The sequence below is a fragment of the Dermacentor silvarum genome, chromosome 6, assembly GCF_013339745.2.
Source record: "Dermacentor silvarum isolate Dsil-2018 chromosome 6, BIME_Dsil_1.4, whole genome shotgun sequence".
NCBI classification, from domain to species: Eukaryota; Metazoa; Arthropoda; class Arachnida; order Ixodida; family Ixodidae; genus Dermacentor; species Dermacentor silvarum.
The window spans coordinates 168,554,655-168,626,143 of record NC_051159.1 but is presented as its reverse complement, the minus strand read 5'-3'; the positions used below and the strand labels follow the sequence as shown (position 1 = coordinate 168,626,143).

General features: G+C 45.6%; 4 protein-coding genes across 4 annotated transcripts; 1 reads left to right on the top strand and 3 right to left on the bottom strand.

The window, feature by feature from the left end:
- Positions 1-12,640: 12,640 nt before the first annotated feature.
- On the bottom strand, positions 12,641-47,533 carry LOC119457031 (signal peptide peptidase-like 2B). The gene is made up of 12 exons (XM_037718855.2): positions 47,409-47,533; positions 46,318-46,500; positions 43,049-43,135; positions 32,423-32,568; positions 26,330-26,559; positions 22,381-22,477; positions 21,229-21,424; positions 20,337-20,411; positions 15,703-15,856; positions 15,355-15,432; positions 15,113-15,267; positions 12,641-12,856 (listed from the first exon to the last, which is right to left on the bottom strand). Exons 2-12 carry the CDS (start codon positions 46,477-46,479, stop codon positions 12,641-12,643), a joined length of 1,596 nt encoding a protein of 531 aa, XP_037574783.2. The 5' UTR covers positions 46,480-46,500; positions 47,409-47,533.
- Positions 47,534-55,653: 8,120 nt separating this feature from the next.
- On the bottom strand, positions 55,654-57,268 carry LOC125946159 (zinc metalloproteinase nas-4-like). Its single transcript, XM_049668659.1, has 2 exons — positions 57,011-57,268; positions 55,654-55,952 (listed from the first exon to the last, which is right to left on the bottom strand). Exons 1-2 carry the CDS (start codon positions 57,168-57,170, stop codon positions 55,681-55,683), a joined length of 432 nt encoding a protein of 143 aa, XP_049524616.1. The 5' UTR covers positions 57,171-57,268; the 3' UTR covers positions 55,654-55,680.
- A 339-nt stretch (positions 57,269-57,607) lies between these two features.
- Positions 57,608-60,965, bottom strand: LOC119456366 (uncharacterized). The gene is made up of 4 exons (XM_037718085.2): positions 60,761-60,965; positions 59,241-59,281; positions 58,787-58,868; positions 57,608-57,845 (listed from the first exon to the last, which is right to left on the bottom strand). Exons 1-4 carry the CDS (start codon positions 60,864-60,866, stop codon positions 57,691-57,693), a joined length of 384 nt encoding a protein of 127 aa, XP_037574013.2. The 5' UTR covers positions 60,867-60,965; the 3' UTR covers positions 57,608-57,690.
- A 4,430-nt stretch (positions 60,966-65,395) lies between these two features.
- On the top strand, positions 65,396-70,625 carry LOC119456365 (uncharacterized). The gene is made up of 2 exons (XM_037718083.2): positions 65,396-66,919; positions 68,321-70,625. Exons 1-2 carry the CDS (start codon positions 65,697-65,699, stop codon positions 69,288-69,290), a joined length of 2,193 nt encoding a protein of 730 aa, XP_037574011.1. The 5' UTR covers positions 65,396-65,696; the 3' UTR covers positions 69,291-70,625.
- Positions 70,626-71,489: the final 864 nt, after the last annotated feature.

Below are 71,489 nucleotides of genomic sequence, written 5' to 3'. Positions count from 1 at the left end.
GTGATGGATTGAAATCAGAAAGTAAAAAAATTGGCGTAGCTTGCAATAGTGGCGCAAGGCTAAAGAAACAGCGGAGCTGATCGGCACCTAGCACTACCAACTCATCCCCATCATTTTCCAGAATTTATTGATTATTGATCAATTATTGATTAGCTATTGATTGACTATCGATTGGCTATCGCAAGGTATTGGCCACGTATATGGGCAAGGCTAAGCACTACCAAGTCATCCCCAGCATTTCCAGGAGTTTATTATATTGATCTAATATCGATTAGCTATTGATTGGCTATCGATTGGCTATCGCAAGGTATTGACCACGTAGTTGGGCTAGGCTTAAACACCTTCGCTAGTTCACAGGGGTATGTGCCATTGCGCTTGCACCCTTTCTGCACTACCGCCAGGATCGGCCCACATTTTCTGTTCGCTCTGCACGGACTAACGGTCGGCTGAAACAGCTCCGCTGTTAAAAGTTATGACGCGTTCAGTGAAGTGTGGCATCAAGTCAAAGAGGGGTACAGAAATCTGTCTTCTGTGACTGTACTGACCGATGTACTTGATGAGCAGGTAGATGACGACGAGCGAGGAGGACATGAACACCACGAAGATGAGGATGGCGGCGGGCGTGAGCTCGACGTCGACCGCTTCTTCGAAGCTGGTGTCACTCTCACGCTTGTCAGTGTCACCGGCGCCGCCTTTGGCCACCCCGCCTACGGCGCCAGCAGCTCCCGCTGCTTGAGCTGCGCCACCGGCACCACCAGCACTGGCAGCTCCAGCACCACCAGCCCTAGTGTCAGCAGCACCAGCAGCGGGCTGGCTTGGCCTGGCCGCTTCGATTTGGGCTCGTCGAGGAGGGACGGATGCCAGCCTTCTCACTCGTTGCACGTGGTAGCGGTAGCTGCGAACGGAAGGAATTAATTTTTGTTTCCAGGATCTTAGGTATATGTGGTGGTCAGTAGCGTAGAGGTCCCATTAAGCAACTTCGGTGGATCTAAAATCTAAAACAAAAGATGGCAAAAGTCAGAGTACAAAAAAAAAAGTTAAAAAGAGAAAAGAAGAATCTTGCAACACAGTAAGACCCTTTGCGTGAGATGATGAATTTTTATTACCTGACATCTGCCACGTAGCAAAAAAGCCAGCCAAAAAGTGTAGATACGCGTACAAAGCACTAAGGAACTAATTACATCTGAGGATAGTAACGAGGTGCCTGATAGCTCATTTACTATATAGAGGAAAAAGAACACGTGAGCACAACAATTAAAAATTACATTCTGGGGATTTACGTGCCAATACCGCGATATGATTATGAGGCATGCCGTAGTAGACGACTCCGGATTAATTTGGACCACCTGGGATTCAATAGGATGGAAAATTGGGCGAGTTGGTGCTACTTCATGGTAGCTAACAGCGCAGCGGATGCGGTCAAAAGGAATATAAGGGGGCACAATGCAGCGCTGACTAACAACTGAAGTTTATTGGAAGAAAACCAATATGTAACCCGCATCACATGACCAACACCCCGTCACCCCGGTTACGCAGACACATTATCAAAAACAACTTTTCACATCCCAGAAGGTACACGTTTCGATGGTGATACACATTACACCTAGGGTTCTTTAACGTGCACCCAGTGCACAGTACAGGGATGTTTTTGCATTTCGACCCCATCGAAATCCGACTTTAATAGCTTTGGGAGTGATTGTGGCTGGCTTCGCGCATGCACCACGATCCACCGGGGTGGATGGTTTTCATTGGACCTTCAGATGCAAGTTAGTGCTCGCGTTACAGTTCTTTTTTGTTTCAATTCCATGTTATTTCGCTTTATTTCAACTTTTCTGTCACTTGTTTGGAAAGACGGAAACAAGAGGTTGTCTCCGTTTTATTAGAAACTTAGGCGATTGTGCTCTGCTCGTGACTTACATCTGATGACTGACGGTTCCTGCCCAAAAAGCGCCAGCCGCTACGCAGAAAGTGGCAATGAACCACACGAGTATCACGCTTGGGTCCATCTCGTAGTCCTTTGTGAACAGTAATACCGTCAGCGGCTCGTTCGGCGTCATCAGTTTCTGATGAAATACAAAAAAAGAAAGAAATCAGCAATAAGCACTGCTAATGAACAAATATATAAAATATTATCCTGATGATTTCAACAAAACCAATTGTAGGTGCCAACCTCAATATGTAGACAAATTTTCGGCAAATGAACGTTGTCGCGTATCAGCTAAAGAGACTTGATCTAACGACATGTGTGGGTTAAACGGAACATTTGCAACCATAAAAATGGCGATGAAGAGGGTAATAGATGTATTTTACAACATGCTGTTAAGGCCTTTATATGTTTAATTCGTATTCCGTCTCCGGGAACTTGATCCTTAATGCTCTAAAAAATTTTTCCGTCTGGAATGTGTTTGTGGCTGGGGAAAATGATAGCAAAACAAACGTTGATGACGTCTTTACTCGGTTTGCAAACGACGACAGTGCCTCAATTTTTTTTAGAAGAAAGCTTTTTAAGTCTCCAGGAGGAATCAGCACGGCCATATTGGGGTGTTTGGTTAGCACTATCTGTATGAGACAACCTAGCGCTGAGGTGTTGACATCTGCGTATACCTTATTCAATCAAATATAGAGTGCGTGAGATCTACTCACATATATTTGTATAATTGTACAATGAACGCGAAATTTAATTTTGACTTGTACTTTGTGCTGCAAAGAGCACGTGTTCTAATTCACCGCGAAAAACGTAGTTCCACGGAATTTCATTAAACTTCCTGCGCGCTGACTAAAAATCTGAAGAAATTGTTTTTTTTTTTGCTTTGAATTATTATTGCTATGCTTTCAGATATTAATTTAGTTTCCAAAAATAAAGAAACAAAATATGGCTGTTGAAAAGAAACTTCGAGTATTAAAAGTAATACTGTGGTATAATTCAAAGTTTAATGACGAACTTTTCATACTATAAAGAAACGTGAACATGAAATTTGTCCGCAATCAAGTCTTTCCGCACGTCAAAGTACGCAAAAATGCGTGAATACAAGGTCATTGACTCACCAACATAGTTACAAAACTCCTCCTGCTTACAAATCCAACCACTATATCGAGGTCCTCCAATGATTTCCTTTCATAAACGGCGTCGTCCTGCGGAAAGAGGAAAATAATGTGCTAGCTGTTGTTTGAACCCCCACGCATCTCTCTCAGGTTGGTCAATTTCTCTGAAATAGAAGTGTGATATTTAGCAAAAGAGAAGGCTAAATTGTGTTGATAGCTGATAGTCAACGTTGTTCAATGGTTTTACAGGGAACAGTTATCGATGGACAATCGTCTCTGCCGATGTCGTCAGCCCTGTGCTTAATTTAAAGCACGTGGTTACTGTGGTTACTGTGCTACTGTGGTGGAGATTTCTGGTTTGAGGTGCCTTGAAACTACTATTTGAACATATCTCCGTAAAAAAAAATGTTTTAAACTCATGTTTGTTACAATTAAGCTGCTAGGATTGTGTGTCTTCATTGCTCTGGTGAAGTCTGACGGTGGCTATACGTGTGGAGTAAAGATTTGCATTGACACCAACACGGGTGCCTCCTCTGGCACCACTCACTCTACACTCGTGCAATGGCTGCACATGGTTCGTAGTAGAGATCTAGGGCACCACCGTATTTGGCTACCAGTGAGGAAAGTTTCGCCTGAACCACGGTGTTAACAATCATAATGTAACAGGTTGACATTGCCTGCCTGGTTGCTCACCATAATGTGAACAGCACAAAAGACAAGCACAAACGAGTGTATTCGCTGGTGCCCTTGTGTCTCCGCTGTTCAGATCATGGCCAACGCGCAAGCGACAAAAGTCGTTGAGATAATTTTGGTGCTCCTCACGCTCGCCAGCTTGCTGCCACTGCTTGCAACGTCACATCATCATCATCATCATCATCATCATCATCATCATCATCATCGTCATTATCATCATAATCCTCTTTAAGGTATATTGCAGGACGAAATCTTCTCCCAGATATCTCTAATTACGCCTGTCTTCAGCCAGCTGACACATAAGAAAATATATCTGTTTACAGTTCGGCATTTTCACGACGGCAGCGCCAGGAGCACGAAGTTAAAGCGGTGTAGACAACACAAGTAGCAATAATAAATAGTCGCGAGCCACTGAACTCACGAGCTTGTTGTCGGAGAGGCCGACAACGAGCGCGTAGGCGCTGGCGTTGCCGTAGTTTCGAGCTACGGTCTCAAGCGGGCAACGGCTACTGTCGTTGACGAGCACCACGGCGCCGGTCAAGTTGATTCCGTGCAGCGGCTGGCAGCCGTCCTGCGCCGCCATGTTCGCTATGGGTCGGTCGCCTTTCTGCGGTTTGGTAGATAAATGCGAAGCAGACAATGAGAAACCATCCTTCTGCGTCCACGCCGCGGTTGTCTCGCTGTTATGGTACTGGTCGTGGAGGCCGCATATATGTCCTGTCCTGTAATCTCCAGACTCACTTATATAGTGTCTTTGTGTAGGGGAAGAAGGGCTGGAGTTCAAACGATTGCTGCAGGATAGCAAAAAAAAAAAAAAAAGACAGATCGCACGTAAACAGCATCGCAGGAACCGAGTGGACCTTGTGTACGTAGTGGATAAAGTCTTAAGCAATTCTTGGGTTGATCATGAAAGACGCCACTAATTGCTAAAGTCGCTATACTTGCATAGCGGGTGGCCCCATGTAGCGCAGTATACTAAGTCCGATTTTAAAACTATCGCTGCACCCGTAGGAATAAAGTGTGTGGCTAAGCTTAGCCCCAGAGTGCTACTTCAATCCCTCCACATTCCTATTTGTCTTTAAAGGTGACTCGCACAAATAGAAACTCTTAATTCATGACAGAAACCTTACGAAAATGCACGCAGACGGAGCCCTTAGAGGGAGCGCGGCGAGGAGAGTCCCGTGCATCACCGGCTGAGAATAGAACGGCACATTGTCCAAACAAAATTTCTATCACCGCCTCTACATTGCGAATTCTATAGCGCAAGTGCTCTTTCATCAATCAATCCATCAATCAATCAATCAATCAACTTTTGTAGAATGACGGTGACGTTTTATTCATCGCCTTTACATAGAGATATACGTTACAGAACTGTATATAACTGCTGTCAATGTTCCTATCTTCGCCACCTGTTATATAGACAGTGGCTCGCACTCGCTCACTGTGGTGCACACGTGGAATTTGGTAGCAAAGGCCTGGCTTCATCCCCGGCCTGCTCAGCGTGCGGCGAGGCCAAAACAATCGGTCATCAACATTGCTCCTGCCCCGATTTCTCCAAAGACAAGCGCTTCTCTCAACGCGTATCATTTCGACGCCTAGGACTATCTGCGGTCTCGGCATCGCAACTGCTGTTCCCCGGCCGAGACTACAGCTCCGCCTTCAGGCATCTTCTCACGTTCCTGGATGACACGGTGCTGTTGTTTAACTTGTGAATGCGCCGCCTGGCTACCGCTGACGGTCAAGGGTTCTGGAACACCTCGACCTTCTCTCTCTCTCTCTCTCATTTATTCTTCACATCCCCCCTCCCCTTCCCCAAGGCGCTGAGTCGTGCTCCCTAAAGGGTTGCGGGCTGTTTAATTAAGAAAGATGAACAACAGGACGGTGGAGATGTTGGTCTGAGCTCATACTGCATAAGTACCACCGAAACAAGAACGAACAAGCTATACAACGCGAATTTCCGTCAATTCATTTGCCGGTGCGCGTGAAACAGGTACGAGTCAATCAAGGACGCTGCGATTGAACACTAGAAAGGGCTCCTCAACGCAGTTAGGCTGAGTTGCGATGGTGCATTTTACATCAAATAGACGGGAAATTACCTAACTTACGCTTGATATTTCCCTTTGTTCGCCTTTCGTTTTGTATGTTTCGTATGTTTTTTCTTTGTTTTTAATTTTTTAATGAACAAGCGCTTGGTGATTGAGCCCATTTACGTTCAGATATTCAATCATCTTGATGCATGAGACCTGAGAATATAACTATAGCATTTCTGACATACGTACTTGGCACTTTTAACCCGTCTTTGAGTTCACATAAGTTATACTATCGATACAACAGCGATCGCTCGTTAGGCGAATACCAAGAAGTTCGAATGCACAGGTGACCATAATAGTTAGTTTGTGGCTCCAAGCGCAGAGTGCGCCTACAAAAAAAAATTACACCATATTCCCGTATGGGAACCCTGAGTAGTATGCGAAGCAGCCATGGGGTCCGACTCAAGTTCCCATTAGTTTTCAGATCGACCTGTCGCCGCTGCCGTTTCGTGGCAGCGGTTCGAGTCCTCTTCTCCGCGGCGCTGACACTGGCGTTGACGCTGGCGCTGTCCGTGACACTCATCGCGGCGTTGCGGGAGGAGAATGAGAGGAGCGGAGCGCGCGTGCGCGTCATTATACCGCGAGCTACAGTGGCGCCCCCCAGCGGAGTATGCAGCGCCTACCGTCGCGCCTCTAACCTAAGCTGCTTCGCATTATCGCGCGCGGAGCCGCAGGTGCCATTCATTGCGCAATCCGGAGAGGAGAGGAGCGTCGGAGAGGAGAGGAGGAATGCCGAGAGGAGAGGAGATGAGACAAGAAGAGGAGGGGGAGGAGGATGCGCGTGCGCAGTGCGGGTGTGGAGAGGAGATGAGACAAGGAGACAAGGGGGAGGAGGATGCGCATGCGCAGTGCGGGTGTGGAGAGGAGAGATGAGACACGGAGAGGAGGGGGAGGAGGACACGCATGCCCAGTGCGGGTGTGGACGCCGCACGGCGGATGGATGGAGGGAGGGAGTGACATAGCCCCGACCATAAGATGCTTCGCATCTAAAGATAATGTTCTCTCAGCGTGGGACTTCGAAAAACTTACCGCTTCCGACCTGTCTTGTGGCAGCGCCTTGAACTCCGGATAGTGTTTGAAGCAGACTGAAGCATCCTTGCCATGTGTAAAGAAGTTCACAACTCCCAGTTTGCTGTTGTCACTCTGCAGAATGAAAAAGCAAGGCGGAGGGGGGGGGGGGGGTTGAGTGGAAGAGCACTTATCATTCAACGCCAATCTAGCATGTTTAAGATGCTATCATGGGTCGAATTCAAGAGCAATTTTGCTCGGAAACGTTGACTGTGATTGATTATAGTGGAGAAGCACGAAAGTACTGAGAGTAACAAAGAAAACGAGCACAACAGGACCAGAGCTGTCTGCAAACTTAATTTTTAGTTGGCATTCAGCCTTGGTCCTGTTGCGTTCGTTTCTCTAATTGTCCTCGTTACGTTTGCGCTGCTTCGCTATAACACCAAGATTAACCACCTCGCCAAGTCGTCCCCTTTAACTGGCCACGCGATTTCTCTAAATTCTTTATTTTGCCTCATCCTTTAGAATACGAATTGTTGTGTGATTAGCCCGGGTCCTGTATTCACAAAGTTGTTCGAGCAAGAGGGATTCGTGGAAAAATCGACGGTGAATCGTGATAGAACTCATTAATATAATACATACAAAGAAGACGGGCCAATGACAATTTTCACGAAGGAAAAAAAAAGAATTCGAATTCAACCCCTGGGATCATATTTAAAAAGCTCTTCATAGGCTGCATAAAGAGATTTCACAAGAACAAGACCCTGTCGGCCAGGGCAGCAATAATGTCATTAGCAAGTGCGGCCGAACAATAAAAAATTGCCCGCCAATCCACCTTGTGAAGGTGGTTGGAAAGCGAAGCTTTTTACGCCACCCTCACGGTGACTGCGGCGCACTTGATATTTCACACACTACAACGTAACTTTAACCACGGCCTTTATTATTATTTACTTCACAACAATGTTCACTACTGCTTTATGATCGGTGTGATACACACTACTAGACTACCCCATAGTGGGGTAGTCTAGAAAATGAACCGAAGCAGTTACTAGGCTGGAAGGGTTTCGAATGACGTCAACCCTCTTTCAAGCAGCTGCATAAGCTTTGCAACAGCTGCAATCTAATCTTACGGACCGCGCCGAGCCTGTTTCCGTTATTTGCCCGCAGCCCTTATCATCCATCATGTTGGCTCATCACTTTGAAGCTTGTTTTTGTGGTTTTTCTTGCGAAAACGAGTGCTTAGTTGTACGCTGAATGCCTGAATTCAAGTAAGCTATACTGCTATACCTGCAATTAGCGGTTCGTCGGGATCGTTTTTTGCTTACAACGACGGACACGACAGAACCCTTGGCTGGTAGAGGTACAAAGCTTCGCTTTAAAAAAAAAAAATTACTGGTGGACATTTGTGCTGCACTTGGAGCTCATTTATGGCGAGTTACTTGTCCACTGACAGGGGTTTGTCCGACTACTTGATACGTGCCCTTAGTTCTTTAGCAAAAATGACATTTCGTTGCTGAGCGTAAAGTCGCAGATTAGATTAATGGCCCAAACTTCGTCTGCCTTCAGATAGAAGCGAAATAAAGAAGAAACTATGCTGATTCTCGTGTACCGAGATTTTAGTGTGCGAAGAAATGAATAATCATAATACATCCAGGGTGGCCACAGTCCTTTCAGATAAGAAAAGAAATCCCGTTAATCAAATAAAATAAAATCAAGAACTCATTCCTAATGAATAGCGCGACACTGCAACCGAAACCCGCATTAGGTCGCGCCTACAGGGTCGCGATGCCACGGGGATCCGAATGCGACACGGCAGTGCAAACAGCATGCAGTGCCCTCACCTGAGACACGGCTATCAGCGACAGCAGTACAACGACCACATTCGCAGAACGGGTGCCGATCCCATGAATTGCTTGAGGCAACCAGGACGATGCCATTTCTATTTTCAGCTTAGTGTAACACAGACGTCGGAAAAGGCCTTAAACGGTCATCAGGGACAGATCTGGAAACGCGCGAGCTTTGCCGCTGCCGCTGCTGATGATGATCCTCACTTGTGGCACGTGCCCCCAGAGAAAGATAAGCTAAGGATCGGGCTGCCCGTAGGCAGTGTAACAGAAATAAATGTTCTAAAGAGGGAAACAATAAAATCAAAATAAACGATGCCGAAAACAAAAATCCTACACAATTGAGTAGTCCGACTAAGTGAAACGAAGTTGATTGATTGATTGATTGATTGATTGATTGAGAACTTTATTATTCCACCGAGCTGGGGTGCTCGCCTCTTAACCTACACGTATGTAGATGTAGGGGGGGGGGGGGGGAGGACGAAGCAGTCCCCGCGCGTTGAGGACGGCGAGTCTTCACGGCCTCAACGGCCAGGCGGATTGCTCGACTCATGGTCGTCTTCAGCCTCACTCTGGAGCAAGGCCTCCCAGGCTTCTCTACTGTCAATGTTTTCCTTGGCCCCTGGGGACCCAGCACACACCCATATTACATGGTCTAACGTACCTTTCTCCTTACAAATTTTGCAGAGGGCGTCGTTATAGTCCCTCGTCCGAGTTAAGTAGATCCAATATGGTGATGTCACTGATGTATAATTGTTTCCTTGGAGGCGCTGCCAAATGCGAGCGTCCTCCAGAGAGAGAGAGACCGATGCGGAGGCGGAAAGATTTTTCTTTCGGCTTTGTAATGATCTACAATTTCCCTGTACGTGATGATGCTATCTTTGATCCCTGGAACTGGATGCTCTAGAGTTGCCCGGTGGTAGAGTGCTCGCGCGATTTGGTTTGGTTTGGTGCCTATAGATATGGGGGCGAGCTCGTGAGCGGCTTCGTTACCTGCGACTTCTTCATGGGCCGGAACCCAAACAAAAGTTATGTCCCTACTAGGAGGGTTTTTCGAGTAGAATTTTGAGGGCCTCTTCCGAGATTCGCCCTTTGCTAAAATTTCGGATAGCTAATTTGCTATCGCATAATATGACTCCCGCTTTTGTACCCGCACAAGCGAGCGCTACTTGAACCTCTACTGCAATCGTCAGCGTGGCGTGGCAAATTCGTTCTGCAGAAACCAACCAATGGAAGGAAGATTCATGACAGAAAAGAATTGTCATCCGGCCGAGTGTAGCACGATGTGCTACACTCGGGAAGGCTCGGGAAGCCGGGGTTGATGCGTTCGGAACTTCGGGCACAGCTGCAACGTGTGTGACCGTTTTTGGTTCGACAACAACCTGAGCAAGGTCCTGAGCGTCCAGAACGAACGTCAGCGTCGGGGCAAGTCGTGAACATTCCGATCGAAGTGCAGGAACTCATGCAATGCCTACCCAGGAACGTTCCCAACGACGCGGCGATCGACGTACACATCAAACGAAATAACCCCGTACAAACGTCTCCTCTCTTCTCAATACATTCTCTCACTCTAACTTTCATTGGGTTGTGTTGCCAAGTGAAACGAAACGGAAACTCGATGCGCACCCCCCGCGATGCTTTCGCATCTTACCATGGTTGCCCGTAGGGTGAGATGATGTCATTTTTTCTTGATTTTTACTGTTCTAGGTAGCTTAAGTTATGTTATGATTAGGTTAGGTTAGGTTAGGAACGAAAGCAGCAAATACATTTGTACATACGTTTTTCCGCTTGGACACATGTACCAACTAGCAAAACAATGTGCACATAACATGCGATGGAACATAAAGGGCTCCCCTCACTTCAGCAACTGCGCTGTTATGATGGGCCCCCTCACCGAAGTGACTGCCTAAAGAGAATTATGAAAAATGACGACGAATACAGGAAGAATAAATGCGTATGTAAAATAACCACGCAACACAGTGGTTTCCATAAGGTGTCGTGTCTACTCCTATGCTCTGCAAATAGCAACCCTTGTAAGGTTTCGTTATCCATGATAAGGCTTGATAATGATAACTGCTTTAATATGATGCGGATGGCTCTGTACGTACAAATTGTCTAGTTGGTATATCTGCGGTCCAGGCTAAAGGACGCTGTCATACAGTAACCGGAAGATACACTAAGTACTTGAGAGGTTTTGAACGATTATTTATTTATTTCTGATATACGTAGAAAAGTGAGCCCCTTCAGGTTGCTACTTTTCGTTCAGCTTTGTTGACATATATTCTCTGTACAGTGCATAAAGCGCCGACAGCCTGATTGCTCCTCTTTTTTCTCATGAATTCGGCTGACGTACACCCATGATTCGCACAGAGCACGTATAGCAAAGTGTAACTCAATGTCGAATGTTTGTAGAATGTTGCGTTGCGATGAGGGTTCTGCTTGAGATTACAATGTTTTTGCCTTAGATGTTCACCTAATACGTCCTGTGGTGTTTCTTTTTTGCTAAGTATACCAAACAAATCTGGCGCTACTTCGTATGCGCGCCGCCAGTTCGGCGGTTCGTTCAATATGCAGGGTATTACAAGCATTTGCTTATACTTCGCCCTTTCGGCTTCGAACAAACTTGCGATATTTCATGTTAACACAGTTTCTCATCGCAAGTTCCTTTGGCAATAATTAACCTCGCTTAACCTCTAATATTTATACTGTCATGCAGTTTTCAGAACCTTACAAATAAACGTAACTGCTTAGAACATACAAAATACGACAGTATGCCACCTGAACCTGAACTATAGGACTAGCGACCCGAATACACAAAAGTGTCGAGACCTAATTATGTACTGTAAGTTTGTTGCATTTGTTGTAAATGCATTTGTTGTGAACGTAAACCACTCACCTGCTCTGTAGAAACGGTATGCGGCTAGCCAGCAGCACAGATGGGCTACAATGACAGAAGTTGTAGTCTACTGTCAGCGAAGACATGCCAAACCGTGTAAAAATCGATGTCCTGCACATTGTACTGCTGTGTGTATTGATAAATATTAAACCTGTTTATTGTGGGGATACACAAGGGGACAGAGCTTCGAATTTTTGTGTAACGCTTCCTTTTGATGCCCTAAGGCCAAACTAACGCAATAAAAAAAACGCTAGCATACTTTATTAGCTTCAATTTCATTTTTTAATGCGGTTAGCATTCCTAGGGTGCTTCACGTACTTTCCGGGGCCTGTCTCAAACCGTTTTCCCACCAATCTCGGTCACAGGTGTAATCGGGGCTGCTTTGCTGAGTGAACAGGGTTCAAAGCTAACCGCCGGGTCAACTTGGATCACTGGGTATATGCCACTCGGTCTGCGCTTCTCTTCAATGAATCTCTTTGATACCAACTTGGATAGGTATACTTATGTGCCACGGGGTATTTGCCGGTCGACAATGACAAAAAAAATATCCTTTAAATTTCTTCGATGCTCGGCAGACTCGAAGCCGCGACACGCGCGGACTTTACGGTGGCGCCACTGGATGCCGTAGCGTGTGCGGTGGGATTAATGAGATTAATGAAATGTATTAAATCAAGTAGGCTAGGTAACTATTTGTCACCGCCCCGTTTCAAAGGGGATGACATTAAATCATCTTCTTCATCGAATTGCAAGAGAGGAGCCCGGCTGGCATACACGTTTGGGCGTTGGCATTACGGCGTGTGTCTACACACTGCTTCGTGCTAATCGCGTTTGTCGGCTTTCTTTATTTAATTTATACCCGATGAAAAACCGTGCTGTGCCATGAGATTAGCAAAAGAAAGACGCGTATGGCTGTGCTTCGTAGACCGACGTTCTTGAAAGCACCTTAGTACGTGACGCCGTCTAGAAATGGCTGCTTAATTAGTGACAATATCAATGCTCAAATACGCACATGCGCAAGCACGTGCCGGTATACGTCAAGGTCAGACCGGTTAGTGAGCCTATATTGTTCAGAAGTATCCCGGAGGCACGTGAAACAGCGGCGGTGCTGGCACGGGCTGCGGGAAGCGGTGCACGGGGAACAGGGCGGGCCGCAGCGGCGGTACGGTGGCAGGTCCCGGGGGACGCGGCGGGCCACGCTGCGCCTCGTCGTCCTTGGAGCGTGTCCTCTTGGACGAGTCTGCGGGGGGCTCCGATTCCTCCTCGGAGGGGAACGGCGTCTCGGGCTGCGCAGAAACAAGGCCTCGGATGCGACATTAAACCAGGCTTAGGCTATTATGGTGGCTGGCTGACCCCAGACGCTAGAGCATCGGAGTCCCACATATTTTCAGTCACAGTTGGCGGGAAGCCGCGGTGGCACAGTGGATATATGGCGTCGCGCTGCTGAGCTCGAGGTTGCGCGTTCTACGCCCGGCAGCGGCAACCGCATTTCGATGGGGACTCCCTGTAGAGTGTACTCTACTCCCGGGAAGCAAAAACGCTCGTCGGGTATCGTGCTTTGGGTGGGAAGCCGCGGTTGGCACAGTGGATTATATGGCGTCGCGCTGCTGAGCTCGAGGTTGCGCGTTCTACGCCCGGCAGCGGCAAAGCATTTCGATGGGGACTCCCTGTAGAGTGTACTCTACTCCCGGGAAGCAAAAACGCTCGTCGGGTATCGTGCTTTGGGTGCTATACGCAAACACCAGGAAGCAAAAAAAAAAAAAAAAAAAAAAAAAAAAAAAAAATCGCAGGGTCTCTTATGTTATCTCTAAGACGACTTGAAGGCGAAAGCCCATGTGCCAATGCATTAAAGACAGACACATGACGCACATCCCCCCCCCCCCCCCCTTAATTCCCAACTACTTCGTTCAGTCATCCCCTTAATTCGCTTAGCGTACTTCGCTTAGTCATCCCTCTTAATTCCAAAAGTCGAGGATTCGACTCCCACCCGAGGTGGTACGTGTTCCAGTGTCCTAATTAACTCTATCTTAATTAACTGCGCCTCAATTAACACCAAAGGTCGTGGGTTCGAGTGCCTTCGCTCTATTTTAATTAACTGTGCCTGAATGAACTTCGCTTCAATTACCACCAAAGGTGATGGGTTCGACTCCCACCAAAGGTCGAGGGTTCGTAGCCTTAATTCACACCAAGGATCGTGGGTACGTTCGACTCCCACCAAAAGTCAAGGGTTCGCAGCCTTTTTGTACCTTTCATGTCGGCGACGCGTTTTCGCTCAAGGTCGACTGACTAATGAGACATATAAGGCTTTCGCCTTAGTAATCCGGAGCCCTTTATTACGGCATCCCTCAGGACCAACATGCGCAGTTTCAGTACGTGAAACCCCACATTTTATTTTTTTTTTCACAGTGACAGATGACAAGACATTTGGCTCTAGAACACGATAACTGGCCTGACGAGTGGAAGGGACAAGTGACGAAAACCAAAAACAAAATGGTGCGCTAAAAAAAAGCCTCCGTTTTTTTTTTTTGCTTTTTTTATGGCAACAAGGACTGCTTGGGCGTTCGGCGCAAGGCCTAAAGGTCTTCGCGGCAATTTCTAGGACTGACAGCGGCCAAACTGCCAGATGACAGGTGAAAGTTACCCATAACGGCAGTGCACGACGCCAGTGCACCAGTTAAGAGCACGGGTTCAGATGTATATCACTGCTGCCACCAAAATTATATGGTGGCAGCAGTGATATACACTCAGCAGTGATTTCCGTGCTCACGTTGGTTTCGACGGGAATTCAGGGCGCAGGCTCCTTTCCCAAGCGTATCACCCCTGAAGGAAGCCGAACGCCAAGCCGGGGTACGCTTGTACCCTTTTGAACCAGTGGGTGCCCGGCGGCGGTGGGAACCAGTGGGTGCCCGGCGGCAAGTTAACTTTGTGCTTCAATGCATAAAACAGCTTTTCCTCAAAAAGTTAACTGGAACGCGCATACATTTCGTCGGACACGTTAAAAATTAATATCTCGAAACTGGTTCAGTCCTGAGAATTCGTTCCAAGTGGATACGCCTTGCGAACTCAGTGGCTATAATTCGTAGATTGAAAGATGTGCCGTAAAATCATTGATTAAAATGTTAACTAGCGTAATTATGTTAATTATTCAATTAGGCGTTTTGATTTCTCGTGGAAGTAATGGCCGCCTCATCGAGTAGCTTAGATCAACGATTATAATTGTGCTATCTGCCACAGGCAATTTTTTAAAATTTGGTGCAGCTAAAATGAAACACCCCGTAGATCACACCATGGTAAAAGAACACTACATTCCGCACGCAACAACACTTCACGCCACAGCGTCAGCTCTTAGTATCACTTTGCCTTTGTTCTCTTTATTTTTCGCGCCATCCGCTAACATAGTTTTAAACCAATGTAACCTGCAACCATATACGTATAATAGTTCGCGACAGGGACGTACGGACTGGCCATAATTGATAAAGCAATTGCTCACACAGCATGCTGTAATGCAAGCGTATAGGGTATATATACGTCAAATGCCTCACCTTGAATCCGTACCAGATCTCCCGAAGCTCCCCGCGGCACCATGCGATGAGAATGACAGGAATCAGCGTTGCGGGAACAAGGTACAGCAAGGCGGGCTGGGCCATCTTCATAATGTACAGGCCAATGAAAGTGACCACGAGACCGACGCCGTAGGCTGCGTGTAAGGTTGTTGCCGGCATGTGCCACGCGTACATTTGCTTTACTTACATCAAGGCGTTAAGGGCCAAATATACACACGCACCGGTTACGCTGGTCACGTAATAGAGGCAACCTTGGGACGCTATCAAGTCGAAGCTGTGCACGTAGGCCACGAGAAAACCTGTCAGTGCAGAGGAAGGACAGTATATGAAGAATGCAATAGATTCAAAAACTACTATGCGAGTAGGTGCCGCATCGGACGGCGCAATTCGATAAATTCGAGTATATATCAAGTTCGGCTGAACTTTCTGGTGCACCTTGCTGCCTGTGATCGGTCCGTTGCGAGAGCAGCACAGATTTCAGAAATCAGTTCAATCATCAGATAACTTTACGTAATCGTATGCCGCCATGGGCACATCAAAGCAAATTTAAGAAATCGGCGTTATCTAACCGGGAATAAGGATGTCGCCGAATCCGAGCACCGAGTACTCCCCGAAGCAGGCGCCGATGTCCTCGTTGCTCAAATGCGGCACTCGCATAACCATTGGTATCTGCTCGTCGCTGCCGCCACCTCGAGCCACTTCCACCATGATGCTGTCTCCTTTCTGCAAGCACAAGACGAGACCACTTCGCTTGTTTTGCCGATGCTGCATGCGGCGCTCAAGAAAGCGCATAGTCTCAAATTTAGGGATCTATTCGGAGCACACAGGGTAATAATCTGGCAATAATCCAAGCTCTTTCAAAAACGAAATTTTCTAGCCTACATGTTGGAAAGAGATGGCGACGATCGATATGTAACGGAGCGCTACTATATTGTAGTTCCTACAATATTACGGGTAGCGCAATATTGCGCTACCCGCAATAATGTGGTGACTCCATGCATTTTTCACGCCATAGCTTGCAAAACGTAAAATTTGCATATTACGTGCTACATGGTTCACCTGAAGGCCTGCAGTGGCACGCTGTTGCTGCATCGGCAGCACTCGTCGCCACTATACCAACGTTGCCTTGAGGGCAGTTCCAACATGTATCGTTTTCAAAGCTATCAGCATTCAGTATGCACAACGAAGAATACTTCAACCAGAGCCGAACTGTGACGCTCTCTTCCCGTTATGCCCTGAACCGAGTCCAAATTCAGTAAGCATGCTAATCTAAAGGTTAGAGAAAACGTTGTGCAAGCTACCCAGCGGCAACTGATTCGTGCTATTTGAAGACAACTAGCTTCAACTGTGCAGAAATATCGGCGGGAAGATATGACCGATATTTGCTTGCCTCCATTACAGCTACCCTACACAAATAATATTGTTACGCGAACGAAGGATTGAGTACTGGAGACTATTTACAAAATATATTTACACAGGATAGCTGCAGCGCTGGCCAGTTCAGCCGACAGCTCGAGAGCAAAACGCAATTCGTCTTCTTCGTCTGGGCGCCCGCGCGCATCGTCCATAAGAAACACGCAATATGCATGTATCATTATCCCCGGCGGCAGAAGCACCGTCCCGGTGCATCTAAATGTCAGTGGGTACAGGAGGGTAATATGGTTTTAGGCGTGCGACATGCACAACGTCAGTGGAAGTCGGGGCAGATGGGGCACTGGTACTGACTGGGGCGATTTCATACGTAACTGGAGTCACGGCACGCAGCACTCGATATGGGCCTGTGTACCGAGACAGGAGTTTTTCAGACAGGCCAACGTGACGAGTCGGTGACCACAGGAGTACCAGAGATCCAGGCGAAAAGTGAACGTCTCTGTGATGTCGATCGTACAAACGCCGCTGGTTCGCTTGGGAGGTCAGGAGGCGAGCGCGGCCAATTTCGCGAGCTTGGGCAGCCCTGGTGATGGCGTCAAGTGCATATTCGCTGGTCTCTGCTGCGGCGGTTGGAAGGGATGTGTCCAGTGGCAATGTGGGTTCTCGGCCAAACAACAGAAAGAACGGGGAATAGCCGGCAGTGTCGTGGCGCGAAGAGTTATATGCAAATGTGACATACGGTAGGACGAGGTCCCAATCAGTATGGTCAGACGAGACATACTTTGCAAGCATGTCTGTCAGGGTTCGATTGAGACGCTCCGTGAGACCATTGGTCTGTGGATGGTAAGACGTAGTCAGCTTGTGCCTGGTTGAGCAGGACTGCAGTATGTCGGCGATGACTTTTGAAAGGAATGTGCGACCACGGTCAGTGAGCAGTTGGTGTGGAGCTCCATGCTGCAGAATCACGTCGCGTAAAAGAAAATCGGCGACATCTGTGGCACAGCTTGTTGGAAGCGCTCTGGTGATGGCGTAGCGCGTGGCGTAATCTGTCGCCACAGCAACCCACTTGTTGCCAGACGTTGATAGAGGGAAAGGGCCAAGTAAGTCCAAGCCAACGCGAAAGAACGGCTCCAAAGGAATGTCGAGCGGTTGAAGGCACCCGGCAGGGAGCGTCGATGGTGTTTTCCGCCGCTGGCATTTATCACACGCCGCAACGTATTTCCGTACGGAGCGGGCGAGGCCTGGCCAAAAGAAGCGTCGGCGAATCCGGTCGTAGGTGCGGGAGACGCCGAGGTGACCTGCCGTTGGAAAGTCATGAAGTTCTTGGAGAACAGCTGACCGGAGGTGCCGAGGAATGACGAGGAGTAGGGCAGGACCGTCGGGGCGGACGTTGTGGCGGTATAATACACCATCCCGGAGAACAAACAAATGAAGGGACGAATCAGAAGGCGAAGATTCCAAACGATCAATGATGGCGCGCAAGGTGGCATCACGGCGTTGCTCGTCGGCGACTTGTGGCAGCCGAGAAACCGAGAAAACGCAAGCGTCGGCAGCGGTGTCAGGGTCGGCGGGTGGTTCGTCCACTGGATAGCGTGATAAGCAGTCTGCGTCTTGATGTAGGCGGCCCGACTTGTAGACTACCGCATAGGAAAATTCTTGTAGCCGCAGAGCCCAGCGACCAAGCCGGCCGGTAGGATCCTTGAGTGAGGAAAGCCAGCAGAGCGCGTGGTGGTCCGTGATTACAGAGAAATGCGTGCCATACAAGTACGGGCGGAATTTAGAAACCGCCCAGACGAGGGCCAGGCATTCACGCTCTGTAATCGAATAGTTGCGCTCCGCTGCTGTGAGGAGGCGGCTAGCGTAGGCGATAACACGATCGCGTCCCTGTTGGCGTTGGGCTAAGACGGCTCCGATACCGTGACCACTGGCATCGGTACGGACCTCTGTAGGGCAGGACGGGTCAAAGTGGGCCAGAATAGGCGGCGTGGTGAGAATGTTGGTCAGGTGGGAAAACGCGGCAGTTTGAGCGGGACCCCAGGTAAACGGCACGTCCTTCTTCAGAAGATCCGTAAGTGGTCGGGCAATCGCTGCGAAGTCTTTAATGAACCGTCGGAAGTAGGAGCAGAGTCCTACAAAACTTCGGACGTCTTTGACAGACTGAGGTACAGGAAAAGACGTGACAGCACGAATTTTCTCCGGGTCTGGTTGAATACCGGAAGCGTCGACGAGGTGGCCCAGCACTGTAATCTGCCGACGACCAAAGTGACACTTCGAGGAATTTAGTTGGAGCCCAGCCTCGCGAAAGACTTGAAGAACAGCTGATAAGCGCTCGAGGTGTGTCTCAAACGTAGGAGAAAATACGAGAACGTCGTCTAGGTAGCAAAGGCATGTTGTCCATTTGAACCCTTGAAGCAAAGAGTCCACCATACGCTCGAATGTGGCTGGGGCGTTGCACAGACCGAATGGCATAACTTTGAATTGATAAAGACCATCAGGGGTGACAAATGCGGTCTTCTCTCGGTCCCTCTCATCCACAGAAATTTGCCAATAACCAGACCGAAGGTCTATTGATGAGAAGTAGTTGGCACCGTGGAGACAATCGAGGGCATCGTCAATGCGATGCAAGGGATAGACGTCTTTTTTAGTAATTCGGTTTAGATGACGATAATCTACGCAGAAGCGCCACGTGCCATCTTTCTTTTTAACAAGCACAACGGGCGACGCCCAAGGGCTCGACGAGGGTTCAACAATGCCCTTGGCAAGCATCTTGTGCACTTCATCTTGAATAACCTTACGCTCTGAAAGAGAAACTCGATATGGCCGGCGATGAATAGGACTGGCATCACCAGTATTTATGTGGTGCTTAACATTTGAAGTCTGGCCCAACTGTCGATTGTTGAGGTCGAAGATGTCTTGGTACGAAACCAAAAGGCGACACAGAGCTGCTGCTTGCTCAGGCAATAGGTCCGCAGCAATCATGGGACTAAAGGTTTCGTCACGGCAAATAGCATCCTGTGGACATGGTGAAGACTCGGAGCAGCCGTCTACGGAAAACGCCGTGACGTGGTCATCTCCTATAGCGCGCAGCGTTGCAACCGATATGCCTTGGGGTAGAACTTGCTTTGTTAGTCCAAAATTGACGACGGGAAGGCATGTCCGGTTATCGACGACGGTTACGGCGGAGTGGGGCACAGTGATATCGCGCAGCAAAAGGACATCAGGAACAGGAGTAGCGACGTAATCACCATCGGGCAGAGGGAAAGGGCACCAAGGGCAGAGGTACGGGGGTCGTTACCCCGCACCTCCACCAAAATGTTACGCGAACGAAGGATTGAGTACTGGAGACTATTTACAAAATATATTTACACAGGATAGCTGCAGCGCTGGCCAGTTCAGCCGACAGCTCGAGAGCAAAACGCAATTCGTCGTCTTCGTCTGGGCGCCCGCGCGCATCGTCCATAAGAAACACGCAATATGCATGTATCAATATCTACGCGGCAGCTAAACGCCAACCGTCGCGCGTGCCTTGTCGCACTTGCTGCGTATTCACCATGAAGTTACCGCATTTAACGCTTCTTCACGACATTTCCTGCAATATTTTCAAGTGCATGCTTTCAATATAAAAAAGAGAGTAAGTCATGTCTTGCTTCTCCACTTACACCTGATGACTTGGCGAAACTGCCGGTCTGGTTGTGTGGCGTTGATTTCTGTATGACGCAAGGCACAAAGAACAAAAGTACAAAGACTTCTTTACAAATAATTCAGGAACTCTTTCATACAGAAAGCATATAGCCGAGCTAATTTTTGTTCACGGCACTGTAAGGTCACTCACCGGAACCAGGTATGGTGTGACGAATACGAAGAAAATATCGTAAAAGAAAAGCAAGACCAAAAGAACGCAAATAACCTGCAAGAAAAAAAAAGGATTGAATCAATAAGTGCTTTTCTAGAAAAGAGACATACCTATATCATCACAGGTGTTACCAATTCTTTGCGTGGAGACGGTTACAAGCATTCAGGATGTCGATACTGACGGCGAAATTACCAGGCTATACAACACACCTAAAGATACCGTAGGAAAAGATCTACTGCGTTATCAATCTGTTCCTGGCATCCCATCCCAATATCTTTTTAAATAAAGACATTCTGTTCCTCGTATCCCATCCCAAGATTTTTTTTTTTTTTATAATGACCGACCGTCTCTTTTTCGGGCGCTTTACAATGTGAAGGAGAAAAAAGTTGATGGAGTCGTATAGGGTTTAGCGATGAACCGATAGTCCTTTAGTATCAATTGCTCTTCGCGATAATTAGCAACTTACTTTTTTTCCACGATTGCCACTCTTAAATATTTGCGAGGAAGTCTCGAAGTTTCTTGCAGTTCCCGGGTGGTCTCGCGCCTACGTTGTGTCTACCTACTGATGTGCAGCAGTTCGCTCTGATATTGGGCGCGCAAGCTAACCGTTTGTTTCGGCGCTGTCATTCCCCCCCCCCCCCCTTCCCTTTCGGTGCTAGAAAACGTGCCCTCCTCCCCCATTTCCGATTTCGTCATCTATCTCACCGGTATTCGGCCAATACGGAACACGCTTATTTTCGCACCTAGTACAGTGCAGGTTAGAAGTGACAACGCATTCAATACGAGAGAGCGCAATTGTCAAAGGAAACAGGCGACACCTGCGCACTGCAAAAATGCCTAGAGTATGATGCACAGCTTTTAGAGTGATCACCATGAGGTTAGGCAGGCGCAAGGTTTTGATCATGTAGATGCTGAAGACGACGCCCAAGAAATCCTGTAGCAGCCAAGATTTAGAGTTGTGGCGGATGACGACCCACGAAAAGGCCAGGCCAATGGAAAACAAGATCAGGAACACCTGGCGCACCTCCAGTGAGCCGTAGAAGCAGGGGAATGCGTAGTTTGGTAGCCTTCAACGGGAAGATGGACAGAAAATCAGGCGTCGCACTTGCATAGTCACCACACGCAAAGAACACGAGTTTCAACACAAATATTAACTAAGCAGGGAGAATTAGTATGTATACATTTGGCTGTTTTGATATTTTACACAGTTTCAATGCGAAAGTCGGGCGTTGATTTAGAGTCGATAGTAGGAAAGAATTCTTCTGTTCTAGTGCATGCATGGCAGCACTAGAACTAGAAATTTACACCTACGCACGCACGTAAATGCGCACACGACACCCTCAATATACGCACGCACGCAAGCACAGAGACATAACTGCACATCACTACACATCTATACCGACGCAAAATCGCACATCTGCAGCGTCGCCTTGTGACATCTTGCGCAGCGCTATATCTACTAACCATGCACGCGCATGCGTTACAAGAATAAAACTTGTCCGGTCATCTACGAGCACTTCGGCGTTACCGTCACTGGCTTTCTGCATTTATTAACAAATCGCAAGCTGTGCAGCCACAAGCGCCGATATTAAATGTTGAGAACTGCACATTTATAACCATGGCTAGCACACTGGCAGTAAAAACACCTAGGTGAAGAAAACAGCGAGACACAGGTCAAACGATAAGAAATCACGGTAGAACACATCTCCCACTCTGTTTCCGTTGTCTCAATGTAACTATACCAGCTTACCCGACTCGTATCACAGCTCACAGCATTACAGGAAATGTACCCATTATACGCTACGTATTTCACACATTATGTGTCTACCCGTGTTAGTCTATGGAATTGATATGAAGCAATCGTGTCAAATGTTCCCATCCTTTGACATACTACCGATGAATTGCATTACAGTTCACTTCAAAATGCAATGCGCGGACTGAGCGAGTGCGCGAAAAAAGGAAGCCAGCAAATTGAATGAAAAGTGAATGAGTGACCAGCACCATTACAGAAAGGCATGCTTACCTTGCTGTGCCAAAAGGTAGCATGTAGAACAAGGGTTCAAGCACTCCGATGAGAGCAACTGTCGACGCGAGCACGAACATGCCAATGATCAAGTACACTGGAAGTAGAGAGTAAAGTGAATTGAATTCTGGCGTTTTACGTGCCAAAACCACGATTTCATTATGAGGCACGCCGTAGTGGGGGACTCCACATTAATTCTGACTCCCCACCCCAAGGGATCTTTAACGTGCACCCAATGCACGGGACACGGGCGTTTTTGCATTTCGCCTCGCATCGAAATGCGGCCCCAGCGGCTGGGATTTGATCTCGCTCACTCGGGCTTAGCAGCGCAACGACAAAGCCACTATGTCACCACGGCATAAAATGGCACGAGAGAAGCATGGACGAGCTTTATTTAATAGGTATATTTCGTGTGCCATTTTCTTTATGTTAACTGTGGGAAGTTGAAATTGAAGGTGACAATCAAAATCTACACCTAAATAAGTACGATGATCAAATGCTGAGATCGAGTGACGGTTGATGGAAATGGAGTGAATGTCATCAGGCGATCGCTGACGGGAAGGGAAAATGACAAATTTGGTCATGTTATGATCAATTTGCAGCTTATTTTGTTCACACCATGTCGAGATTTTCACAAGGGGTTCATTCAGCTTATTTGCTAGCGATCTGAAAAAATTGTCGCAGTTTCACCCGAAAGGCGAAGCATCAATTGCGATAGCAAATTAGTAGAGAGCTATACGGAGTAAGGATAGTATTTTTATCAGCTGTATAAACTTGGACATGCAGCAGCACCAGAAACGCGCAGAACTGTTGTCGACGCCGTCGGCGTTTTGCCCGAGTTCGCATTGAACGCGCGCGGCGTTTTTATATAAATACGCATTTCGTGCCGCCACTAAACATCGCCTCCCCTCTCTCTCTCCCTCCCGTCTTCCCACAGCCTTTTGCGCGACGGAAACCGTCGCGTTGGCTCTCTGTATATGGAAAGGAGGAAAGAGACGCTTAATTCTGCAGCCCTTCAGGGAGCACGGCACAGAACGCGCGTTTCCTCTTCGACGTACGTTCGCTCCCTGTGAAAGCGCGCGTCCCTCGCGCCCTTTCACTCGCACATACAGCGTCCGGAGCGCGGCGACGATTTCATCTCCATTGACGTCATACGGAACCTCACGGCGACGGCGACGCCGACGGCAGAAATCTGCTTTGGAGTGTCCATATAATTGCTATCGCAATAAAATGCCTTCCCAGCAATACATTTGTATTTAAAAGGGAAGTGATTTTAAGGGGATCAGTGTAAGCTTGGTCTTTGTAAGCTAGCTTTCCCACGTTGTGTGTTGCAGTGAAGCCTACTCATAAAGAAAATCGTGATGCGAACGGAGCCCGATAACGCTATCGCGTCCCACTCTTAAAGGCGAAGCTTAAGCATCCTCCAATTTTATTGCGATAGCAATTATATGGACACTCCAAAGCGGATTTCTGCCGTCGTCGTCGCCGTCGCCGTGAGGTTCCGTATGACGTCAATGGAGATGAAATCGTCGCCGTGCGCCGCCGAACGCTGTATATGCGAGTGAAAGGGTGGTGGTGAAAACATTTATTTCGCTATAGAGGGACAGGAAGTATGCTTGGACCAGCCCGTAAGGGACTGGTCCTTACAAATACTGGGTGGAGGTCCCTAGTTCGGGACGCCAGTGGCGGTAGCCGCCGCCCGGGCGCGCCCAACTAAGGCTTGTTGGGCCTGTAAGTCGTGGCAGCCGAGCAGGGTCGCCTCCCAGTCTTCCCGGGTTGGGTTGGGGATGGGGGGGATGGCCGGGTTGGAGGGGCAGGCCCACACCATGTGATAGGTGTCTGAAGACACCGCACCACAGTGTGGGCAGTTGCCACTAAAGGAGGGGTCAAAATGCTTTAGAACTGCCGGGCACAGGAAAGTATTCGTTAGAAGGCGGAGAAAGAGCCGCTCATCCTCCTTCCTAAGGCCTTTAGGCCTTAGGAAGGAGGATGAGCGGCTCTTTCTCCGCCTTCTAAGGAGTGAAAGGGCGCGAGGGACGCGCGCTTTCTCGGGGAGCGAACGCACGGCGGAGAACAAACGCGCGTTCTGTGCCGTGCTCCCTTAAGGGCTGCAGAAGTAGGCGTCTCTTTCCTCCTTTACCATCACCATATATGTAGAGCAAACGCGCCTTCTTCTGACGCACGAAAGGCCGTGGGGGGGGGGGGGGGGGGGAGGGAAGGGAGGCGACGTTTAGTTGCGGCACCAAGTGCCTATTATTGCGATAGCAATTATATGGACACTCCAAAGCAGATTTCTGCCGTCGGCGTCGCCGTCGCCGTCGCCGTGAGGTTCCGTATGACGTCAATGGAGATGAAATCGTCGCCGCGCGCCGAACGCTGTATGTGCGCGAGGGACGCGCGCTTTCACGGTGAGTGAACCCACGGCGGAGAACAAACGCGCGTTCTGCGCGGTGCTCTCTTAAGGGCTGCAGAAGTAGGCGTCTCTTTCCTCCTTTAGAATCACCATATATGTAGAGCAAACGCGCCTTCTTCCGACTCGCGAAAGGCCGTGGGGGGGAGGGGGGGAGGGTGAGAGAAGGGAGGCGACGTTTAGCTGTGGCACCAAGTGCCTATTTATATCAGAGGATCCGGCAACAGTCACCAATGCCGCACGCATTTTGTGCGAACGCGGGCAAAACGCCGACGGCGTCGAAAACAGTTCTGCGCGTTGCTGGCGCTGCTGCATGTCCAAATTTATACAGCTGATAAAACTACTAACCTTACTCCGTATAGCTCTCTACAAATTTGCTATCGCAATTGATGCTTCGCCTTTCAGGTGAAACTGCGACAACTTTTTATATCAGAGGCTCCGGCAACAGTCACCAACGCCGCACGCATTTTGTGCGAACGCGGGCAAAACGCCGACGGCGTCGACATCAGATCTGCGTGTTGCCGGTGCTGCTGCATGTCCAAGTTTATACAGCTCATAAAGCTACTATCATTACTCCGTATAGCTCTCTACAAATTTGCTATCGCAATTGATGCTTCGCCTTTCAGGTGAAACTGCGACAACTTTTTTACAGGAGCAATTTAAGCCGTCTTATATCACAATGTGAAGGCCCCAGGACCTTTTCTTTATTATTTTATTAATAGTTTGCTGTTGCTCCGAGGCGCGCGCGTGTCCAAAATTTAGAAAGGTTCGGTTTTCAATATTTCCCTCAATGTTGCCTAGAACCAAAGTAAAGCGAAACACCATCAGAATCGAAGGACGCAAGAGTGGAACGCGATAGCGTTCAGAGATCCCTGGCTGCGTATCAGGCTTTTTTCTCGTATATTCAAATTACAATCCGACGCTATCACGCCTGTAGGTTGTGGTTAAGTCGTACTTTACGATTTTCATGAGATTTTACTTTGAGAAATTCAATTTTTGTTCACTAACTCCTTGCGCCACACGGAGGGCCGTGTGGTCGGAGTGATTCGGGATGATGCGGTTCGGCACGATTATTTCCGCCAGAAGCAGATGCTTAATGCCGACCGCCGACGCCGAATTTTCAGCGACACGGGGCTCTTAACGCTCTCGCGTTAATATTTAGCTACCGCTTGTTTTTTGTCTGCGTAATTCCGTAGAGAACCGAGCCGGCCACCTGTGGAGAAGTACAAATTGGGCTGCATATAAGCAGATTTGTTGTATGAGTGGTATGTGTAGAGCTATTCTGCAAAGCAACAGCAGCAGCAGTAGCAGATACGGTCAGCAAAGTGTGGGAGGATTCGTCTAGAAAGCGTTGCTTTAAAAGCCAATTTTGTATTACTGACTGCATATTGAACTAGGAGGTTGTTTTCAAGATTTGAAGCCTCACCGTATTAGAGTCACATAATTTTTTTATTAGTGACTTTTTGGGGCTTGCCAAAATAGAGCGATTTCAAAGTATGCGGCCCGGCGTGCCGACATGCACGTCGGCCGCGCACTCACCGAGATACTGGATGAAGAGGTAGAGCAGGATCAACGTGCCGCACATGAAGGCGACAAATAAGACCATGGCCCTGGGTGTCAATTGCAGGTCAACGTCCTCCCCAATGTCGATCTCTTCGGGCTTCTTCACCACCTCGCCGGCTTCGTCGACGCTAGCTCGTCGGCCCTCATGCTGGGATTCCTCTGCGGCAGCCACAGGATGGCTCGCCTTATAGGCGTGGTAACGGTAACTGCGGCAGACGGTCAGCAAGGCCTTGATCAGAGCGTTTGTTTGGTTGTTTGTTTGTTTGTGTAGAAAACACATTATAGGCTCTGCATCAGACATTGACTAAGGGGAAGTCACAATAATAAGTTCGAAAAGCTTAACAATGGGAACAAATATACAAAACAAGAACATCACTAACCATGTAAATTTCTTCAAAAAAAAAAAGAATAAAGAACGCTAAATAACATCGAAGTACAGTACACGCGTAGGCGTGACTGTGCATCACAAACGAGGAATTGCAACAAAATCTGTACAAAACTAAAAAAAAGGACACAAGCACATCTGCAAATAAAAAACCCACAAGGCAGATTCTGAAAAGCACGAACAGGTGATCGCAGAATTTTTTACGATTTGCTGTGAGTGAGCGAACTTTATTCGGTCCACAATAGACGTGTTTGTCTTGTTTTCTTAGCTTCAACGTATCGTGTGTGGTATATTACGATCTGCTGTAAAAACTTTGCCGGGAATGCCATTCCAGTGTGACATGGCACGAGGCAGAGTAGGTAAATTGAAGGTGTGTCCTTCCGAAAGTGCGCTTGAAAGTAAGATAATTATGTAATCACGACGACGTGCGTGCGGGGGATGCACAAAGAGTGCGTTTAGCGTTACAGTAAAGACATTCTTCTTATTTGTAAGTATTCGCAATGTGCTTAACTAGAGTTTGATTTTGTCATTAGTTACAGAAATATACGACACGTATTTAACAAGATCGAGAAACCTTTCCTTATAAAGGACCAAACTTTAGTCGACAGAGCGATGAGAAAAACATTGCAAAAAGATTGACTAAAAAGAATCCTTATTCGGCGTTGATGGCATCATATTTAGCTTTGCTATAATTATAATTACGTTTTCTTGACGCTGAAGCCCTATAAACGACAAAGATATCTGCAGTAATCGTCGAAACAGTTTAGGGTCACTGAAGTCATCTGAATATAATACGGAACATAGGGTTTCAGGGAATGTAGTTAGCGCCAAGACTCAAACGTTAGCATCCCGAGTGGGTCAGTCAACTGCTTAAAGTATATTACATTCAAAAGTTAACCGAAATCGATTGCAGCGCTACGAGAGGACGTCAACTGCAGCCAATCAATTTGGAGGAATTAAAATCGCCTAACAGATAAACATTACCGGCTGCACATTTCTGCACGGCATTAGCAATGCGTTCCCATAAGCTATTCACCAAGGAAAGGCACATTTCCTGAGGGTGATAACATACACCAAATAAATGTTTTTCACAAGCATCCGCCAAGCAGCTCAGATATTTCAAATGTGGACGCGGTATATAGTAGTGCAAAAGACGAAATGCTTTTATTTACTGCGAGCAGGACTACACTTTTATCACTGCGGTCATGTCAAGATATGTTAACTCCTGTCACGGTCGCAGAAAATTTCACTACCAGTGATATTCCGGTGAAACCATGTTTCCTAGAGAGCCTACATGTGCTTGCACGTATGCTTCTTAATGTTTCCGTAAAAGCAAGAAAACAGTTGGCTAAAATGCAAACAAAAAGAAGGAAGAGAAGGCATGCACAACGCATAGTACTGGTGTAAGCATAGTAGTTCGCTTAATGCAGACATAAACGACTTTCCAAGTTACAGAATAAATACAACCTTTAGCACAAATACAACAAGCAGATATTGTTAACAAAATGTTTAAAGCAGGCATATTCCCCAATCCTCTGACAGTTGGTAAAATAACACCTGCTTACAAAAAAGGCGATCGCGAACTTCTGAATAACTACAGGCCTATTTGTATTCTTTCATTTTTTAGTAAAATAATTGAACGACTAGTTCATACACGTTTATCATCCTATCTAGCAAAATTTAATCTACTATCACCTAAACAGTATGGCTTTCGGCAGGGTTGCTCAACCGAGCTTGCGCTTCTAACCTTCACCGATAAACTCAAGAAGGCTATCGACCAAGGCTTGCTGGTTGGAAGTGTATTTATAGATTTAACGAAAGCTTTTGACACCATTAATCACCAAATTCTTATACATAAACTTGAATCTTACGGCATAACTGGCCCGCCACTTCAGTTTATTTCTAGCTATCTAACCAATCGTACTCAAGTTGTTCAGATTGACGGCAAACTTTCATCTGCTAAGAACATAAATCAAGGCGTTCCTCAGGGCTCAATTCTAGGTCCGCTACTGTTTCTACTATTTATTAACGACCTGCCTAAGGTTTTGACAACTACCGACTGTATATTATATGCAGACGACACGACTGTTTTTACTTGCGCTAATAATGTCGACGAGCTACAGCGAAATGTTAACGTTGATCTGCATAACATAACTTCCTGGTGTCGAAAGAACATGTTGTGCATCAATCCGCTAAAAACGGTTTTTATGGTTTTTCATTCCTTCCCGACACTAATTTCGAAATCTATATCTGTATGTCTCGACAACAACCTAATACCAATATCTGATAGCATAAAGTTTCTAGGCGTAGTTTTAGACAGACACCTGAAATTCAATCTTCATGCGCAATCGCTTGTCCGTAAGATTTCTTTTGGAATACGCGCCATAATCAAAACCCGCTGATATTTTCAGCCACACATTATCCATTCCCTTTATCATGCGCACATTCACAGTCATTTATCTTACTGCATATCAGCCTGGGGATAACACATACTTCGCACACCTCAGCCAACTTCAACGCCTGCAAAATCAGGCGCTTCGACTCATGACTTTCAGCCATTTCCAATCCAATGCAACGCCACTTTATTGCCGTTTAAGCATTGATCCTCTTCATCAGCTCTTTCAGTTTAAGCTAACAATCGTGATATATAAGTTATTTCGTAATATTGCACATATAGATGGCTTTGTCATTGAAACTTTTGTAAATACTAACGTTACTAGGTTCTCTGAACTCGATAACCACCTTTTACCTAAAGTGCGCACCAACTATGGTAAGTTAACTACCACATTTGCGGGAATCAAACTGTGGAATTCTATTCTACATACCACTAAATCATCACCCACAGTACATATATTCAAGAACCAAGTTAAGAAAGATTTTTTACAACAACTCTCTTCATCCTAACAACATACTTTTGTGATTGTAATAATAATAATTGACGTAGCTATAATACTACATGGTATATTACCCCCATTTTTATTGTATTGTAAACTTGAATTAGAGCACTGCACGGGCTCGGGCTTACCCGAAAGCCCGGGCCCGGCCCGGCCCGTGGGCCGGGCCGGGCCGGGTAGAGGAGTTTTTTCACGGGCTCGGGCCGGGCTCGGGCACGGCGTGTGCTTTTTGACCCGGGCCCGGGCCGGGCTCGGGTTTTTTGACGCGGGCCCGGGCCGGGCTCAGGCTTTCTGCGAGTTATTCTCGGGCTTCTCAACTCTGAAAAACATGTATTTTTCGGTCTCGGGCCGGGTTCGGGCCGGTTTCGAGTCGGGCTCGGGCCGGGCTCGGGCTTAAGGTAAAGGGGTGGCGGGCCGGGCCGGGCGGGTAACGTAGATTATTTCCGGGCCCGGGCCGGGCCCGGGTGTCGCCATAAAAGTTTTGATCGGGCTCGGGCGGGCCACCCAATGTGAAAACGGGCCCGGGCCGGGCCCGGGCCGCAAAAATCGGCCCGTGCAGTGCTCTAACTTGAATTGCTCGTTTATTACAGAAGTTTTCTTTGCAATTTTTGTCTTACTAAACAAACAGCCTTATATTCTTGTTTTTTGCACTATCCCTTTTTTTAATTGTTTGTAAAATCACCGTAAACAATGATTGATGTATATCTCGTTTTTTTTTCATTTTGTTCATCTATGGGAATCCCTCTGACAGTTTTTAACTTTGGGACTCCCTGTGTATGTACTAATTATGTATGCACTTCTCTGTAAAACTGACATCGTTGATGAATAAACTTGAAACTTGAAACATGAAACGCGCCATTAGGAAAAAAACATACGCAATGATAGAAAAAAAATAGGATACGCTTACAAGCCCACCAGTACGTATAAACTAAACTGTTCTTTTCACTAATTCTAGAAAGTCATCTATTGTATGCTGTTTTACTACAAGCTGGTCGAGACCATTCCATTCTCGTATGGATCTCGGAGAAAATGAATAATAAAATGTGTTGTTGCACGAATATTCTTTAAGTGTGAGATCATGCGTTTGACGTGTTTGTCTTGTTTTCTTAGCTTCAACGTATCCTGTGTGGCATATCTTAAAGCAGTTGTGCAGTGACATATATAATAAATTTAGGCGATGAAGGGTTGATTGAGTTCAACTTTGGAGTGTAGGTAATCCTGCACAATCCTGCCGGGGAATCCCGGCGTCGATAACGGTTAAAAAATCTAACCACTTTCCACTGCACGTTTTCAAGCGTGTTGATACCACTATTTGTGAATGGGAACCAGATTATATTATCATATTCTAGAAGCGGTCTGAGAAGTGCGATGTATGCTAAAACTTTAATGTCATGGTTGGTGCGTCGTCGCATCCATTTGAAGAAAAACAATTGCTTTGTGGCTTTCGCGCCTATGGTTTTCACGTGCTCTTTTCAGCTGATATCGGACGAGATTATAACACAAATATATTTGTGCTGGCTTAGGTTACGAAGGGTGATGTTAAAATTAAATTATGGGGTTTTACGTGCCAAAACCACGATCGGATTATGAGGCACACCGTAGTGGGGGACTCCGGAAATCTGGACCACCTGGGGTTCTTTAACGTGCGCCTAAATCTAAGTACACGGGTGTTTTCGCATTTCGCCCCCATCGAAATGCGGCCGCCGTGGCCGGGATTCGATTCCGCGACCTCGTGCTCAGCAGCCCAACACCATAGCCACTGAGCAACCGGGTAAAGGGCGGGTAAAGGGTGATATTAAAACCGTAACAAAAGGATAAGCTTGTTTTCTTTTTTTTTTCTTATTAACATCGTGACCACTTTTTTTTCCGAATTAATCATCTGCAGATCAGAACACCAGCGTGCTACTTTGTTCAATGCACTGTTGAGTTCAATCTAGTCACTGCAGTTTTTAATCTCTTCGTACAGTACACAGTCATCTGCAAACAGCCTGACATTTGCATTATTATTGCTGGTCAGATCATTTATAGACAACAACAGTAATATCAGTGTTAGTTTCCGAATAATATAAGGTGGGTTTGTTACAGAATTAACTACTCAAATTAAGGGTGGATTCAGGAATTGTAACTTTGTCATTTTGGCGTCGACCTCGGCATCTGTAGAGTCTTGCTTGCTTTTTCAACTGCTTTCATCGAAAACTTGAAGTGAATCAAGGGTAACTCAAGAAAAAAGACATTTAGGAGGCAAACGTGAGAAAGGGTGCAGCCAATGTTCGTTGGAGTGATACGATCTCAGCCATGAAGCTTTATTTCGCAAAATGTCAAAGCAGCTGACCTCGGAGAGTCTATGCAAAGATCATCTATTCGCAAATTGGCAAAAACACTCCAACAAATCCCATAGAGGCGCATTTGTGTGACGCTGCGTTCTGATTTCAGCGGTGTAAGCCACAGTGCGATATACAACGGTTGTATTACTCGTCCGTCTTGTGAGTGCGCGAATACGCGAAGTGTTGGAACTTGAGCTCTAGCAAACACCAGAAGATTAGCATGGCAAAAGCCTCGGGTTTCGATGAGCATTTCCTCGGTCCGTCCGTCTGTCAACAGCAAGAGACTCGTGCGCGAACGACCAAAGATGGCGATAATGCTTGGTCTTCTTCGGTACAGTTATTTCGTGATACTGCAAACCTATCCAGTGCTGCACCAGGGTTGAGTGCGGAAATACAACATAGAGCAAAATAGAGCAAAGTTCGAACCTCAAGTCAATTTCGAGAACCGATGCAACTGAGAACTTACAGCTGGTGACTGATGACTCCTGCCCACAAAGCGCCCATGGCAACGCTGAATGTAGCGATCGACCAAACAATGAGGAGCCCTTTGTCGATCTCAGGCTCCTTCGTGAAGAGCTGGGTTGGCAGCGGTTCCTTCGGCGTCATCAGCTTCTGTAAGTACAAATGCATGAACGAAGAAAAATTAAAACGAAGGGGATGTGCGCATCGCCAATCAATAAGCGCTTTAAAACGTGTAAAAGAGTTGATGGTTCAGTAACATATCGCCTGAGCGCTCGGGGCCATCCTTCGTTGCGGTTTATTTTTATCCCCTTGTGCAGCCAGAATTCTGTTGCGTGAGAAATTGCAGCTCATTTCGCAACTCTATTTTAGAGGTCAGCAGATGCTAACACATTATATGCAGGCAGTATTCTTTATGTCTGTCGAAATTACACCAAGTACTACTTCTAACAAGAAAAAAAAGTAGCTCAAATAACTAAAGGCAGCTGCTATGCAATTTCGACTTGGAAACCACAACTAATGTGTAATAAGAATAATAGCCTTTATTGCGAGTTCTTAGGCACATGCATTGCTTGCTAGGTCTGCCGAAGCCTGCCGAGGACTCGTAGTGCAGAGACCTGGCAGTCGCGGCAAAATCGCATTGACAAGTTCTCGAGCACAACTAATGCTCCAAAATATAAACTAAACCTCTTCGCCATTTGCAAAGCAGGTACAAAAACAAATTGCCAAGAAACACACAAAATAGAGCGACAAGGGAGCTACATGTCATCGGCAAACAAAACGCGTCACACTACAGTGCATGAATACGCACTGAAATAGCAAATGTACCAAGGGAAAGCCGCGAACTGGACAGATGTACAACGTTCACACCAGCCGCAATGCTCACATACACACAAGTAAAAGTCAGCTTCATACTAGTGCTATTTTTATATCCCATCTTTTAAGACGTTATTTAAGTCGGATAAACTTCGTTGCTCCAGTACTGAAGTGGGGAGGTTATTACACGAATTGGGAATATTGTCTTTGCATTTTGCCATAATTAGTTATTGTTCGAGAAGCAACTCATCTGGGGTGATTGCGTAGATTTATTGCTTTATAGCGGGTACGCGAAAATTTTCGTTCCAGAACAATCGCGGCACAACAAAAAGAAACACTGAACCAAAGTTCGGCATTTTCAGAGACCCGAATGGGTTATCCATATCAATGTTTGCTATACTTTTTTTAGAATATTCCGTAATGAACTGTTTACTTTGGTTTTGCAAAAGCTGCTGCAGTTTAAAAAAAACAGCATACACTATATCGTATATGCGAATAAGCTACCGCATGCACGATCTATTTATTTATTTTAATAGGAGCATAGATGCGAACGCGGTAACGTAAAAACGGAGCTCGGTGAAGTTTTGCACAAATGGAAGCCATCTGAACGTCCATGATAAATCATTGTCTGATGTCATTTATGTATTTTTGTATAGTAATCCCCCCCCCCTACAACAATGCTGTAGGTACATGCATAAATAAAGTCAACTAGATATTAACACTGCCTACACATTCTACCGGTGTACGGTCTCAATTCAAACAGTTGGAGCATGCAAAAGGACAGGAAGAGTGGCATCAAGAACATGTAAAGGATTTTTAAAACAGCTAATTGCGTTTTTCGCGCATTAAAACTATTATTTGATTATTTTCACACCAGTCTATGACGTTCGCTGTATCGTTTTGAAGCATAGCAACAGCCCTTTCAAATTCATTGTCTCGAAACAAGCAACGTGTCGTCCGCATATTGAAAAACAGCGATTGTGCCAATTATCTGTCCCAAGTCACACGCGTATAAGTTAAATAAAAGTGGTGACAGCACTGAACCGCGCGGTACTTCTGCAGTGAGGTGCCGCTGTGTGTTGTGTACATTATTCAAACAAACAATTTGAGACCAATTCAAATGATAACTATAGAAGAAAATTGAAAATGTCCCCGGAACCCAGGTTGTAAAGCTTACTGCATAGAAAACGTTGGTTAACTGAGTCAAATTTTTTATGTACCCGAAAAGAGTCCACAGTCCACTGGATTTCATTCAAATGTATCGTGCAATTCTTGCATTTGCCATAATTAGTTCTTGTTCGAGAAACAACTCATCTGGGGTGATTGCGTAGATTTATTGCTTTATAGCGGGTACGCGAAAATTTTCGTTCCAGAACAATCGCGGCACAACACAAAGAAACACTGAACCAAAGTTCGGCATTTTCAGAGACCCGAATGCCACAAGCGTATTGTATTACAATTACAATACTGCAAACAATACATAGCGTCAAGAACGTGCATTTCCCGCAGTTGCGCTAGGAAAGGAAGTACAGATATATGGCAGTGGTTTTCTGGTTCTGACGCATCTCCGCCCTTAAATATCGGAATAACATGCGCTCTCTTTATTTCATCGAGTACAACAAACGTGTCCAGAATACTTTTCAAAATAAAAGGAATCGGCCTCGCTAACACACTGATATTACGTCTTACATCTTCAGATCTTCAGCTGATATTCCATCTAAACCAATCGCGCACGGCTCTTTCGTGACTGACGCAGTAATCTAAACAAATAGTCTTCCGCCATCGAGGGCAGAAGCGCCGAATCTGATACTGAACTGCTAGCTGCACACTTGCATCGGGTTACCCTGAAGAAAATGGAAGTCCGTGCAGTTCCAAATTCGAAAGCCTGCTGTGCTGCTCGTCCTTTTTGCACCTTTTATGACAGAATCAAATACCTTTGTCTGAGCCAAGAGAGTGTCATCACATGTTACCATATACCGCACAACGCCCGTTTGCTTGCGTTGTAGTGCACGAACGCTAAAGAACCCCAGGTGGTCAAAATTAATCCGGAGCGCTCCACTACGGCGTGCCTCACAATCAGAACTGGTTTTGGCACGTAAAGCCCCAGAAAGCAGAACAAGTACTGCACAGAGATTTGCAACTCCAGTACAGCTTTTTTCAAAGATAACCCCTAATCGATCCTTGGCTTTAGAGCAAGTAGCTGATGTACCTTTTTTTAAGAGGCAAAATAATAATAGCCATGTCATTTATTCCCTGTAGTTGTTCCCGAAGAGAGCCTAACTGAGAACCAGGGTCATCGGTTTCTGCAGCTGCAGCCGAGTTGCCAAGTTGCTCTGAAATGGACTCGCCTGTAGATGCTCTATAGTGCCTGCCTTTCGAAATCTCCCTTCTTGAGGATTCCATAGCCAAAAATGCACTTTCAGAAACACCCGAGCATGCTTTCCCAAAGTGAATGTCATGTCCCCAAGTGAATGTCTGTTCTTCGCAAGGCACGAAAGCTGCGTCCTTCGTGGCCGATGTCGGCTGTTCTGGAAAATCTCCCACATCTTTGTCCACAGCTCAAAAAGTTGCTTGCCATGATCATTGAGAAAAAGAAGGAAAAGAAATGGCGGTTTGTGTGGACCACAGATGGTAAAATATTTGCAAGAAAGACTGAGTCTTCGAATGCGCTTCAAGTAACATGTGTCGCTGACCTAGTGAAGATCGATGAACACCTGCAGCAGCCAGGTGTTCATCATTAGCTTTCCCTCGTACATTTTTTTAAAAATTCCACTCTTGAATGATGGATTCGAATTTCAAATCGCCAAGTGATTTAAATATACCTGTGTCTGTTAGCGGCCATATTTCAGCTCTTCATATTAACGCCCCGTCGGCCCGGAACAAAGAAGACGTCATCACAACTTTTATAGAAAGTTTAAAATTTTGTTTTGACGTAGTTATGATGACCGAAACTTGGTATACAAGTGAACTGGAGGTACTGAAATTGCCTGGTTATAAGTCTCACTTTCTAAATCGTCGCGGTAAAAAAGGGGGTGGTCTTACGTTAATAATTCAAGACAGATTTGAAAGCGAACTGCTCTCGAATTATTCTCGAATTACAGATGATTATGAAATTCTTACGGTAAAGTGCAAATATGGAATTTATCGGTTATGTATCGCCCACCTGGAGGGATGCTACCTTCATTTTTATCTTTTTAGACGAATTTCTTGCTTGGATTAACGACAATAATTACAAACTAATTTTGGGAAGTGATCTTAACATTGATTTCTTGAGCAACTCAACGCCACAAGCTCAACTTACGGAAATGCTCGTAGTAAATGCGTTGGTTAATGTGATAAAACAACCGACACGTATACAGTTAAGTACGTCAACGTGTATTGATGCTTTTATAACAAACTGTCAAAATCAGACAATTGACTCAGGAGTTCTCGGATCACATATTAGTGACCCTTTGCCCATATACACAATACAAAGCTCTAACAAACCAAACTCAAAAAACAAACATGAAAGGTCTGTCACATACCGAACCGTAAGCCAGGAGACATTGCAGCGTTTTCGTTCAATTTTATTAGCTACAGACTGGCGCTCCATCTATAGCAGTGGTAACGCTACTTGCGCGTATGAACTACTAATAGACAAAATTAAAAAAGCCTTCACCGTAAGTTTTCCTTACATCAAAAAAACCCGTCCCCGTAAGGCAAGAAAGCCATGGCTTACTTCGAAATGCTTGAAGGCTATCATCTATAAAAATGCACTGTTTCAAAGGTTTCTTAGGTCAAAAAGCGCCTCCGATTTACAAGCGTTTAAGAAACATCGGAATAAAACAAATAACCTTTTGCGCAGACAAAAAGAACGATACTTTTATAACTTGTTTAATCACGAAGTATCTAGAAAACCGGAACTTGTCTGGAAAAGGCTAAATTCTTTCTTAGAAGGTTATTCTAAAGAAAACACTGGCCCCACTGAGATGAAATTAGATAACGATACATTCACTGGCCGTAAGCTAGCTGACATTTTTAACAATTTTTTGCCTCTGTCGCAAGCAGTGTGCATAATACTTCCTGCATGGAATTTATGCCTTCGAGAACACGTGAATCTGCGTATGTTTCCCGTCTCCCAGCCAGAAGTTGTAGCAGTGTTCTTCTCCCTCAAAAATAGCTACTGCGCCGACCCTGATGATCTACAAATTCGACCGGTCAAGTACGTGCTTGATATCATTGCCCCAGCCCTAACACATGTGATCAATCTAATCTTTTCTTCTGGCGATTTCCCGAGACAGCTACAAGTTGCTAAAGTTACCGTTATTTTCAAAGGCGGTGACAAAAATAATGTATAAAACTACAGGCCTATTTCCATACTGCCCATTTTTTCCAAAGCTATTGAAAAGTTGATACACATAAGAATGAATAGTTTTTTGAGTCGCCATAACATCATAACGCCGTTTCAATTCGGCTTTAGTAAAAAAACGTTCCACGGAATCCGCGTTACTTCTTCAAAAAAGAAATCATATTAGGTGGTTTTGAGCAGTCAACTTTACATAGTTGGAATATTTATCGACTATTCAAAAGCCTTTGATCGGATTAATCATACCACACTTTTAAAAAAGCTACAGCATTACGGATTTTGTCGGACATTTTTCACACTTATGCAAAGGTACTTGAGTGATCGCCAGCAGCAGGTACAACTTAACTATAAATCAAGCTTTCGATCCCTAAACAGCGGTGTACCGCAGGGAAGCATCCTAGGGCCTCTACTTTTTAATGTATATATAAATGACGTAGTAAGAATAGATGAAAATACCCAATTTATAGTTTATGCTGACGATACTAGTTTTTTTTTTAGGATCAGATTTATTGGAAATTCAAACCAGAGCAAAGAACGTACTCGCGAAACTGCATACCTGGAGTTTGAACAACTCTCTAACTATAAATACGTCAAAAACAAAAGCGGATTTATTCCGAGCTAACAAACAAGAAACTTTGATTTACCGCTTTTTCTTGGCACATCAAAAATTGAGGTGGTTCCTGCTGTGAAATGTCTTGGTGTACTCTTTAATGAAAACATGTCCTGGGATTTGCAGTCTGATTCTACATGTTTGTTCGTCTTTCTCGCACGGTTGGTATATTATCGCGCACACGTTTTCTTTTGCCTGAGAAAGTAAACGTGTTACTGTATCATTCACTTTTCCTTTCAAAACTGTGCTATTGCTACCTTGTCTGGGGAACCACCACAATTTCCAACATTCTGATGCTTTCTAGATTACAGAAAAGGGCTGTCCGTTTGATTGTCAATGCTCCGTATAACGCACACAAAAGGCCCATCTGTAAAAACCTAAACGTAATAGCTGTTGACGACTTGTACGATTCTTTACTAATGACACGCAACAAACAAGGCATTAAAACAAACAATCTGTGCTTGAAAGAACTTGCTAATTTGACTGAAAGAGTGCATGTTTATGACACGCGCGGAATCACTTTTTGGTTTACGCCACGGACCCGTACTAATTATGGCCGACAAATGATCGCATATACATTGCCTACCCTTTTAAACAACCAGCATTGTTTTCTGTAATGCTGCTGCTGTTAAGTTTTCATTTTGTACTGGAAAGTTTCTACAAATTTTGATAAATTTTGATGTGCAGAAAAGTAAATATTTGTTTTTTAATGTTAATTTCAACACTGTTAGCTTTATTTTTCAGATGTATAGTTTTTGGTATTGTAAGCTTGTCACATTTTCTGTTGCCCCTGTCATAGTGCAATTATCGGGTACAGACCCCGTCAGGCCTTTTTTTTTTTTGCTTTTAGTCTGTGCCCCCAGCATTTTGTACATGCTATAATGTACCATAATGCCGAAATAAAATGAATGAATGAATGAATGAATGAATGAATGAATGAATGAATGAATGAATGAATGAATGAATGAATTCCCGCATTCCACACAAGACAAAGATCTGCCATCACTTGGCAGCCCATTTGAACACACTAAACAGATCGACGTCATGGTGAGGTACAAAACCAGAATTTCGCACACAAACAGCGTCAAGTATATCAATGATCAGCATCAATCATGGCTGCAGTAGGCGGCAGCAGCAAACAAATGAGGGGAGAAAAGCTCACCTGTTTAGACCAGAATAGTTCTGATAAGTGCCAAGCAAGACTATGCCGCCGCTTGCGAAGCGCTTGTGCCTTGAACGGACGATCCCAGGCGTGGGCCACGCTCCAGTAGAATCCACGGAGAGCAGCAACTTCAATGAATTGCGCATCTTGCTAACAGGGGAAGCTTTCGCGCATCGCCGGTAGGTCCTTGGGGCCGTCGTTCGATCCAGTAGTCGCAGATTTCTAATCTTAGCTGATCGTCAGCGATACAACGTTGCACGTGTTTAGACCATAATAGTTCTGATAAGAGCCAAGCAAGACTATGCCGCCGCCTGCGAAGCACTTGTGCCTTGAACGGACGATCCCAGGCGTAGGCCACGCTCCAGGAGAATCCACAGAGAGCAGCAACTTCAATGAATTACGCATCTTGCTAACAGGGGCAGCTTTCGCCGGTACGTCCTGGGACCATAGCTGGGGCCATCGCGTGCGCGCGCGCCCGTATGTGTGTGTGCGTGTGTGCGTGCGTGCGTGTGCGTGCGTGTGCGCGCGCGTGTGTGTGTGTGTGTGTGTGTGTGTGTGTGTGTGTGTGTGTGTGTGTGTGTGTGTGTGTGTGTGTGTGTGTGTGTGTGTGTGTGTGTGTGGTGTGTGTGTGTGTGTGTGTGTGTGTGTGTGTGTGTGGTGTGTGTGTGTGTGTGTGTGTGTGTGTGTGTGTGTGTGTGTGTGTGTGTGTGTGTGTGTGTGTGTGTGTGTGTGTCATGTCATGTCATGTCATGTCATGTCATGTCAAGAACTTTATTGAGGTCCTGTGGAGTTTTAAGCCGTTGGAGATTCCACGCGGGGAGCTCCTCTGGCCGAAACCGTAGGCAACGCCCAAGTCGGGACGGGAACGTGGTGACGCTCCGCCAGTTCTTGGGCCCTCTGGACGGCCTTGAGTCGGTGCTTGAGGTCCAGACTTTTGAGGGCCTCTTCCCATTCAGGCTCCCTCCCTCCCATCCCCCACGGCCTCTCGCGCGACGGAAGAAGTCGTGTTTGCTCTCTCTCTCTCTCTCTCTCTCTCTATATATATAGATATAATTTGTAGAGAGCTATACGAAGTAATGATAGTAGCTTTATCAGCTGTATGAACTTGGACATGCAGCCGCACCGGCAACACGCAGAACTGTTGTCGACGCCGTCGGCGTTTTGCCCACGTTCGCACAAAATGCGTGCGGCGTTGGTGACTGTTGCCGGAGCCTCTGATATAAATAGGTACTTGGTGCCGCAGCTAAACGTCCCCTCCCCCCCCCCCCCCCCACGGCCTTTCGTGCGTCAGAAGAAGGCGCGTTTGCTCTACATATATGGTGATTGTAAAGGAGGAAAGAGACTCCCCGTGAAAGCGCGCGTCCCTCGCGTCCTTTCACTCGCACATACAGCGTTCGGCGGCGCGCGGCGACGATTTCATCTCCATTGACGTCATACGGAACCTCACGGCGACGGCGACGGCAACGGCGACGGCAACGGCGACGGCGACGGCAACGGCGACGGCAACGGCGACGGCGACGCCGACGGCAGAAATCTGCTTTGGAGTGTCCATATAATTGCTATCGCAATAAAATGCTTAATTCTGCAGCCCTTCAGGGAGCACGGCGGTGGTGGTGGTGAAAACTTTTATTGAACAAAGAGAGAGGGTGAAGCCCGTGAGCTCCATGAAACTAGGTGTCATCCTTAGTCCAGGACGTCATTGGTCGAAGCCGCCACTCGAGCCCGTTGGACCAGAGCTCGTTGTTTCTCTAGTCCGGAGCTGTTGAGCACGGTCGCCTCCCAGTCCTCTCGAGTTGGGTGGGGAATAGGGGATAGATTGGGATTCTGTTGGCAGGCCCAGACCATGTGATACAGATCTGCCAAATTACCACAGTGCTGGCATTGCCCATTGATTTTGGGATCGAAATGCTTTACTATAGCTGGGCAGAGCAACGTATTAGTTTGGAGGCGCCGTAGGACGCGTTCTTCAGTTTTGGATAGGCCTTTTGCCGGAGGGGGGTACACCCGGCGCTGCTCGCAGAAGTAATGTCGAATTGCACTGAACCGTAGTAGGGGAGTAGGACATTCAGGCTGTTTAGGGCAACAGGGAGGTTCCCGGGGAATAAGTGCGCGGGCTGCTGCGTCTGCAGCTTCATTACCTCGAAGGCCCTGATGGCCTGGAGTCCAGATTATTCGTTTTGGTGCGGGATCCCGATCCCTGATGCAGAGTCTCAGAATTTTGTTGGCTAGTGGAGAGATTTCCCCTGCCAAGTAGTTTTCACAAGCCCTTCGAGAGTCTGTGAGTATGCATTTGGATTGAGGGTGTGCAGCCGCCAAGGCGACAGCGACTTCCTCTGCTTGGTTTATATTCGCGGCTCTAAATGAGAGTCCGTCCACCTGAGTTCCCTGATGTACAACCGCCGCCGTGTAATATCCCCTGGGCGAAGGTCCGGCTACATCCACATAGTAAACCCCAGTACGGGAGCCAAGCTGTCTTTCTTGCGCTTTGGCACGCGCCTGTCTTCGTCCTTCATGTGTTTCTTTCGTCATATTACGAGGGAGTGGGGGCACCCAGAGTTTGGTGCGCCACAGCTCTGGGATGCGCTCCGTGTGTTCAGGTTCGCAGTTGTGTTGAATGCACAGGCGGTCTAGCAGGCGACGCCCCGGGGCGGTCTGCATAAGCCGTGTGTATTGATTTGTGAGGTGCGCCTCCCTGAGTTCCTGAATAGCACGGCGCAATACGCGCGTTTCCTCTCCGCCGTGCGTTCGCTCTCCATGATAGCGCGCGTCCCTCGTCCGCTTTCACTCACACATAAAGCATATACGGCGCGCGGCGAGGATTTAATCGCCGTTTGACGTCATACGGAACCTCACGGTGACGGCGACGCCGGCAGCAGAAATCCGCTTTGAGTGTCACTTTGACTATCGCAATAAATGTCCGCTCGTAGTATTTATACAAATGAGAATTAAGGGCATTTTATTCACCTTGTCAGCTCCGACTAAATATATATACGCGGTAACGTAGACATCGACGTAGATCATTGTGTTTGACGGTGAACTTAATGACCGACCCTTACGTGATTTTACAGTACATACAAAACGCTTAAAGTAACTAGCACTACACGCTGCAAAAAGCAATACCAGTTAGCTGGTAGTGGCACTTGGGGAGAGAGAGAGAAATACGTTTATTCAGTCATAAAAAAAAATAGGAAATTGTACTTGTATGAAAAGGCAACCCCAGTGGTTTTTCCGGTGAGGTGCCTAGATTAAGTTAATGGTTTCGCTTCTTATAAGGTAGGTGAGCAAGCTGTCATATATAGCTTTGCGGTGTTGAGGGGTCCCTCTAGGAAGGATCCAGTCATTGAGAGTGGCGACTGAGCTCTGCAGCCCAGCAAGGCAGATTCTTCGCAGTGATGACAGGCCAGGACATGTCCATAGCAAGTGGTGGGCTGTGGCTGGCGCACCCGTGGTGCAAGTTCCGCAGGTGGGGTCAAGCGACTTGTCGATGTATTGGGCTTTGAACGCAGGCGTGACTGCCGTGCCGGTGCGTAGACGGCGGAGTGCCACGCGTTCCCGGCGTGGAAGCCCAGGAGGGAGGGGGTCATGGCCTTCGGGCAGAAGCGCTTGTAGAGCAAGCTTTCTATGCTGTCGGAGCTGCAGGTGAGCATCGACAGCGTCGACATCTTCTGCCGTAGTAGTATGTATTAGAGCTTCCACTTACCATCAGCTTTCCTAAACTTCTTCTGTTGACAAACCCGACGACAATGTCGAGCGGCTCAGATGATTGCCTGTCATAGACAACGTCGTCCTGCAAAACAGAGAGAATTGAATATTATTCGGGCTCCTTATGTTTACCGATATGATGTGCGCGAATTAAATTTATTTCTTCAGTTACAAGAAACAAGCTTTCAATAGGTGGCAGTGGCAGATAAAAATACTTCTACTGTATCAATACCCGAATCACGTAATAACAAAATGGACATAGACTCTTCGAAAGCACCAAAAGTTTACACAGCTCCCGTAAGCATGGGCGCGGGCGAAATCGCTTTTTGTGCAACTATTTAATTCAGTATTTATAACGAGAAAAATGGCTCAAGAGAAGGCAGGGGATGAAATAATGATACAAAAACAGTGCGTCATCTTTCTTTGCCTGAGCCCGTTTTCCAGTTATAAACGTCACGAAGGGTGACGCAACCACTTGGGCGATTCGTAAGATGCTATATAATTTTCAATTCCGCGCATTTGTTTTTCTTTTTTTAACACGAAAGTGTTTTATGCCGGGGTCCACCAAGACTTCACTGACGTATTTCCGTCACGGAAATACGTCATAGAACATAATACAAAGAAAGAAACCAGAAGAAAAAGTTCCACAAACATGCAAAATTTGGAAATCGAACCCACGACCTCTCGGTCCGCGACGATAGATCGCCGAGCGTTAAACCCATTGCGCCACAAACGCATTTGCAGAGAGCTATACAGACGCGCCTTATATATCTAACACTCCTCCGTGTACCCGCGCTCTTGCTCGGGGCGGTGCCGCCGCCTACGAGCAGAAAAGAGAAGTACTGCATTATGACACTAACGCGCACCGACAGTGAACGCTTCGGTGGTCTCAGCACTACGACGCCTCGATGCCAGCATTCGAAGGGACGCTGGCATCAAGAAGCACTACAAACGCCACCTAGGTGGCGTTGGTAGTGGCGTTCACCGTACTCAGCACAGCGGAGCGTGGCCTCCGCAATTAGCTCTGAAAATGTTTCTGAAGTTGATCGCGGAGGCTGCAATTACGACGCGCTGTACGCGCTGATTTGACTCGGTGACGATTCAGTTACGTGCTTTGTCTTGCGCGTTGTATTAGTGTGTCAGTTACGTGCTTCGTCTTTCGCGTTGTGCTAGCGTGTGCAGCGTAGTGCAGCTTCCATATGCACGACGGTTGCTCATGGTCATCGACGTTGGTAGTCGTGATGGAGGACACGTGCCACCAGGCGTCAGCGTGGGTGCATCAACGCCTAAGGGCGCTTTAGCCACAAAACACCAATAGACATTATATATCAATGTGCAATAAACATTACACTACTTCTGTGAAGACACGTTTCACTTTCGTGTTCTATACCGATTCCTATATAAGAGGGATCAACCACATTTTTTTTCACAGCTGGTTCCCGAACATTGCTACGGTTTCTTTCTAGCGCGTATAACTGCTGTCAGTTTCTGCTAGGGCTGGGCATCGACAAAAACTTTTCACCCGATTAATAGGAAGTTTTTAACTGATTAATTATTCGATTGATCATATTTTCAGATTTACGTATGTGAGCCAGAGTTATTTAAAAATGTGGTTTATGTACTTGAGCTTTGTAGAAAAAAAAATGTGGTTGATCCCTCTTATATAGGAATCGGTATAGAACACGAAAGTGAAACGTGTCTTCACAGAAGTAGTGTAATGTTTATTGCACATTGATATATAATATCTATTGGTGTTTTGTGGCTAAAGCGCCCTTAGGCGTTGATGCACCCACGCTGACGCCTGGTGGCACGTCTCCTCCATCACGACTACCAACGTCGATGACCATGAGCAACCGTCGTGCATATGGAAGCTGCACTACGCTGCACACGCTAGCACAACGCGAAAGACGAAGCACGTAACTGACACACTAATACAACGCGCAAGACAAAGCACGTAACTGAATCGTCACCGAGTCAAATCAGCGCGTACAGCGCGTCGTAATTGCAGCCTCCGCGATCAACTTCAGAAACATTTTCAGAGCTAATTGCGGAGGCCACGCTCCGCTGTGCTGAGTACGGTGAACGCCACTACCAACGCCACCTAGGTGGCGTTTGTAGTGCTTCTTGATGCCAGCGTCCCTTCGAATGCTGGCATCGAGGCGTCGTAGTGCTGAGACCACCGAAGCGTTCACTGTCGGTGCGCGTTAGTGTCATAATGCAGTACTTCTCTTTTCAGCTCGTAGGCGGCGGCACCGCCCGAGCAAGAGCGCGGGTACACGGAGGAGTGTTAGATATATAAGGCGCGTCTGTGTAGCTCTCTGCAAATGCGTTTGTGGCGCAATGGGTTAAACGCTCGGCGATCTATCGTCGCGGACCGAGAGGTCGTGGGTTCGATTTCCAAATTTTGCATGTTTGTGGAACTTTTTCTTCTGGTTTCTTTCTTTGTATTATGTTCTATGACGTATTTCCGTGACGGAAATACGTCAGTGAAGTCTTGGTGGACCCCGGCATAAAACACTTTCGTGTTAAAAAAACAATCCCTGCTACATTTGCCTGCTAGTAACACTTTTCGTAAGCGCACATATCAAGCATATCAAGCTCACTAGCAGGGGTGGATCTAAGGTAGGGGCGAGGGGGGCAGCCGTCCCGCCAAAATGCTCTCCCGCTTCCCATCGTCCCCCTGCTACCACCCCGAGGTGCCAAGTGATGAAGTGTTCTTCTGTAATAGCGACGAAAGTGGACAATCATGTTCTACCATCCCCAACAAAAAAATTCTGGCGCCTTCCCTACTGATTAGGATGCAACTGAATTCCCTGTGGAGCCAAATAAGCTTGTTAGCGCTGTCTCGTATAGTAAAGAGTTCCTGTGCTTATTAACAGCGATGCTAACTAGCTGCACTGAAGGAACACTCGCATGGCATTGGATTTTGACTCCCCAAAATCGAAGAGCAGCGCGCATGGGTAGCTTCTGTTCTACAAGAACCGCAGGCGTGATTTTAGTTGGAACATTAAAGCTGAAGCTATAATTTTCTTCCTTCGTGTTGAGGAAGCGAAGCGGAGACGTCGGCGCAAAGTTTGCCTCGTGCTGTTAACCTCAAACGAGCAATAAAAAAGGTAATCGCGGTTAAAGTATTTGTCGATTAATGGGAAGGTTAATCCATCAATCACCCAGGCTTTCGGTATTACGCGAAATTTTCCTTCATGTATAGTAAAAATGTACTGTACTTTGTTTATTTATTTATTATTTTTCTCATTCTCTTCGACTTACAAGTTTGCTGCCGGAGAGGCCTACAACTAGACCATAGGCCTTGACGTCGCGGAAGTTCTTGGCAACGGTCTCGAGTGGACAGTGTCCCAAGTCACGAATGAGCGCCACTTTGTCGGTAAGGTTGATCTTATGCAGCGGCAGGCACGCATTCTGAGCCGTCATGTCCACCAGCTGTCGGGCCTCCTGTGACACGCATACAGAGGCAGTGCTCACAGCACACGACAGTAATTGGATTACTGTATAGAAATAAAGGATAATTAAACTCGAGCAACGGGTAATACAATTAACTACTTTCTCGCGACGGTCATTTATAAACACGGTCAATTGCTTCGTCGTCATTTTAATTGCAACACACAGGTACAAATTATTGCATAACGTAAGAAGTTATCAGCGTTGTCCAAGCCTAAGAAAAGGCCTGTCAATTGTTATTTCGATAGCAAATTTAGGCATGCCCATGCAAAACGCCCACAAGACACATTTCTTATTGCTATCACTGAGGGTCGCCGAGTTATCTGCGTTTACGTCTCGAATAAGATTTTCATAAACTATTGGCACAATAGAGGAGCTTGGTTTCTTTTTTATATACTTGCATTAGACTCTCCAAAAGTGGTTGTTAAAAAATTCTGGGGCAAAAGTGATTGCAATAGAACGTCATTGCACTGGGTTGGAGTGATCTGCCAGCGTGGCTAAATTTAATTGCATTAAAGAATAATTGGGCATTACGTTACTGGCATAGTCTATCATCAGCGCGTCGCGACCAAACGACCACAGGGGAACAGGAACGTGAGCTATAAGAAGTATGGGGAAAAGAAGGGACAGAGAAGGGACAGGGCTGCAGTCACAAGAATTCGATAATGCCTCATTTTTGTCTATCCTGTTTCACACGTACACGTAGACGGCGTATAAGAGACGGTTATTGACATATCCTGAATTGCCTGAGTGCAGAAATTTTATGAATTTATCTAAAGCTGATATAAAACAAAGTTTACCTGCCGGTGAAGCTGCCAAAAGCAGATGCGATAACAATCTCTTAAACCAAAATAATGCCAACAGACACCGCATAATAACTAGGTTTCAATGCGGGCGCTTACCGCTTCCGACTTATCTTCTGGCAGCGCCTTGAACGACGGGAAATACTTGAGGCAGAATGAAAAAGTCTCGCCCCTCACCACGCGAACAACTCCGAGCTTCCCACTTTCGCCCTGAAACAGGGACACAAAAACCACACATTATTCTCCAGTAAATGCAGCCGGTTAAATGCACAATGCTCATAACATGAAACACGAACACCAACGAACGATTTTTATGCATAATTACATAGAAGTGCGGCGTGTAACCGCACGGGAGCCGGTTTCTAAGTGTGGAGTTGTCACAATTGTAAATTTCGGCGTCTGAATTAAGCCACCGTTACAAATGCAGTTGAAACTGGAAACAAAATAATGCATTGTAGCAGTTTCGAAATTGTTCATGTTTAAGTTTATGAGCACTATACACTGCAAGAAACACCTGTCTTCGCCTTTTCCTATGTTTCAGCCAGCCGACATTCAGCGTTCTCATAAAGCTCTTGCGCCATACAGCACACATGTGCATCGTTTTTATTTTTTTATTTAGAGAATATTGCGGGCTTTAAAGCAAAGTAGGTGTGGAAAAAAATATTCTTTACAATTTAGCACACATTATTTACAAAATATTCAACAGGTGACCAATTCTGAATAGAATTAAGGAAACAAAGCAAGAAACACTAGTTCACTGATAAAACATGGTTGATGGCATGGCAAGAAAACAACATGACGGTACAGCACTTGCCCTCTTGCAGGTCACCAAATACAAAGATAATACGCAATGATAAAACAAATTGGAGGACGCTTAAGCTTCGTCTTTAAGAGTGGAACGCGATAGTCTCATCGGGCCCCGTTATCGGGCCCCGTTGTTAGCTGGCTTTCCCACTGCAACACAGAACGTGGGAAAGCCAGCTTAGAGAGACCAAGCTTACACCGATCCCCTTAAAGTCGGCTTCACTTTTAAACAGAAATGCATTGCTGGGAAGACGTTTTTAGAGGGGCAATATAGTAAGTAGTCTTATATTAAATGTGAAGGCCATAGCACCTTGTTTTATTATTTTATTAATTTGCTATTGCCCCGACGCGCGCGCGTGTCCAAAACGCATTAGGCCCGCGAAGTCTGAATTTGACCTGCCGAGGGTGCGAGCGCCATCTGGATATCATTTTAGCAAGTAAACTACCTGAGTGCGCAGCTGTAGGTGTGGTAGAAATGCTGGAAAAGTGGGTTTGAGTTTCCTCGTACATTCAAATTACAATCCGACGCTACCATGTCTGAAGGTTGTGGTTAAGTCGTACTTTACTGTTTTTCTGACGGATTTCACTGTGAGAAATTCAATTTTTGTTCACCAAAACCTTGCACCTTGTGGAGGGTCTGTGCGGTTGAGGTGGTTCGGAATGATTTTCTCTGCGATGGACGCCGACATCGCACGCCGACGCCGGATTTTCAGCGATACGGGGCCTTTTGTACAGCCTCAATTTTGGTACAGTATATTGCCGTATAACCATTTAGTATGCACACAAAAAATCAGCATGCGAGCTTTTGTCATATTGAAAACAATTGTACCGACATAACGAAAATTCTTGTTTTAAGAAAACTGACTTTAAAGTAAATAATAACTTCAATCCCACGCTTTGCACTCTGCACAAAATGTTTGACCCATTTATTCAGTAGGAGCCAGATGCATAGTCATCATCTTGGTCATCTTCGCGCTTCTTTTGCTGTCGTTTAGCTTCCAGAGTCTGTTTTGTTGCTTGAAGCGTTGCTCTGTCAGCGCATACGTAGCACATACACCAGAACCAACGTTGCCAAAGCTCAACACATAGAAAACGCGTGAAAAGCGGGAAACAGCGTCTCAGGCTTCTCTTGGCTAACAACTCGAACACTGTTGCCATACAGCTTTTTCTTTCAGCTAAAATCAGGAAAACTAAGTTTTTTTTTTTTTTTTTTTGCAGAATAACGAGAAAATAAAGCTATCGCGTTAAAAATGTTCAGCACATGCGTCTGCTCAACCTAAGAAATTGGAGAGAGAGAGAGACTGTAAAGTAGAAGATGCGTTATTTTTGGTGCGCTTTACGCAGCACGGCTGTGCGCCTTTGTAGAGTTGAAGATTAAATCACCGTTGGCAGGTTAACTGATAGGGAGAGAAGGCTGCGTTCTTAGGCGCATCAAAAAAAAAAAGAATATAAGCAAGGTGCCGCATAATTCGAGCATGGCCGAATGATTGGAGCCGTGTTTGTCCAGGTCGGATCCTGCATTTTTATGACAAACACGTTATTAGTGCTGAAATCAGCACAAATATATTTTTTATTTATTCAAAATACCTTACAGGCCCATTGAAGGGCATTGAATAAGGGGGGCAACAGTAATCACAAATTAAAAAAGATACAAAAAAATAAATAAAGAACAAAGTTACAGACGAAAAAAAAGGCAACAATACAAATATTACAAAAAGCAAAGTACAGCAAAGTCTTTATGCAATATTAATACGCCACGAATTCAAGTTATCACGGAATGTTTCGCGATTAGAGATGGATGCAATGTGATCCGGAAGACTATTCCAATGTGCAATAGCTCGAGGTAATGGTGATTGAGTTAAATGCCTTCGTTAGACCATGAATGCGTGCAAAACTAAGTGCATTGTGAATGCGTCGAGATGTGCGCATAGGTGCATGAAGCAGCAAACAGTTAAATGTATTACTATAAATGTACCTGTGAAAAAGACATAAAAGAGCGATGACACGGCGATCTTCCAATGACTGAAATGTAAGGTCTTGCTTTATTCGGGTAACACTTGAATGATAGTCGTAGTTGCCAGATGTAAATCTGGCTGCCCTATTTTGAACACCTTCCAACATACGGATTAGACAATCTTGATATGGTGATATCTTGAAATATCGTTTTTCTTTGTCATGAGAAGCAAGTGGCCACTGTGACACCTATTGTAGGCGTCTACTAACGAAATATTTACCTTTTTTGAACATTTTAAGCCACTACGAGCAATCGAATAGCAATGCGGTAATAACCAGCCTGTTCAAGATAAGGTTCACGCCAATACGGGCTCTCAAATCATTTTCAGCACGTGCCCAGATGCATGTGCTGAAGCTGTTTGCATTCGATGAAGACGGCTGCTGCTCAGAGTGAAAAGGCACGCGCCGTGATAAGTGGCCACTTTAATTTCGCAACTACAACTATGCTGTGAGGCTCCCTGTAAGAGCTACTCAGTGCAACGTGTACTGAGACAACCTGCTTCCGAGCATCCACCGGGCATGCTCAAATGCAAGCTGTCTCGAACCAGCTCGCCAGCTCTAAGATGGTATCAAGAGCAAGTACTACGACCGCTGCCACATTCGGAGCACACAGCCGCCGCGCACTGTCTAACGGGCGACGGAGGCAGTATCACTAAGCGTTGCTCAAATATTAAGCCGAATTACTGAAAACCTTGTCCAGGGTGACGCTTATCCTAGTTAGCGGATATAAGACATTCGTGTCATGTAACATCATTCCAAGGTAGCGTTAAATTCTTTTTATTACATTCTCACAGAACTTGAATTCTCTAAAGCACGTTTCAACACGTGCCGTACATAATTTAAGCATCTATTAGACAACCAAATAAACGATGTTTTTAAGAAAAGGACACAAAACAGTGCGTTTATCGGCTCTTCTTCTTCTATCTGGGGTTTTACGTGCCAAAACCAGTTATGATTATGAGGCACGCCGTAGTGGAGGGCTCCGGGGTAATTTTGACCACCTGGGGTTCTTTAACGTGCACTACAACACAAGCACACGATTTTCATTTCGCCTCCATCGAAATGCGGCCGCCGCGGCCGGGATCGTTTATCGGCTCATGTTACTGTTCTTATGTATATATCCATGTATATGGAACGTTTTACGCTATCAGGCTCGCAAGCTCCGTTCTCTATACTTTCATACATGCCCAATGTGAGCCGGCTGAGTCAGAAGACGGGTTTGATTACAGCTTTACAAGACGTTTACCCAATCTATTCCTCACCGGGCCAACCGCTACGCCGAGGCGACGAGGGAAAGAAGGCGGACACAGCTTCTGTCTTCTGTTGCTGAAGGCGAACCGCGAGACGACTCGTTCGCGCTTGCATGCGCGTTACCAAGCGCGTCGGGCTGCGTGAGTCGACATTGTCGATCTCACGCAGTCTATCTCACGTAGGCAGGCCATACCGATTAGCGCTTCCGTGATACCGGCAGGCAGGCGTCCACAGACAGAAAGGCTCGCTTCGGTCGGGTTCAGGTAAGTATCTCGTATGTATGCCCCCTGGCGGATTCACAGGGATGACCCTGCACCGGACCCCCCAACTCGTTTTCATCCCCAAGAGATGCCGGAACTTCAGCGCTGACAAAACTGAGCAAATAGTGACACCACCCCGCCCCCCCTCCCCTCCATTTTCTTCTTCGCTGTTCACTGTATCGTTTGGACTAGAACACGCGTAAAAGTGGCTGCGAAAAAGAAAAACAAAACGTACAAATTAATCGAACTGCAAACAAAAAAAAAGAAGAAAAAAAAAAAGCTCGGTGCTGATTTGGCACAACTTAAACAGCCATACACGCCTCATACATGACGCGTCTCAGTGGCGGCAATATGTTCGTCACTATACATTGCTTCAATGCGAATCGCATTAACATCGTGAGATGGGTCCTGCCGGATTTTTTATGTAGTTTTTTTTATTTTGACCGGTTACATTTAGAGCTACTATGGCTTCAAATATGCGTTCCGTTAGGCCAGAAGTTGTTTCTTCGGCGTCGTTAAGCTGTAAAAAGCGAGCCCTTTCCTAAGAAGCTGAATGTCAGAATACAGCTCTCACCTGACATACCGCAATGAACATGAGCACCACGACCACTCTCGTTGTAAGGCTGTCGTGGCATGGGCTCTTCTGACAGAGTGCTGGACGCGGGGAGGGCATTCCTTTCTGCAGTGTCACTCAGTACGTGGTTGAGGAAGCGCGAAGTCCTCACTGCAAGTGCGGCCTTCACGATGCTTAGTTGAACAGCCCTGGCACCAGAGAGCTGACGTGACGGAAGGCAAAGGTGGATGTCCCGTGGCGGCTTCTTATTCTATACCGCCAGTTTACTGGCACTGAAAGCCGTCGTCAAAGTTTGGGTACCCTAATATCCAAACAGCGAAGCATCCATCTGTTTCTCTTCTTCTCATCATCATCATGATGATGATGACCTCAAAGAAAGTGGCGCCTACCCACTAAGGAAGTTGGGCATATAGTATAGGGCAATGTAGGAAAAACAAATTATTGGTATGACCTTTCAAAAAAGTTAAATCATTGAAATCAAGAATGGCAGAAAAGAACAACGTCTGAAATGAGCAGTTAGACGCGCATCAAATAAGAGCCCAGCATATGGATGCTCCGAAGGTAGGAGGACAGGAACGTTCAAGGGCAGGCTAAGCTGGCGCAGTAGCATATGTCCAAGCGTAATCTAAACTGCAAAATTAGTAGTTAGCAGGGTTTGGTGGTATGACCGCATAATAGGGCAAACAGCGTCAAAACGGGACAAAAGATTAAGGGAACGGACGACGATGAACGGACGATAAACTGAACAGCACGCGGTTTGCTAACATGCGCAATCAAATGTATGTGATATACGTAAGTAAATCCGCATTATTAGAAGTTGTGTACAAGCGGGGACGGGAGAGGGGGATATTTAGTAAGAGTCCACTTAGTGGACTTCATCTCGGTTGTTGCTGTAGTGCTGATTGACTGCGCTGGGTACCAGCGAGAAGGGCACAAGCGCCCACAGCCAGTCTACTCTTCGCGCTGGTACAGCTCCGGCCAATCGGCGGCGGCCGAAATGGACAGTCCGCTAGGTGAACTCCTAAATTATACCCCCCCCCCCCCCCCTTCTGGCCTGTATACCTTCTTCTCTACATTATAGCGACTGGTTCAGCACGTCTCATGTGGTGGCATCCGCAGTGCTAAAGATTTATACACAGATATTATGGGAAATTCTTTTCCTACTCTGGCGCCACGCGGCGCACCGCAACCTTCAAAATTATAGAGCTGTGTACAGTTCCGTTGAATAGAGCTGTATATGGCTCCCTCAAAGGAGCCGTATACAGTAACTCTATTCGACACCAACTGACTGAATTCTGAATTTCCACGATGACACAAACGGGGATGTTTGCAGATCATTGTGGTGGCCCAACCGGTGATCTAATCTGCAATCCGCGCAAGAAATAAAATACCATGGTCGTGTCGCAAGCGAGGTAGTGGACACACATACCATCGCCTTATCGAAACACGTCGATGACATTAGTTTAAAGCATTCAAACTATTACTTCGATGGTTGGTCTTGGCGCCGAAATCCTAGGCTATATGTAAAGCTTCTTCTAATGCCGTGACCACGAGTTGAAAAACACAAATTTAAGAAATTTGCACGTGCGTTGATGGCATGAAAGAAATATAGGAGTACAGGTTGGGTGAACGATTTCCGCTATATGTGGGTTCCGCGAAAAGTCGAATGGTAGCCCACTTTTAGCTTGCAACCACTAAAAAAGTACAACACTATGTTGGTCGCGGGCACTAGTTCACGTGGCACAATTGAAATCCCCCCCCCCCCTTTTTTTTTTTTTTTTTGCTGCTGCCTGTAGGCTCAAGAAATGTTCGGTTTTTCACAGATCCCGTATCCAGTAAACTTCTGACTCTGTCTGAACACTGAATTAAGTATAGAATTACCGGTTTTTAATTTCAATTTACGCAGTAGTTTTCTCGCTAATCATTGTTTCCGGCACGATATTTGACGATTTCAAAATGCCTCCATAGTTCAAACTTCGCACGTGCTTAGTATAATAATTATACCTCAGAAAACAGCACCGCTGCATGCGCAATGCGCGACAAAGCTCAATACTAGGCTATTCCTCGTATGAATTATTTGCTGGAGATCATGCTTTACCGTAATAGCAACGAATACCTTCAGTTCGCGGCCACTCGAGGCACCCATTGTTCATATCCATAAATTGTACACGCGATGGTATGAAGAAATTGGCTATTGTCCCGTTCGTGACAATTCTTGGACTGTTGACATTTTTCGGAATGTGCGTACGATAGCAAGTTATAAAGCCGCGCGCCTCTGGTAAGAGGCACCTGTACTGCCTGTACGCCGTCATAAACAGCACAGCGACTGCTGTGCCTGTGTGAAATCGTCGAATCGTCAGCGAGCTGAAGACTTGTATAAAACGAGTCTAAGATTGCTTGGGACACCCGTGGTTGTCCATTAGACATGCCATTTGTGCCACCGTATTGATGTCCGACCTTTCGAACGCCTTTCAGTAATGCCGCATGGTGTCGCAAAGAACGCGCTTGCCTCTATGCTTACCGAGTTTGATAGGTATTGTAGCACATACCTCGTTACACCTATCCTGAAGGATTCACTGTAGCTCCTGAATGGTTGCCGGAAACTACGGTGGTGCGCCATACGGAAATCGCTATACACGCCTTCCCCCTTTCTTTCGTATATCTATCTCTTCTTATATATATACTGTAACGGTCCGAGCGTGCTTAACAGAGGTGAAGAAAGGAGAAATCTGCGCATAATAGTCGCGCAGGTAATGACGTCACTCAGTTCACTCCCTGTCAGACAGCAGTGGGCAACAGTTTGGTGACTTACTACCCTAGAGTTTCCTACAATAGTAATTATTGTATGAAACTCTATGCTTACCACACCGGACAGACAGATGAGTGAGGGAACGATTGCGTCAGATAGCACACATATTGGTACAAATTAAAGCAATGTGGATTAAGGTACATTAAGGTCGATTAAAGTGGATTAAGGTGGATCGCAGTGTATTAAGATGAATTAAGGTGGGTACAAATTAGAGCAAGGTGGATTAAGCCGGATTAAGGTAGAGCTTTAGCTTAAGGTGATAACTTTAGAAGCCAAAGTGCTTTAGCGTTCAAATCACCTAAGAATACTTAAGTGACTGTCAATTTTTCTTCTTTGTAATTGTCGAAATAAACAATGAATGAATGAAGTTAGGAAACGTCACCATTCTTTCTTTTCATGCACGTACGTCAGGTAGTAAGTGACAGCCGCGGCCCATTTCAAGAAAGTAGGCACACGTGTATTATATTTTTCAAAGTGGGAACTATTAATGACGAAACGAAGCAAGGATGACAGATAATACGCAGCCTGAAGCTGGATTTGTTCGAAGAGTACATAAAAACGTCGTTCCCGCCACTGGCATCATGGAATCACGTGTACGCTTCCAGTGAATAACAGGATACATTCGCTCTGCAGCGGCGTTCTATACATCACAGAGTGTGTTTATTCATGGTGGGCGTCGTCGTGACCCGCAGGCTTGTCGGTGGGACAGTGGTAAATGGTGTTGAGCTTGTGAATGTCCACCTTGGTCATGCGATTCTCCTTGAAGGCGAGGCCTAAGTTGAACAGCTCAACTGCAGTGTTCTTGGGCACCAATGTGGCCTGCTCCGGATCTTTGGAAAATGCGTTGAAGAAGTAGTGCATTATAGACTCGTAGTCATAGTCTTCCTCCAGGTAAGGCACCCTGTTGGTCTTCATAAAGTTGGCCTTAAACCCTGCGGGTAAACCAGACGTGACATTTGTATACGGCCAAATTAATCATAACGCTTCTCATATGAGAGCTACACTCCAGCGAATTACCTAGACGAAATTAGGTGTAATTATAAGTAACAGCAGCAGCTGCTGCAGCTTCTATCAATGAGAACGAGCTTCACACTTACATTTAAATTCCAAATCAGTGAAACAAGCCTCGGCTGTCGACGAAAAGTGCTAAGTTCACCAATTCAGTTTATATGACAAAAAAAAAAAAAAAGAAACGCAAATATAGATAAAGTGATGTTGACTCGACGTTTAAGCTTATTGAGTTCTCGAATATAACTGATACCCATCAGCGCAATGTTGAGCACACATCTAACTTGTATGCAATCCAAGAATGGGAACGAAAGAAACATACCCTAACTAACGTGTCACTTGATAGTAAATCATTAGTGCCGCATGCCGTCTCTTCTAAGCTGTCTCCACAATTTCAGCCACTTACACTACATGCTGTCAATACCATGCACACTTCTGCACACTTTCTGCACAGACAACAGTCCTTCGTGCAGTCGTAAGCGCGTACGGCATGGCTATACACTTTACTCAAGACCCCTTGCACGGAGGGGCTTCTTAGATCGTGCGAGTTACGTGTCGTGATTCATGGCTGACAGACGTTTGTAGGTGTACTCTCAACTGAACCTCACAGAGGCACATTTATCAAAAATCAATTATACTTATGCCAATGGGTGGAAATGATCCTTCGTCTGTTTTACTATCCACGGCATGTAACTGTTTCGTTCGTTTGGAAACCTTTCTGAACTTTTAGTCCTCTGCCAGATTGATAAGGCGTCCGGATGTCTCCAGTGGCGACAGCACATACCACTCGAACGGAAGTAGTCTAACAGCATACATATGCAGGCACAAAAACAGTGCAAGTTTGGATTCACCGAAGACAAAAGAGATGTGATCGAATGTTCTGCCTCGAGAAGTTGGTAATGGCTTCTTCTGTATCGCCAACAGGCGTAAATCAATATCTCGCCTCACTATGTGATTTTTTTGCAAACAAAATCCATCTTACTTGGTACAACGTTGTTCCAAACAACCCGCACGTATCTGTCGCGGTCGGCACGTGACTGTTCATGCCAGAGTCCAAGGACGTGCAAGAGTTCATGCACGATCGTGCCGTATGTGGCGCAGACCTCGAAGTTTAGAGAAACCAGTTGGCGAAGTCCGGACATACCGACCTCGGAAAAGCATCTGCGGGTGTAAAATCATATATTAAGAGAACAATCTTCTTCCACTGCGTGTTCCACGGCTCTGGTAGGCACGTTCTTAAACGAGGAAAGCCGTTTAGTGGGCTCTGTCGAGCGCGATTATAGGACTCAACAAAAAAGAACTTTTAAAGAGGTATACAAAGCATGCGTTGCGGAATAGAATTAAATAAATAACAAGAGAAGCTGAAAACAAAGTAAGTGACGCTGCGACCTTCTGGCTTTCCAGCTTGGTGACTCGTGGGGCGAGTATTTTCCATCCTAGAGGTCTTCCTGGCTTATGCAACTGCTGTATAGTTGCGATACTCAAAGTTTTGTTTCCTAATCGTTATTGACACTACTGAACACCATGCAATTCATAGATGCGAACACGCCATGTGCCGCAGCCTCGTGTTGCATCGTCCCAGAAAGTCGCAAGAGCAACCCTGGGTCGTTCAAGGCCTACACGATTTAGCGGTCGCCTGTAGACATTCCTCTCGAGGCGCTACTAATCATTGCACTCAAGGAGACGCGGGAACACTCGCCCCTGCTTGCTCAAAATGTGGATGTATCCTTCTTCGTCGGCACGCTCCCTGAACTGGACGCACGAGACGGACTCGATCTGCTGCATGGCGCTGAGGATCTCTTCTTTCTCCCACGAATCTGCCAAGGGAAATAAGACGCGTGCTTTACTAGAGGAAGCACACGGTTGCATAGTGTAATTTGTTTCATTGATACTTGCTGGGTGACAATCTTGTAACTTAAATGCGGCTAACTCACCTCTTACCCGTATGCCATGTGGCAACGTCGCAACAAAAACCGGTTTACTCACGTCATTACGGTTCTGCTTTTTTTTTTTTTTCTGTAACGGACGCACATACAATGAAATATTCGAAATTTCGAATACTAATCGAATATTCCTCACTATTCGAGTCGAATTCTATTTGAAAATTCACTATTTGAAACTGACGAATATTCGTTTCTGTTAGAACATAATCTCGAGGGAGATAGACCTATGCAAGTGAGGACCATTCCGAATAATGCTGGTGCAGCAGAGCTTCGCTTATTGCGTAGAGGCACAAGCTCCTGAGCGATGGCTTGTGCTCAATAATGTTCATTGATTCAAGCGAGTGTACCAGTTTTAGGCAGCCTCTATACAAATGTGCTGCCTCGATTTATGCAACGCAATTTACTATTTCGCCAGTGTTACCACGTTTCCAATTATCTCCTTCAACAAACACGAAATTCTATTTGGGTCAGCCGCATATATGTTGCTTCCGTTTCATTATTGTCATTGTCATGGCGCTTAAGATAACTGAAAGCAGTTGTTTCTCATTTAGAAGCTCCTCAGAGGCTCGTTGCACACGGCCCGACATGCATATGTGTCAAATAAAATAAACGAGCCTCATTTTTTTTTTTTTTTACCGAATCGTTCCGCGTATGCTTCCACGTTCCATTTTGCTTAGAAATGAGAAAATATTCTACATTCGATTCGATATTCAGAGCCCCGTTTTTCTCGTATATTCGTATCCAGTTCGACTCGGTGGCGCTACTGCGTTCAGCATCATTCGCGCTGCAGGAGTGCTCAATGATCAAGAGCTTACCGAAAGCGTCGTCGATGATGTAGTGAACTATGCCTCCTGGCCACAGGGGAGTCTCCTTCGTTCTCGCACGCAGGTCGGAAACCTACGGTGTGCTCGGGAGAAACAAACCGAAACATGAGTCCACCATTGAGCTTGGCAACGGAGCGAGGCCACCGTTCAACACTCTAAAACGTCCGAGCAAACATGACCTGTAGTTCAATTCACCGATAGGCACAAAACAGACATGATTATGGTGTACAAAATTTAAAAAAAAACAATAAAAAAGAAACCAAAGGTCGTCCTGTATAAACTGCTCCAAGGAGTTTTGTAAAACCATTCGAATTGCGGACGTTGGTGTTCCAGTCCTCTGAACCAAGTTCTACAGACAAATCATCAAGTAGCGTGTGACTGAAATGTATTCCTGATTTGCTGGCTGAACGATATCATAAGAGCCCCAGGGCGTAGAGGAACGTACCGATGTGATGGGTGGCATATAGATGTCCCCCTCGATGACATCTGCCATAGAAAAAGACGAGCACAACTACACTGTCGCAGTATCAACTGGAAAAAATATAGTCAAAATTGTGAAGCATAAAAGAAACAACCTGTCCAATACGCTGGAGTCAGGAAATCGAGAAAATTACTATGTATTCGAACCCGTTGTGTCTTAAAGCAGAACAATAAACTTCAGAAAGGCCTAGGATATACACAAATGTTTTATCGCCTGTAACCGTTGTGTGACACGGGTCTTCGAGAAAGCTAATCTACGGCTTGAGTATCATGCTCATTTGAACTCTGTGACAGCCCGCAGTAGCTCACAGTCTCTGGTTTGGGACCTCCTCATGTATATCTGCAATAGCTTAACTTTAATTAAATTAATTGCGATTCTTTAAAAAAAACGTTAGGAAAGATCGCGCGCACCATCCAGGCTATAACTGCAGAAGAAAGCAAGGAAAGCGCTGCAGACTCACGTCCCGTTTCTCCCATCACAAAAATATTTCACTTCACATGCAGTGCAGCGATAGCAAAAGATCGTAACGCAAAACAATACAAGAGGTTCCATTATATCTCATTTGTATCCAATATAACATATACGTAGTGTATCATGCGTTTGGATCTTAGTCTGGTATGTAGTTCGTGTGCACCACTACTTACTGATGCACATGCAACCACCACGTAGTAATTGCAGGATTTGTAAATTAAGACCTGCCCAATTTTCTTGGAGCACGTTATAAGACAACCATTGGGTGTCACCTACCCCCTGCTTAACTGCTTAATGGAGCAATACACTCAATTGGTGAATTACTCTTTATTCACCCGTTGACCAATGTGAGAGACTACACGGACTGAAAATTTGACGGCTGTTTCGCGAAAGGCGTTTCTACGCTGCACGAATATAGTAAAAAAAAAAAAAAAAAAAATGGCGGTACTAACGCACAAAAACGAAAATACACGCATTTACTCTTGGGCGCACTTCGGTACTGTTAAGCCATGTTGAATTAAAATTTGAACTGCCAGTGTCCGACTTGCGGAAGTTGACCGATGTAGCCGATTTCGTAGATGCGCGGCTTTATCCTAGCAGATGCCAACTCATAAATTATGCGAAGGAAAAAATATCAAGGTTCCTACACTTCACGACGTTGTAAAGGACGCAACAGTAATCGGGCAGTAAATAATATATTCTGCTGGTCTAGCTGAGTACTGTGTACGATCTGACATAAGTGTACATAAACATGCGAACTACGTAATAATGAATAAATTCAAAGCTATTATTTAAGGCCGTCCCTGTATCAACCATGCTGTGTAATTACTTTTGGTAAAGGTGACTATGAACTGGTAGCCACTCAATAATACCGACAGATCAGTCATTCGATGAACACCACCAGCAAAAGAAAGAAAAAAAAAAAAGAGAAAGCACACAGCCCGTTCGTTAATCACACGGTAGGCACTCAAACGCAGAGCCACAGAGCGACTATTTCTGTCATCGCACGTCACCTGGTATGTCGACGGAACCTGTGTAGATATTAGCAGCCGCGGGTTTCGCCGAAGACAACCACGGGAGCACGGACAACAGCAGTAGCCTGCAGAAACCGGCCGCCATGACAGTCGTGGAAATGGCGTCGTCCCCCGGGCATGGCCCGTTCTTTCACCGGTGTCCGATGGCACACGCATCCTGCCCCAGCGACGCACGTCTCAAGTCACGGTCGACTCATCGAGCTTCGTGCATGCTGTGGCTGCGAATACTCCGCGCGTCTGTACTATTAACGCACAGGCTCTGCAGAATGCAGAGCAATTAATCCAATATTGCTTCTTGCGAACGTATTATTCTTGCGGTAGCAAGAATAGTGCGTTAAAACAACCAGTCCAATGTTACTTCTTGCGTTCTGGGCCTATAATTAATTATTTAATATCTGTCAAATTTGGGTCGAAAAAATAATGGGCTCGATTCCTGGCTGCTGCGGCAGCGCAAAAATTCCCTTGGAGGCGCGGTGTCCACTGCAGGAGGAATGACTGTTCCAGTGATTTCTAATTACCCATGTCTTGCACACCAGCTGACAGCACCCCATGCCTGCAGATTCCCTAGTTTCATCACACCGCCTATTTTCTTGTCGTCCTCGACTGCGCTTCCCTTCCCTTGGCATCCATTCGGTAATAGGTAATCGGTTATCTGCCCTACGTATTACGTGGCCTTCCCAACTCCATATCTTCCTCTTAATCTCAACTCTCTTACCCACATCACTGTCTTTCTATATCGTAACGTTACGCTTATAATTTTTTTTATTTTCATCGCTCGTTACGCTGTCCGTAACTTCTTTTCAAGCTTCTTTGAACCTTCAAGTTTCTGCCCCTCATGTTAGTATCAGTAGAATGCGATGATGTTGTACATTTTTTAAAATTCAAATCATTCAGGTCGCTCCTCAAATCCACGCACTATTTTTCTTGGTTATTTTCTTCAAAGATAGCGATTACCTGCCGGTCATGACTTGGTAATTCGTATGTATACATTTTCTTTTTACGATATGAGTCCAATGTGACTAATACGAGAGATTCAAAAATGGATTTATCCGATCCTTCTGCTGTGGCTAATTGGCCTAGATAACTCGAATTTCACTTTAGAACAATAAACACCCTTCTCTAGCGGTATTACATAAGGGGTGCAAATACATCCGTAGGTAATTTGCATAATACATAACTGAGCAAAAAAATACAAGAAAATATATGAGATAAATGTTTAGTACATAAAACACAAATATATAGATAACACAAAATAGAAGTACACGAGTAGATAAGTACGTTTAACATAACCAACAGTCGTTTCATGTGAAAAGTGAGCTGTAGCACTCTTCGTGAACGTAGAAGGGCAGGTGACGGCGGTGGGACAGATTGTTTCACTCTGTAGCGGTATGGCAAAGCAGTGAGGCGGAAAAGGAAACAGTGCTCATGAGAAAGCAGTTCACTTCGAAAGTGTGCCGTCTACGATGCGATGTTCGGGCTGCGGGGTGGAATACGGTGTATTCTTGCACCGATTCTAGAGGCTGACAAAATACAACAAAAGCCAGGGACGTCGAATAGGGTGAGCGGGGGGAGCGACGGCTTCATGAGGGGGCATGGCTCAAACTTGTGCTTCTTGTGCGAAGCGGGGACTCACGGTCCCCGCGTCGTCGGCAACATCGTAAAAAAAAAGAAGAAAACACTTCATACTGTACTATAGAATCATAAATAAGAAGTATAATTACCTCGAAATGGTAAATCGGCACCTGGGAAAATGCTGCACATCGATGCATGCTGATAGATCCACAAAGCCGCGAAGGACAGGGGTAAAAGAGTTGCCTTGCGTTGTTTTGAAGTTACAACAGCAGCCACAGATAAAAACTATCCAAATGTACTACCGCACGAATGAGATTGCGCAGGCGCTAACACCACGGGTTCCTTAAAAACACATCGTTCAGTCACAAACACGCACGGACGCCTCGCGTGACGCCTCGCTACGGTGGCTAGCCTCGCCTTGACATGGCAGCCGCCATTGCACACGTGCTGTGCGCAACTACGGCTGACTACGGTCGCAGTTTTATGTCTTTCCTGCCCGCCGTGTTCCCTTCTCTGCGCTACTGCTCTTTGATGTTAATAAATATTACGGCCTTTTATATGCGGTATCAAGTTAGCAATTTAGATTAAAAGTTTAACATTTACTTTATGCGCACTTCAACAGAAAATACGACACTGCTGAAACTTCAGCTGCAAACAAATATGGTTGGTTGCTGCTATTACACCGTCGTTCGTAAGCTGACCGGGCACCGCGATCTGCCTTGCAGATTACGACTAGTTGTTCGGTTTTTCCTTTTTTTTTGGCGAAGTATTCGCTGTACTGTAAACATTAGCAACCCAACTCAACGACTCATCGCGACGAGGTTCAGTGAAGCAAAATTGGCAAGACCATGTAGGCGCACGTCGCTTTTGTGTATGTCGCTGAGATGGCCATTTCTAGCTTAGTGCGCTGAAACTAATGGAAACGTACGAACGCAATCTGCTGCACAATTGTACAGCAGAATTTTTAATTATTCAGTGATTAATTAGAAACACGTGCCTCTCCATGCAAGCAAGCGGTCCGCTAGTCTTAATACCCCTGTCAAGCGGGCAAGTTAAGTGCACTTACGGGGAGTGCACTTCGGGACCTTGAGTGACACTTTAGGCTATGCGGTGCTAAACGGGAAAACGGAGTGCACTCGCCGTAAAGAAACATGGCGACAGACACGAGCGCGTTTTTTGAATATGTAGATAAAAAGAAAAAAAAAACTTCTAAAAAGTGATTGTTTTACGTGGTATTATAAATAAAAACAAACTTAATCTATTTTTTCTCAACAAAAACATCATTTCTTTTACTATGAGGCGTTGCAAAGTCAATGCCGGCCAAGACGAATACCTAGCCAATCCAGAACAACATGGCGGCGTGCGACGAAGCTGCGTATACGATAATTTTGTTCATTAGTGTGCTGTTTCGCTTCTCGCTAAACACAAATTATTTTGTGTTTAGCTGTTCAACAACTAAAACGAACTTCTGTGTCCTTTTTTTTATGCATTGCATTCTGTACCATTCAAACCGCTGGCGACGAGGCTACGCACTCGACCAGCAAAGTGCGTTTCGTGAACGCACTCCGACCGGAGTGCACTCTTCTGCGAGTGACACTCTGCTTGTGCCGTTTAGATTTGGCAAAGTGCACTTAAACCGAGTGACACTCTCCGTAAGTGCACTTAACTTTCCCGCTTGGCAGGGGTATAATTTTTTATCAATTAACTTTCACCAGCAAACAAGAGCTGCGGAATCCAGCAATACATGTTGTATCAGACCAGCAACAATCAGCATAAGGCCAATAGAACCAATTAGTCTAACGGAGAAACTAGTAGACATGCAACACTGATTGTGTAAGACTAATAAGTACAATACACAGGGCCATTGGTCTTACAGGTAAATCAGTACGACTAATAGAAATTTCTGTCTATTGGTCTAATACAAAACTTATACAACTAATACAAAACTGTATTGGACTAATTATTACAAACTTCTATTAGAATTTTTGCTAGGATTGCTCGAACTGCCAAACATAATTACTCAGTATAAGTATATATACTAGCTGCTGCTGTCTTAGCAAGCACTGCATGTTACTTGCTTTCAGTTAAACTTCTGTCACCATTTCATTAGGATCCAAACTGGAACCAGTTGCTACCAGTACAACTGGTCAATGTTCCAGTTGGAATCCAACTGGAACCAGTTGATTCCAGTACAACTGGTCAAAGTTCCAGTTCGATCCTAACTGGGTCCAGTCACTCCCAGTATAACTGGAAATTGTTCCAGTTGGATCCCAACTGGAACCAGTTGCTACCCAGTTGCTTTCCAACTGGGACCAATTGGGACCAATTGGTGTGTAACTGGGACCAGTTGGTTTCCAGCTGGAACCAGTTCATCCCAGCTGATCCCAGTTGGATACCAGTTGGAAATTTTCACCTGGGTAGCGATTACCTGCCGGTCATGACTTGGTAATTCGTATGTATACATTTTCTTTTTACGATATGAGTCCAATGTGACTAATACGAGGTTTCGGAGGTCACCTATTTTACACATTTTAGACTACTCATTTTCTTTTTTATTAAATGTAGTTCTTAGATCTCTGAACCCTAGAAAAATTTGTGACAAGCCAAAGAGTGCCCTAAATAATAGGTGGTGTCCAAATCCACAACTCATAGAGTGGCGGCCCCTAGATTTAAAACGCTAATCTTGAAGGCTATGTTTCTTTTAGGCTGAAAGTGCCGAACGCGATTTTTGGCAGCTGGAACCGGAACATAAACGTCGGCCACGGTGACGTCGCATAAAGAAAGAAAAGTGTTATATTGAACAATTCAAACTATAAAATGCAACCTTGCTGCAAAATTTGAGTCATAACAGAACAGCGGTAAGCGTAAGGTCTTTTTTCCCCCGATTATTCTAAGAGAAAGACGCAAAGGTCGCAAGAGCTTACGTTTCTACAACATGCTTGTTTTAGACTTTTGGATGAGTCGATTGCCAACAAAATTCAATCCAAAGCCACCAAGGGTGCACAGTGGTAAAGTGTTCCAGAAAGGGGCTAGAACACTTTAACAGTGGATGTAGTTTGTCTTCATGGCTGCCTGCATTCCTCTGCTGAAACTTCTGCTCGTGTTTTCTCATATTTCACGTGCGCGTATTCGCTGGCTATCGATGTGGATGCAGGGCTCACTGTTAGTGTCAATACTCTTTTTTTTCTTCTCGTAATGTGTGTAATGAATGATGAGCTATTTGACATCTGTTGCGCAGTGAAAGCGTTGTAAGACTTCACAACTTTCCCCTATTCATTGCACATATTTATACTGCGCACCACACATCCTCTTACCTCCGCCTCAGTGGAAGAAAATTGATATAATGGCTTCAAGAAAGTATGCATCGGCTTCCCCGTTCTGTGACGGTAACATCCGTGACACCGATATACCGAGCAAACTTCGCCATCGGAACGAACTTTTCCGGCCCTGCCTAGCCAGCCCGACGCACCGATGTTGGCTGTGCGAAGACGTTGCTACTTGGAACGATGTTATCAGTTCCTTCGGCTATGAGTTGTGCGAAAAACGGACGGGTGTGCTCTGCCTCCGAACAATACCACATGCTAGGGGCTTCTTGTATCAGCAAGTCAGAGAAGCTGCGTCCACCCTTTCAGTTCTCCTTAAGCAGCATTCGTGTATCGATGAAGTAAGCTTCAGTTACGGAGAGTACTTTTTTTCGAGTACCGATTCTTTAGCCGGCGCTTTTGGTTTAATGCGACATGGTTCGAAGGCGTTCCCGGTACGTCCTGGCCCTTCTGTTCGCCATGTTAAAGTTTGCAGCTGTTGTGCTTACTGGTGCAGTCCTTTGCAAATCATCGACCTTCGTTGTTTGATGACTCTGGAAACTCTCGTGTTCGACGGCGTCGACATGCCTACCAATGTGGTCTCTAAGATAGCTTCGGCAGTGTGTCGCAATTCAGCTACTCTAAGGGAAGTAGCGATTGCAAACACACGTATGTTGCAAGAAAACAGCGATGTGTTGTGGCGCTGCCTACAAAGATGCGTTCGCCTAAAGTCAGCTTTACTGTCATACTGTGTGTACTTTCCCGGAAGCGTGGATGGATTGGTCAGACTTGTGAGGTCGTCCCATACTTTAGAACACGTGATGGTTCCAACCCTAACAAAAGCAAAGCATGTGGCTCAGGTAGCCGAAGCGCTAGGGAATAGCACATCTCTGCGTGATATTTATGTCTGTGCAGCAACTTTGTCAATGGCATCAGTGTTTATGGCTCTTGAATTCCACTCTACCGTGAAGTGCTTGCATTTAGCCGATTACTGCATCTTAAGAAGCCAGGGAATTTCTGTAGCATCAATGCTGCGCTCCAACACTGTACTTCAGACACTAATCATAGAACGTGGCACCATATCGGCATCTGGTGCTGAGGAGATTGCAAAGGCTATCAAGCAGAACTCAACACTACAATGTTTAGAGTTCCTGTCATCAAGTGTTAATGTAGCTGTCATCTGCTGCCTGTGCAAAGCACTTGATCAAAACAAGACCCTGCAGAAGCTGAAATTCGACGATTTTTATGCATCGAACAGTGAAAGGTAATTTGTTGCATATTGTGTCTTGATCATAAATGTTTGTTACGTCATTACAGTGCCCATGGTCTCAGCTGTTCAAGGACAATCCTGATAAAATCTGTCATGACATTTGCACTGTGCACACCCAGCTTAACTCATTTATTACTCATGACAGCGTAAAATGATTTCTGCCAGCCATAGCTAGGGTAAATGTTACAAATGGCCACAATACTTTGATTTTTTATGCTACACCACAACCAAAGCAATATATAATGCAGCTTTGGTTCAGTTCTATGCAATACTCCCCACTTGTTTAAAACTCGTGCTATAATATATTCATTTAGGATTGTAGTTTGGCATATATGGATGAGTTGCAAAACTTCCATAGAAACTTTCCTGCACTGCGAAATTTCATGTATACAATGGCAGCGGAACCTATCCTCACTGTAAATGTTAGGTGTGATGTAGTGTCTTGTGGCACATATTTGGATTTTGGAGATGCCTGCAGACCGGGACTCAAGCCTGTTGTAATCCCTCCATTGATGCTTTCATGACCTTTAGATTCCTTTACTTCCTCTTCAATGGCGCTGTTGCAAGCTGCTTTAGGCACAGGGGACAGGTGTTTGCAGAAACCAGACATGCGAGGAGCTGTAGTGCACCAAAAAATTATAACAAGGACAGGCGACGCTGCCAAGGTACATGAAATTTCACATTGCAGAAAAGCTTCCTTGCAGGCTTTGCAACTCTACTATTGAGTAGGTTTCAGTATTATCTCTGGTCTTCGAGAGCATGATTATTTTTAATCATTATTCACCTAGCAGATTTTGTGTCCTTATTTCATTTTTGATCATATTTTACTGTTGCATGATAATCTTCACAACCAAGCAGAAAAAAAAGAAAATTCGTGAGGCCGCAATGATTTGGTCAATAGCTGATTGACAATGTAGCTAGCATATCCACATCTTAAACATATTTTAGTCATTCTTCAACTAAATTTAGTGTCTCTTGTGTTCTGACCCTAGTGACATGACTGCCAAGGTTGTAGTGTTCTCCTGTATCCATTGCATATAAAATTGAATGGTATAACATATATTATGATGAATGTTTTAATTGTGGAGACCCTCGCTACAGCATCTATAGGAAGGCGAGCGATATTGTATATGTAGTCCCATTTATTCAAGACCTCACGTTCAGGACTTCATTGGTGTAGACTCCACTGTACAACATTCCTTTTTTGATTACTTTGGTGTTTCCCTGCGCTTGCATTCACTGCAACTATAATAAGCAGCAATTGTAGGTTGGCATTAACATGTTTGAGCTAAAAGCTCTTATAGAACTGGCATTTTGCATTTATTGGAAGGCATGTTCTACATTTTTAGCAAAACCTGCTTAGAGATATTATGTTTCTGACTTCCTTTTTTATAGGGCAAGCTTGGCAGCTATACTAGCGAGCAACAGCTGCTATGATCGTGTGCTGCTCCCATTGGTTGGCGCCGATGTCGAGAACATTTTGTCACTATATGCCAATGTTCAGTTTTGTCTCACAGAACTCAGCCTGAAGAACATTTGTGACATATCTGTCGTGCTTTTTGGACATCTGTGTGAAGCCCTGGCTTTAAGCACTACGGTGCGAACTTTGAAGGTGCACTATAAGGGCCATGAACCCAGCAAGGGAGACTTATTTTCTGAAATGCTTGAAGCCAACAGGTCTGTCACATCTTTGGTGCTTTCCCAGAACCCAGAAACCACTAGTTACTGTCTAGTAACAAAGGTTGCTGCAGCACTTGTCCACAACACAACTCTGCAGGAACTCGATGTCAGTACTGGCTTACAGTTTTATCATCACACAGCCTTGTCATTCTGCCGCATGCTGTCATGGAATCAAACTTTGATTAAGGTCATTATACGACTGTCTCGGGGACTGCCTATGAAGTGCCTAAGTTTGCTTGCAACTGGAGTAAAGAAAAACAAGCTACTCTTGGAATTTGGCACGGAAAGTCCAGAGATCCCATTCAGTGGCATCACTTACCCTATCTTCACTACTCTACGGCAGAACCACAGCCGACTGAACCAAGCGGTTGAGTTTGTTAAGCATAATAGTACTGACAGGCAATGCGCTGAGGCCTTTGAGTGTCTTTGTAAGAAGGCTCACTTTATGTATCATGTGGCAAAGGTGGCAGGACAAAGCATGTCAGAAGCCTATCGGAACATTACTTGTTCTGTACGCTACCTCTATGACAACTTCTTTGTCATTGCAGGAATAGTGCAACATTCTGTTGAGTGTGATCCTGGCCAAGGAACCCAGATTGATGCTTTGAATACAGATTGTTGGCATACCATTGCACAGTACCTCAAAGTGTCAGATATTAATGCCCGAGGATGTGATGTCGTATAGAATTATGTATATTGTCACAGCCGTGATGGCCATGGTTTCCTCATTTGTCTGTTTTTCATGTGCAGTGTCTTAGTCTTCTGTCACTTGTGTCATTCGTGTTTGTGCTTGAGTGAAACTCTCATCAACCATGAGATAATGTTACATTTACTGGCCAGCTGGGTTCCAAAGTAGTGCATGAACTGTGATAAATTGCATGTGTTAAATGTATGGATATCTTTGCTCCAGTGTTGTAATCAACCACTGCCGATATTGCCAACCACAGTTTATTATGTGCCTTTGTACCAGAAGTTGTCATTGCAGCATTGCAAATTATTGTCTACATTCAGCAATGATAGACTAACTTGTTAGGAGAATCTCAATTGCTTTTACATATAAACGGTAATAAGACCAAGCGGATGCCAATAAAGTCCGTTATAAATTTGGTGGTAAAGCTGCTTTTCTTTTTAAAAACTGGCAAAGGCTAGTTTTAAGTTTCTCGTACAGTATGGTCTGATGGTAAAGAAAACATGAGTGCAAAGCCACGTCTTGCCTCCCGGCAACTGTACCTCCCTCTGGAAAGTGTACAAATACTCGGCTTGCAGCAGATGACTTGTAGTTGGTGGCACTGGCACCTTTCTACTCTCTTGTGCAGTGCATTGTCACAGCTTCAGCCAGCATCGACAGCTGGAGCACTAGCAAAGCAATAGTTGCACATTGTGGTGTTCCCTTTGACAGTGGACTGCACTGTACATATAGAACCTTTCTCAAATGTTTGTATAGGCTGCACCATGTGCTATCAAAGTTGACTTGGGTTACACATCAGAATATTTCTTTAAATTTCTTCGCTTTGGAGTGTGACTGAAGTCATACTAGCAATCTAACAGTTTTTGTCATGTGCAATGACCTCTCTATTTTTGGCAAAGACTGTATATTTGTGCTTTGGGCAAGGGTTGCCCTAAAATATTTAAAATATTTAAGAGGGTGACATATTAAAAAGGTTTTGTGGGAAGGAGCAGGAAATTATGACAATGACAGTTGTTGTAGAGTGAAACTTCTTAAAGTGTGTGTCGATACTGCACATTTTTGTTTATAGTGGAAACATCCCATTAAAAATCTTTTGTAAAAGTGTACAATCGTGCAGGTTTTCAGAACTACATCTGCCAGGACATCTATATAAACAAAGCTAGACTTTTAGAAATAAAACTGGCACATTGTGGAGAATTGGAGAAATGCTGAAAATTTTATTTCACACACAGAGGATGTAGGACATCCCTTCAATAAGTTGTCTGTCACATTTTCTTTTTTACTGGCCTGCATATCACATATCAATAATTAAACAGAATGATGTGAAACTTAGCAGTGTCTTGGTTATTCATTGAATTGAAAAGAATGAATAAAAAAGATCATAATGGGCATGGTCTGTACGTGCTGTTTAGTGGTACTTACAATAACCACATCATCTGATTTACATAAAAGGCAATTTCTGTCAAGACACGACAGCCTCTTTAGCTTTCTCCCGATGTAACTGCTATCGATCTATTCGAGCACCAGGCTGCCAAAATTGAGCAGTGGACTGTTCCCCTTTCCGCTTTCATTGCCCCAATATGTGGACCACTTCAATGTTGCTACATAGATGGCTTCCATGGTAGCATGTTTGAACATACCAATACTTCTAAAGTCTTGCACTTCTTCGCCCCTTGCCGTAGTGCCGAGTTTTGTTTGTTAACATGCGAGCCTATGCAGCCAGCATCTTCCAAAAACTACCGCAAAGCAAATGTAGAAAATCATTTCAGAAGTTGCTGAACAAGAAAATTTTGATGTGTTGCAGTGAAATGCAAACCATAGGGTACAGGCCTAGCGAATACATTGAGCAAACTTTAATTCATATTAACACTGTGGAGTTTTACATGCCAGAACCATAGGATTATACAGCACGCTTTAGTGGCGAATTCTGAATTAATTTTGAACTCCAGGGGTTCTTTAACGTGCACCTAAATCCAAGTACACAGGTGGTTTTGCATTTCACCCCTATCGAAATGCGGCCGCCGCGGCCGGGATCGAACTCGCGGCATTGAGCTCTGCAGCGCAATGCCGTAGCCACTAAGCTACCACCGCGGGTCAAATTTTCAATGGTGTAGCAGTTGACGTGCTTACATGAAAACACCCCAGAACAAATTTTAAAAATTGCGCGTCACTGAAAAAAAAAAAGAATGCTCATTT

Coding starts and splice junctions, on each gene's coding strand:
- LOC119457031 (XM_037718855.2), bottom strand. CDS start 46,479: ATGACGGCTCAGAATGCGTGCCTGCCGCTGCATAAGATCAACCTTACC. Junction 21,425..22,380: donor CTACCTTTTGGCACAGCAAG/GTAAGCATGCCT, acceptor TTCCCGTTGAAG/GCTACCAAACTACGCATTCC. Junction 15,433..15,702: donor CGGCGACATCCTTATTCCCG/GTTAGATAACGC, acceptor CTGCACTGACAG/GTTTTCTCGTGGCCTACGTG.
- LOC125946159 (XM_049668659.1), bottom strand. CDS start 57,170: ATGTCCGGACTTCGCCAACTGGTTTCTCTAAACTTCGAGGTCTGCGCC. Junction 55,953..57,010: donor TTGGAACAACGTTGTACCAA/GTAAGATGGATT, acceptor GTTTACCCGCAG/GGTTTAAGGCCAACTTTATG.
- LOC119456366 (XM_037718085.2), bottom strand. CDS start 60,866: ATGGCGGCCGGTTTCTGCAGGCTACTGCTGTTGTCCGTGCTCCCGTGG. Junction 59,282..60,760: donor AGGTTCCGTCGACATACCAG/GTGACGTGCGAT, acceptor TTTCTATGGCAG/ATGTCATCGAGGGGGACATC. Junction 57,846..58,786: donor CATCATCGACGACGCTTTCG/GTAAGCTCTTGA, acceptor TTCCCTTGGCAG/ATTCGTGGGAGAAAGAAGAG.
- LOC119456365 (XM_037718083.2), top strand. CDS start 65,697: ATGGCTTCAAGAAAGTATGCATCGGCTTCCCCGTTCTGTGACGGTAAC. Junction 66,920..68,320: donor TATGCATCGAACAGTGAAAG/GTAATTTGTTGC, acceptor CCTTTTTTATAG/GGCAAGCTTGGCAGCTATAC.